Raw genomic sequence first — 72,089 nt, 5'->3', positions numbered from 1 at the left:
GTACACAGACATACACTGACACCAAATAACAAAGACATACACTGATACCCAGTAACACAGACATACAGTGACACCAAGGAACACAGACATACACTGACACCAAGTGACAAATACATACACTGACACCAAGTAACAAAGACATACACTGATACCCAGTAAAACAGACACACACTTACACCAAGTATCAAAGACATACACTGATACCAAGTAGCAAAGACATACACTTAAACCAAGTAACAAAGACATACACTGACACCAAGTAAAAAAGACATACACTTACACCAAGTAACAAAGACATACACTGACACAAAGTAACAAAGACATACACTGACACAAAGTAACAAAGACATACACTTACACCAAGTAACAAAGACATACACTGACACCAATTAACAAAGACACACACTGATACCCACTAACACAGACACACACTTACACCAAGTAACAAAGACATACACTGACACCAAGTAACAAAGACATGCACTTACACCAATTAAAAAAAACATACACTGACACCAAGTAACAAAGACATACACTGATACCCAGTTACACAGACACACACTTACAACAAGTAACACAGACACACACTTTCACCAAGTAACAATGACAGACAATGACACCAAGTAACAAATACATACACTGACACCAAGTAACCAAGACATACACTGATACCCAGCAACACAGACACACACTTACAACAAGTAACACAGACACACACTTTCACCAAGTAACAAAGACAGACAATGACACCAAGTTACAAAGACATACACTGATACCCAGTAACACAGACACACACTTACACCAAGTAACAGAGACATCCAGTGACACCAAGTAACAAAGACATACACTTACAACAAGTAACAAAGACATGCACTTACACCAAGTAACAAAGACATACACTGACACCCAGTAACAAAGACATACACTTACACCAAGTAACACAGACATACACTGACACCAAGTAACAAAGACACACACATACACCAAGTACACAGACATACACTGACACCAAGTAATAAAGACATACACTGATACCCAGTAACACAGACACACACTAACACCAAGTCACAAAGACATACACTGACACCCAGTAACAAAGACAAGCACTGACACCCAGTAACAAAGACAAACACAGACACCAAGTAACAAAGACACACACTTACACCAAGTAACAAAGACATACACAGACACCAAGTAACAAAGACAGACACTGACACCCAGTAAAACAGACACACACTTACACCAAGTAACAAAGACATGCACTGATACCCAGCAACACAGGCACACACTGACACCAAGTAACAAAGACATACACTGACACCAAGTAACAAAGACATACACTTACACCAAGTAACAAAGACATACACTGACAACAAGTAACAAAGACATATACTTACACCAAGTAACACTGACATACACTGACACCAAGTAACAAAGACATACACTTACACCAAGTAACAAAGACATACACAGACACCAAGTAACAAAGACAGACACTGATACCCAATAACACAGACATACACTTGCACCAAGTAACAAAGACATACACTGACACCAAGTAACAAAGACATACACTTACACAAGGTAGCAAAGACATACACAGACACCAAGTAACAAAGACATACACGTACACCAAGTAACACATACATACACTGACACCAAGTAACAAAGACATACACTTACACCAAGTAACAAAGACATACACTGACACCAAGTAACAAAGACATACACTGATACCCAGTAACACAGACACACACTAACACCAAGACACAAAGACATATACTGACACCCAGTAACAAAGTCAAACACTGACGCCCAGTAACAAAGACTCACACTGACACCAAGTAACAAAGACACACACTTACACCAAGTAACAAAGACATACGCAGACACCAAGAAACAAAGACAGACACTGTTACCCAGTAACAAAGACATACACTTACACCAAGTAACAAAGACATACGCTGACACCAAGTAACAAAGACATACACATACACCAAGTAACACAGACATACACTGATACCCAGTAACACAGACACACACTTACACCAAGTAACACAGACATACACTGACACCAATTAACAAAGACATACACTGATACCCAGTAACACAGACACAAACTTACACCATGTAACAAAGACATACACTGACACCAAGTAACAAAGACATACACATACACCAATTAAAAAAGACATACACTGACACCAAGTTAAAAAGACATACACTGATACCCAATAACACAGACATACACTGACACCAAGGAACACAGACATACACTGACACCAAGTGGCAAATACATAGACTGACAACAAGTAACAAAGACATACACTGATACCAAGTAACAAATACATACACTTAAACCAAGTAACAAAGACAGACACTGACACCAAGTAACAAAGACATACACTTACACCAAGTAACACAGACATACACTGACACCAAGTAACAAATACATATACTGACACCAAGTAACAAAGACATACACTGATGCCCAGTAACACAGACACGCACTTACACCAATTAACACAGACACACACTTTCACCAAGTAACAAAGACAGACAATGACACCAAGTAACAAAGACATACACTGATACCCAGTAACACAGACACACACTTACACCAAGTAACAGAGACATACACTGACACCAAAAAACAAATACATACACTGACAGCCAGTACAGAGACATACACTTACACCAAGTAACACAGACATACACTTCCACCAAGTAACAAAGACATACACTGACACCCAGTAACAAAGACACACACTGACACCAAGTACACAGACATACACTGACACCAAGGAACACAGATATACACTGACACCAAGTGACAAATACATAGACTGACAACAAGTAACAAAGACATACACTGATACCCAGTAAAACAGACACACACTAACACCAAGTATCAAAGACATTCACTGATACTAAGTAACAAAGACATACACTTAAACCAAGTAACAAAGACAGACACTGACACCAAGTAACAAAGACATACACTTACACCAAGTAACAAAGATATACACTGACAACAAGTAACAAAGACATACACTTACACCAAGTAACAAAGACATACACTTACACCAAGTAACACAGACATACACTGACACCAAGGAACACAGACATACACTGACACCAAGTAACAAATACATATACTGACACCAAGTAACAAAGACATACACTGATACCCAGTAACACAGACACGCACTTACACCACGTAACACAGACACACACTTTCACCAAGTAACAAAGACAGACAATGACACCAAGTAACAAAGACATACACTGATACCCAGTAACACAGACACACACTTACACCAAGTAACAGAGACATACACTGACACCAAGTAACAAAGACATACACTGACACCAAGTAACAAAAACATACACTTACACCAAGTAACACATGCATACACTGACACCAAGGAACACAGACATACACTGACACCAAGTAACAAATACATACACTGACACCCAGTAACAAAGACATACAATTACACCAAGTAACACAGACATACACTTCCACCAAGTAACAACGACATACACTGACACCCAGTAACAAAGACATACACTTACACCAAGTAACACAGACATACACTGACACCAAGTAACAAAGACACACACATACACCAAGTACACAGACACACACTTACACCAAGTAACAAAGACATACACTGATACCCAGTAACACAGACACACACTAAAACCAAGTCACAAAGACATACACTGACACCCAGTAACAAAGACAAACACTGACACCCAGTGACAAAGACACACACAGACACCAAGTAACAAAGACACACACTTACACCAAGTAACAAAGACATACACAGACACCAAGTAACAAAGAAAGACACTGATACCCAGTAACACAGACACACACTGACACCATGTAACAAAGACATACACTGATACCCAGCAACACAGGCACACACTGACAACAAGTAACAAAGACATACACTGACACCAAGTAACACAGACATACACTTACACCAAGTAACAAAGACATACACTGACAACAAGTAACAAAGACATACACTTACACCAATTAACACTGACATACACTGACACCAAGTAACAAAGACATACACTTACACCAAGTAACAAAGACATACACAGACACAAAGTAACAAAGACATACACTGACACCCAGTAACAAAGACATACACTTACACCAAGTAACACAGACATACACTGACACCAAGTAACAAAGACACACACATACACCAAGTACACAGACATACACTGTCACGAAGTAACAAAGACATACACTGATACCCAGTAACAAAGACACACACTTACACCAAGTAACAAAGACAGACACTGATACCCAGTAACACAGACACACACTAAAACCAAGTCACAAAGACATACACTGACACCCAGTAACAAAGACAAACACTGACACCCAGTAACAAAGACACACACAGACACCAAGTAACAAAGACACACACTTACACCAAGTAACAAAGACATACACAGACACCAAGTAACAAAGACAGACACTGATACCCAGTAACACAGACACACACTTACACCAAGTAACAAAGACATACACTGATACCCAGCAACACAGGCACACACTGACAACAAGTAACAAAGACATACACTGACACCAAGTAACAAAGACATACACTTACACCAAGTAACAAAGACATACACTGACAACAAGTAACAAAGACATACACTTACACCAATTAACACTGACATACACTGACACCAAGTAACAAAGACATACACAGACACAAAGTAACAAAGACAGACACTGATACCCAATAACACAGACATACACTTACACCAAGTAACAAAGACATACACTTGCACAAAGTAACAAAGACATACACTGACACCAAGTAACAAAGACATACACGTACACCAGGTAACACATACATACACTGACACCAAGTAACAAAGACATACACTTACACCAAGTAACAAAGACATACACTGACACCAAGTAACAAAGACATACACTGATACCCAATAACACAGACACACACAAACACCAAGTCACAAAGACATACACTGACACCCAGTAACAAAGACATACACTTACACCAAGTAACAAAGACATACGCTGACACCAAGTAACAAAGACATACACTTACACCAAGTAACACAGACATACACTGATACCCAGTAACACAGACACACACTTACACCAAGTAACACAGACATACACTGACACCAATTAACAAAGACATACACTGATACCCAGTAACACAGACACAAACTTACACCATGTAACAAAGACATACACTGACACCAAGTAACAAAGACATCCACTTACACCAATTAAAAAAGACATACACTGACAACAAGTAACAAAGACATACACTGATACCCAATAACACAGACATACACTGACACCAAGGAACACAGACATAAACTGACACGAAGTGACAAATACATAGACTGACAACAAGTAACAAAGACATACACTGATACCCAGTAACACAGACACACACTAACACCAAGTATCAAAGACATACACTGATACCAAGTAGCAAAGACATACACTTAAACCAAGTAACAAAGACAGACACTGACACCAAGTAACAAAGACATACACTTACACCAAGTAACAAAGACATACACTGACACCAAGTAACAAAGACATACACTGACACCAAGTAACAAAGACATACACTTACACCAAGTAACACAGACATACACTGACACCAAGGAACACAGACATACACTGACACCAAGTAACAAATACATACACTGACACCAAGTAACAAAGACATACGCTGATACCCAGTAACACAGACACGCACTTACACCTAGTAACACAGACACACACTTTCACCAAGTAACAAAGACAGACAATGACACCAAGTAACAAAGACATACACTTCCACCAAGTAACAAAGACATACACTGACACCCAGTAACAAAGACATACACTTACACCAAGTAACACAGACATACACTGACACCAAGTAACAAAGACATACACTGACACCAAGTGACACAGACATACACTTACACCAAGTAACAAAGACATACACTGACAAAAAGTAACAAAGACATACACTTACACCAATTAACCCTGACATACACTGACACCAAGTAACAAAGACATACACTTACACCAAGTAGCAAAGACATACACAGACACAAAGTAACAAAGACAGACACTGATACCCAATAACACAGACATACACTTACACCAAGTAACAAAGACATACACTTACACAAAGTAACAAAGACATACACTGACACCAAGTAACAAAGACATACACGTACACCAAGTAACACATACATACACTGACACCAAGTAACAAAGACATACACTTACACCAAGTAACAAAGACATACACTGACACCAAGTAACAAAGACATTCACTGATACCCAGTAACACAGACACACACATACACCAATTAACAAAGACAGACACTAATACCCAGTAACACAGACACACACTAACACCAAGTCAAAAAGACATACACTGACACCCAGTAACAAAGACAAACACTGACACCCAGTAACAGAGACTCACACTGACACCAAGTAACAAAGACACACACTTACACCAAGTAACAAAGACATACGCAGACACCAAGAAACAAGACAGACACTGTTACCCAGTAACAAAGACATACACTTACACCAAGTAACAAAGACATACACTGACACCAAGTAACAAAGACATACACTTACACCAAGTAACACAGAAATACACTGATACCCAGTAACACAGACACACACTTACACCAAGTAACACTGACATACACTGACACCAATTAACAAAGACATACACTGATACCCAGTAACACAGACACAAACTTACACCAAGTAACAAAGACATCCACTTGCACCAATTAAAAAAGACATACACTGACACCAAGTAACAAAGACATACACTGATACCCAATAACACAGACATACACTGACACCAAGGAACACAGACAGACACTGACACCAAGTGACAAATACATACACTGACACCAACTAACAAAGACATCCACTGATACCCAGTAAAACAGACACACACTTACGCCAAGTAACAAAGACATACACTGACTCCAAGTAACAAAGACATACACTGACACCAAGTAACAAAGACATACACTTACACCAAGTAACTCAGACATGCACTGACACCAAGGAACACAGACATACACTGGCACCAAGTAACAAATACATACAATGACACCAAGTAACAAAGACATACACTGATATCCAGTAACACAGACACACACTTACACCAAGTAACAGAGACATACACTGACACCAATTAACAAAGACATGCACTGACACCAAGTCACAAAGACATACACTGACACCCAGTAACAAAGACATACACTTCCACCAAGTAACAAAGACATACACTGACACCCAGTAACAAAGACATACACTTACACCAAGTAACACATACAAACACTGACACCAAGTAACAAAGACATACACTTACACCAGGTAACAAAGACATACACTGACACCAAGTAACAAAGACATTCACTGATACCCAGTAACACAGACACACACTTACACCAATTAACAAAGACAGACACTGATACCCAGTAACACAGACACACACTAACACCAAGTCAAAAAAGACATACACTGACACCCAGTAACAAAGACAAAGACTGACACCCAGTAACAGAGACTCACACTGACACCAAGTAACAAAGACACACACTTACACCAAGTAACAAAGACATACGCAGACACCAAGAAACAAGACAGACACTGTTACCCAGTAACAAAGACATACACTTACACCAAGTAACAAAGACATACACTGACACCAAGTAACAAAGACATACACTTACACCAAGTAACACAGAAATACACTGATACCCAGTAACACAGACACACACTTACACCAAGTAACACTGACATACACTGACACCAATTAACAAAGACATACACTGATACCCAGTAACACAGACACAAACTTACACCAAGTAACAAAGACATCCACTTGCACCAATTAAAAAAGACATACACTGACACCAAGTAACAAAGACATACACTGATACCCAAGAACACAGACATACACTGACACCAAGGAACACAGACAGACACTGACACCAAGTGACAAATACATACACTGACACCAAGTAACAAAGACATCCACTGATACCCAGTAAAACAGACACACACTTACACCAAGTAACAAAGACATACACTGACTCCAAGTAACAAAGACATACACTGACACCAAGTAACAAAGACATACACTTACACCAAGTAACTCAGACATGCACTGACACCAAGGAACACAGACATACACTGACACCAAGTAACAAATACATACAATGACACCAAGTAACAAAGACATACACTGATATCCAGTAACACAGACACACACTTACACCAAGTAACAGAGACATACACTGACACCAAGTAACAAAGACATGCACTTACACCAAGTAACAAAGACATACACTGACACCCAGTAACAAAGACATACACTTCCACCAAGTAACAAAGACATACACTGACACCCAGTAACAAAGACATACACTTACACCAAGTAACACATACATACACTGACACCAAGTAACAAAGACATACACTTACACCAAGTAACAAAGACATACACTGACACCAAGTAACAAAGACATACACTTACACCAAGTAACACATACATACACCGACAGCAAGTTACAAAGACATACTCTTACACCAAGTAACAAAGACATACACTGGCACCAAGTAACAAAGACATACACTGATAACCAGTAACACAGACACAGACTTACACCAAGTAACAAAGACATGCACTTACACCAAGTAACAAAGACATGCACTTACACCAAGAAACAAAGACATACACTGACACCAGTAACAAAGATATACACTTGCACCAAGTAACACAGACATACACTGACACCAAGTAACAAAGACACACACATACACCAAGTACACAGACATACACTGACACCAAGTAACAAAGACATACACTGATACCCAGTAACACAGACACACACTTACAGCAAGTAACAAAGACAGACACTGTTACCCAGTAACACAGACACACACTAAAACCAAGTCACAAAGACATACACTGACACCCAGTAACAAAGACAAACACTGACACCCAGTAACAAAGACACACACAGACACCAAGTAACAAAGACACACACTTACACCAAGTAACAAAGACATACACAGACACCAAGTAACAAAGACAGACACTGATACCCAGTAACACAGACACACACTTACACCAAGTAACAAAGACATACACTGATACCCAGCAACACAGGCACACACTGACACCAAGTAACAAAGACATACACTGACACCAAGTAACAAAGACATACACTTAAACCAAGTAACAGAGACATACACTGACAACAAGTAACAAAGACATACACTTACACCAATTAACACTGACATACACTGACACCAAGTAACAAAGACATACACTTACACCAAGTAACAAAGACATACACAGACACAAAGTAACAAAGACAGACACTGATACCCAATAAAACAGACATACACTTACAACAAGTAACAAAGACATACACTGACACCAAGTAACAAAGACATACACGTACACCAAGTAACACATACATACACTGACACCAAGTAACAAAGACATACACTGACACCAAGTAACAAAGACATACACTGATACCCAGTAACACAGACACACACTTACACCAATTAACAAAGACAGACACTGATACCCAGTAACACAGACACACACTAACACCAAGTCACAAAGACATACACTGACACCCAGTAACAAAGACAAACACTGACACCCAGTAACAAAGACATACGCAGACACCAAGAAACAAGACAGACACTGTTACCCAGTAACAAAGACATACACTTACACCAAGTAACAAAGACACACACTTACACCAAGTAACAAAGACATACACTTACACCAAGTAACACAGAAATACACTGATACCCAGTAACACAGACACAAACTTACACCAAGTAACAAAGACATCCACTGACACCAAGTAACAAAGACATCCAATTACACCAATTAAAAAAGACATACACTGACACCAAGTAACAAAGACATACACTGATACCCAATAACACAGACATACACTGACACCAAGGAACACAGACATACACTGACACCAAGTGACAAATACATACACTGACAACAAGTAACAAAGACATCCACTGATACCCAGTAAAACAGACACACACTTACACCAAGTATCAAAGACATACACTGATACCAAGTAGCAAAGACATACACTTAAACCAAGTAACAAAGACATACACAGACACCAAGTAACAAAGACATACACTTAAACCAAGTAACAAAGACATACACTGACACCAAGTAACAAAGACATACACTTACACCAAGTAACTCAGACATGCACTGACACCAAGGAACACAGACATACACTGACACCAAGTAACAAATACATACACTGATATCCAGTAACACAGACACACACTTACACCAAGTAACAGAGACATACACTGACACCAAGTAACAAAGACATGCACTTACACCAAGTAACAAAGACATACACTGACACCCAGTAACAAAGACATAGACTTCCACCAAGTAACAAAGACATACACTGACACCCAGTAACAAAGACAAACACTTACACCAAGTAACACATACATACACTGACACCAAGTAACAAAGACATACACTTACACCAAATAACAAAGACATACACTGACACCAAGTAACAAAGACACACACTTACACCAAGTAACAAAGACATACACAGACACCAAGTAACAAAGACACACACTTACACCAAGTAACAAAGACATACACAGACACCAAGTAACAAAGACAGACACTGATACCCAGTAACACAGACACACACTTACACCAAGTAACAAAGACATACACTGATACCCAGCAACACAGGCACACACTGACACCAAGTAACAAAGACATACACTGACACCAAGTAACAAAGACATACACTTAAACCAAGTAACAGAGACATACACTGACAACAAGTAACAAAGACATACACTTACACCAATTAACACTGACATACACTGACACCAAGTAACAAAGACATACACTTACACCAAGTAACAAAGACATACACAGACACAAAGTAACAAAGACAGACACTGATACCCAATAACACAGACATACACTTACAACAAGTAACAAAGACATACACTGACACCAAGTAACAAAGACATACACGTACACCAAGTAACACATACATACACTGACACCAAGTAACAAAGACATACACTGACACCAAGTAACAAAGACATACACTGATACCCAATAACACAGACACACACTTACACCAATTAACAAAGACAGACACTGATACCCAGTAACACAGACACACACTAACACCAAGTCACAAAGACATACACTGACACCCAGTAACAAAGACAAACACTGACACCCAGTAACAAAGACATACGCAGACACCAAGAAACAAGACAGACACTGTTACCCAGTAACAAAGACATACACTTATACCAAGTAACAAAGACATACACTGACACCAAGTAACAAAGACATACACTTACACCAAGTAACACAGAAATACACTGATACCCAGTAACACAGACACAAACTTACACCAAGTAACAAAGACATCCACTGACACCAAGTAACAAAGACATCCAATTACACCAATTAAAAAAGACATACACTGACACCAAGTAACAAAGACATACACTGATACCCAATAACACAGACATACACTGACACCAAGGAACACAGACATACACTGACACCAAGTGACAAATACATACACTGACAACAAGTAACAAAGACATCCACTGATACCCAGTAAAACAGACACACACTTACACCAAGTATCAAAGACATACACTGATACCAAGTAGCAAAGACATACACTTAAACCAAGTAACAAAGACATACACAGACACCAAGTAACAAAGACATACACTTAAACCAAGTAACAAAGACATACACTGACACCAAGTAACAAAGACATACACTTACACCAAGTAACTCAGACATGCACTGACACCAAGGAACACAGACATACACTGACACCAAGTAACAAATACATACACTGATATCCAGTAACACAGACACACACTTACACCAAGTAACAGAGACATACACTGACACCAAGTAACAAAGACATGCACTTACACCAAGTAACAAAGACATATACTGACACCCAGTAACAAAGACATAGACTTCCACCAAGTAACAAAGACATACACTGACACCCAGTAACAAAGACAAACACTTACACCAAGTAACACATACATACACTGACACCAAGTAACAAAGACATACACTTACACCAAATAACAAAGACATACACTGACACCAAGTAACAAAGACATACGCTTACACCAAGTAACACATACATACACTGACACCAAGTTACAAAGACATACTCTTACACCAAGTAACAAAGACATACACTGACACCAAGTAACAAAGACATACCCTGATACCCAGTAACACAGACACACATTTACACCAAGTAACACAGACATACACTGACACCAAGTCACAAAGACATACACTGACACCAAGTAACAAAGACATACACTTACACCAAGTAACACAGACACACTCTTTCACCAAGTAACAAAGACAGACAATGACACCAAGTAACAAAGACATACACTGATACCCAGTAAAACAGACACACACTTACACCAAGTAACAGAGACATCCACTGACACCAAGTAACAAAGACATACACTTCCACCAAGTAACAAAGACATGCACTTACACCAAGTAACAAAGACATACACTTCCACCAAGTAACAAAGACATACACTGACACCCAGTATCAACGACATACAATTACACCAAGTAACACAGACATACACTGACACCAAGTAACAAAGACACACACATACACCAAGTACACAGACATACACTGACACCAAGTAACAAAGACATACACTGATACCCAGTAACAAAGACTCACACTGACACCAGGTAACAAAGACACACACTTACACCAAGTAACAAAGACATACGCAGACACCAAGAAACAAAGACAGACACTGTTACCCAGTAACAAAGACAAACACTTACAACAAGTAACAAAGACATACGCTGACACCAAGTAACAAAGACATACACTTACACCAAGTAACACAGACATACACTGACACCAATTAACAAAGACATACACTGATACCCAGTAACACAGACACAAACTTACACCATATAACAAAGACATACACTGACACCAAGTAACAAAAACATACACTTACCCCATTTAAAAAAGACATACAATGACACCAAGTAACAAAGACATACAATGATACCCAATAACACAGACATACACTGACACCAAGGAACACAGACATACACGGACACCAAGTGACAAATACATAGACTGACAACAAGTAACAAAGACATACACTGATACCCAGTAAAACAGACACACACTAACACCAAGTATCAAAGATATACACTGATACCAAGTAGCAAAGACATACACTTAAACCAAGTAATAAAGACAGACACTGACACCATGTAACAAAGACATACACTTACACCAAGTAACAAAGACATACACTGACACCAAGTAACACAGACATACAGTGACACCAAGTGACAAATACATAAACTGACACCAAGTAACAAAGACATACACTGATACCCAGTAACACAGACACGCACTTACACCAAGTAACACAGAAACACACTTTCACCAAGTAACAAAGACAGACAATGACACCAAGTAACAAAGACATACACTGATACCCAGTAACACAGACACACACTTACACCAAGTAACAAAGACACACACTTTCACCAAGTAACAAAGACAGACAATGACACCAAGTAACAAAGACATACACTGATACCCAGTAACACAGACACACACTTACACCAAGTAACAGAGACATCCACTGACACCAAGTAACAAAGACATACACTTACACCAAGTAACAAAGACTTGCACTTACACCAAGTAACAAAGACATACACTTCCACCAAGTAACAAAGACATACACTGACACCCAGTAACAAAGACACACACATACACCAAGTACACAGACATACACTGACACCAAGTAACAAAGACATACACTTACACCGATTAACACTGACATACACTGACACCAAGTAACAAAGACAGACACTGATACCCAGTAACAAAGACACACACAGACACCAAGTAACAAAGACACACACTTACACCAAGTAACAAAGACATACACAGACACCAAGTAACAAAGACAGACACTGATACCCAGTAACACAGACACACACTTACACCAAGTAACAAAGACATACACTGATACCCAGCAACACAGGCACACACTGACACCAAGTAACAAAGACATACACTGACACCAAGTAACAAAGACATACACTTACACCAAGTAACAAAGACATACACTGACAACAAGTAACAAAGACATACACTTACACCAATTAACACTGACATACACTGACACCAAGTAACAAAGACATACACTTACACCAAGTAACAAAGACATACACAGACACAAAGTAACAAAGACAGACACTGATACCCTATAACACAGACATACACTTACACCAAGTAACACAGACATACACTTACACAAAGTAACAAAGACATACACTGACACCAAGTAACAAAGACATACACTTACACCAAGTAACAAAGACATACACTGACACCAAGTAACAAAGACATACACTGATACCCAGTAACACAGACACACACTTACACCAAGTAACAAAGACAGACACTGATACCCAGTAACACAGACACACACTAACACCAAGTCACAAAGACATACACTGACACCCAGTAACAAAGACAAACACTGACACCCAGTAACAGAGACTCACACTGACACCAAGTAACAAAGACACACACTTAGACCAAGTAACAAAGACATACGCAGACACCAAGTCACAAAGACATACACTGACACCCAGTAACAAAGACAAACACTGACACCCAGTAACAGAGACTCACACTGACACCAAGTAACAAAGACATACACTTACACCAAGTAACAAAGACATACACTGACACCAAGTAACAAAGACATACACTTACACCAAGTAACACAGAAATACACTGATACCCAGTAACACAGACACACACTTACATCAAAGTAACAGACATACACTGACAACAAGTAACAAAGAAATACACTGATACCCAGTAAAACAGACACACACTTACACCAAGTATCAAAGACATACACTGATACCAAGAAGCAAAGACATACACTTAAACCAAGTAACAAAGACAGACACTGACACCAAATGACAAATACATACACTGACACCAAGTAACAAAGACATGCACTGATACCCAGTAAAACAGACACACACTTACACCAAGTAACAAAGACATACACTTACACAAAGTAACAAAGACATACACTGACACCAAGTAACAAAGACATACACTTACACCAAGTAACAAAGACATACACTGACACCAAGTAACAAAGACATACACTGATACCCAGTAACACAGACACACACTTACACCAAGTAACAAAGACAGACACTGATACCCAGTAACACAGACACACACTAACACCAAGTCACAAAGACATTCACATGACACCCAGTAACAAAGACAAACACTGACACCCAGTAACAGAGACTCACACTGACACCAAGTAACAAAGACACACACTTACACCAAGTAACAAAGACATACGCAGACACCAAGAAACAAAGACAGACACTGTTACCCAGTAACAAAGACATACACTTACACCAAGTAACAAAGACATACACTGACACCAAGTAACAAAGACATACACTTACACCAAGTAACACAGAAATACACTGATACCCAGTAACACAGACACACACTTACATCAAAGTAACAGACATACACTGACACCAATTAACAAAGACATACACTGATACCCAGTAACACAGACACAAACTTACACCAAGTAACAAAGACATCCACTGACACCAAGTAACAAAGACATCCACTTACACCAATTAAAAAAGACATACACTGACACCAAGTAACAAAGACAGACACTGATACCCAATAACACAGGCATACACTGACACCAAGGATCACTGACATACACGGACACCAAGTGACAAATACATAGACTGACAACAAGTAACAAAGAAATACACTGATACCCAGTAAAACAGACACACACTTACACCAAGTATCAAAGACATACACTGATACCAAGAAGCAAAGACATACACTTAAACCAAGTAACAAAGACAGACACTGACACCAAATGACAAATACATACACTGACACCAAGTAACAAAGACATGCACTGATACCCAGTAAAACAGACACACACTTACACCAAGTATCAAAGACATACACTGATACCAAGTAGCAAAGACATACACTAAAACCAAGTAACAAAGACATACACTGACACTAAGTAACAAAGACATACACTTTCACCAAGTAACAAAGACAGACAATGACACCAAGTAACAAAGACATACACTGATACCCAGTAACACAGACACACACTTACACCAAGTAACAGAGACATCCACTGACACCAAGTAACAAAGACATACACTTACACCAAGTAACAAAGACATGCACTTACACCAAGTAACAAAGACATACACTTCCACCAAGTAACAAAGACATACACTGACACCCAGCAACAAAGACACACACATACACCAAGTACACAGACATACACTGACACCAAGTAACAAAGACATACACTTACACCAATTAACACTGACATACACTGACACCAAGTAACAAAGACAGACACTGATACCCAGTAACAAAGACACACACTGACACCAAGTAACAAAGACATACACTTACACCAATTAACACTGACATACACTGACACCAAGTAACAAAGACAGACACTGATACCCAGTAACACAGACACACACTTACACCAAGTAACAAAGACATACACTGATACCCAGCAACACAGGCACACACTGACACCAAGTAACAAAGACATACACTGACACCAAGTAACAAAGACATACACTTACACCAAGTAACAAAGACATACACTGACAACAAGTAACAAAGACATACACTTACACCAATTAACACTGACATACACTGACACCAAGTAACAAAGACATACACTTACACCAAGTAACAAAGACATACACAGACACAAAGTAACAAAGACAGACACTGATACCCAATAACACAGACATACACTTACACCAAGTAACAAAGACATACAATTACACAAAGTAACAAAGACATACACTGACACCAAGTAACAAAGACATACACTTACACCAAGTAACAAAGACATACACTGACACCAAGTAACAAAGACAGACACTGATACCCAGTAACACAGACACACACTAACACCAAGTCACAAAGACATACACTGACACCCAGTAACAAAGACAAACACTGACACCCAGTAACAGAGACTCACACTGACACCAAGTAACAAAGACACACACTTACACCAAGTAACAAAGACATACGCAGACACCAAGAAACAAAGACAGACACTGTTACCCAGTAACAAAGACATACACTTACACCAAGTAACAAAGACATACACTGACACCAAGTAACAAAGACATACACTTACACCAAGTAACACAGAAATACACTGATACCCAGTAACACAGACACACACTTACATCAAAGTAACAGACATACACTGACACCAGTTAACAAAGACATACACTGATACCCAGTAACACAGACACAAACTTACACCAAGTAACAAAGACATCCACTGACACCAAGTAACAAAGACATCCACTTACACCAATTAAAAAAGACATACACTGACACCAAGTAACAAAGACAGACACTGATACCCAATAACACAGGCATACACTGACACCAAGGATCACTGACATACACGGACACCAAGTGACAAATACATAGACTGACAACAAGTAACAAAGAAATACACTGATACCCAGTAAAACAGACACACACTTACACCAAGTATCAAAGACATACACTGATACCAAGAAGCAAAGACATACACTTAAACCAAGTAACAAAGACAGACACTGACACCAAATGACAAATACATACACTGACACCAAGTAACAAAGACATGCACTGATACCCAGTAAAACAGACACACACTTACACCAAGTATCAAAGACATACACTGATACCAAGTAGCAAAGACATACACTAAAACCAAGTAACAAAGACATACACTGACACCAAGTAACAAAGACATACACTTACACCAATTAAAAAAGACATACACTGACACCAAGTAACAAAGACATACACTGATACCCAATAACACAGACATACACTGACACCAAGGAACACAGACATACACGGACACCAAGTGACAAATACATAGACTGACAACAAGTAACAAAGACTTACACTGATACCCAGTAAAACAGACACACACTAACACCAAGTATCAAAGACATACATTGATACCAAGTAGCAAAGACATACACTTAAACCAGATAACAAAGACATACACTTACACCAAGTAACAAAGACATACACTGACACCAAGTAACAAATACATACACTTCCACCAAGTAACACAGACATACACTGACACCAAGGAACACAGACATACACTGACACCAAGTAACAAAGACATACACTGATACCCAATAACACAGACACGCACTTACACCAAGTAACACAGACACACACTTTCACCAAGTAACAAAGACAGACAATGACACCAAGTATCAAAGACATACACTGATACCCAGTAACACAGACACACACTTACACCAAGTAACAGAGACATACACTGACACCAAGTAACAAAGACATACACTGACACCAAGTACCAAAGACATACACTTACACCAAGTAACACAGACATACACTGACACCAAGGAACACAGACATACACTGAAACCAAGTAACAAATACATACACTGACACCAAGTAACAAAGACATACACTGATACCCAGTAACACAGACACACACTTACACCAAGTAACACAGACACACACTTTCACCAAGTAACAAAGACAGACAATGACAACAAGTAACAAAGACATACACTGATACCCAGTAACACAGACACACACTTACACCAAGTAACAGAGACATCCACTGACACCAAGTAACAAAGACATACACTTACACCAAGTAACAAAGACATGCACTTACACCAAGTAACAAAGACATACACTTCCACCAAGTAACAAAGACATACACTGACACCCAGTAACAAAGACATACACTTACACCAAGTAACACAGACATACACTGACACCAAGTAACAAAGACACACACATACACCAAGTACACAGACATACACTGACACCAAGTAACAAAGACATACACTGATACCCAGTAACACAGACACACACTTACACCAAGTAACAAAGACAGACACTGACACCCAGTAACACAGACACACACTAAAACCAAGTCACAAAGACATACACTTACACCCAGTAACAAAGACAAACACTGACACCCAGTAACAAAGACACACACAGACACCAAGTAACAAAGACACACACTTACACCAAGTAACAAAGACATACACAGACACCAAGTAACAAAGACAGACACTGATACCCAGTAACACAGACACACACTTGCACCAAGTAACAAAGACATACACTGATACCCAGCAACACAGGCACACACTGACACCAAGTAACAAAGACAGACACTGATACCCAGTAACACAGACACACACTAAAACCAAGTCACAAAGACATACACTGACACCCAGTAACAAAGACAAACACTGACACCCAGTAACAAAGACACACACAGACACCAAGTAACAAAGACACACACTTACACCAAGTAACAAAGACATACACAGACACCAAGTAACAAAGACAGACACTGATACCCAGTAACACAGACACACACTTACACCAAGTAACAAAGCCATACACTGATACCCAGCAACACAGGCACACACTGACACCAAGTAACAAAGACATACACTGACACAAAGTAACAAAGACATACACTTACACCAAGTAACAAAGACATCCACTGACAACAAGTAACAAAGACATACACTTACACCAATTAACACTGACATACACTGACACCAAGTAACAAAGACATACACTTATACCAAGTAACAAAGACATACACAGACACAAAGTAACAAAGACAGACACTGATACCCAATAACACAGACATACACTTACACCAAGTAACAATGACATACACTTACACAAAGTAACAAAGACATACACTGACACCAAGTAACAAAGACTCACACTGACACCAAGTAACAAAGACATACACTTACACCAAGTAACAAAGACATACACTGACACCAAGTAACAAAGACATACACTGATACCCAGTAACACAGACACACACTTACACCAAGTAACAAAGACAGACACTGATACCCAGTAACACAGACACACACTAACACCAAGTCACAAAGACATACACTGACACCCAGTAACAAAGACAAACACTGACACCCAGTAAAAGAGACTCACACTGACACCAAGTAACAAAGACACACACTTACACCAAGTAACAAAGACATACGCAGACACCAAGAAACAAAGACAGACACTGTTACCCAGTAACAAAGACATACACTTACACCAAGTAACAAAGACATACACTGACACCAAGTAACAAAGACATACACTTAGACCAAGTAACACAGAAATACACTGGTACCCAGTAACACAGACACACACTTACACCAAGTAACACAGACATACACTGACACCAATTAACAAAGACATACACTGATCCCCAGTAACACAGACACAAACTTACACCAAGTAACAAAGACATCCACTGACACCAAGTAACAAAGACATCCACTTACACCAATTAAAAAAGACATACACTGACACCAAGTAACAAAGACAGACACTGATACCCAATAACACAGGCATACACTGACACCAAGGATCACTGACATAGACGGACACCAAGTGACAAATACACAGACTGACAACAAGTAACAAAGAAATACACTGATACCCAGTAAAGCAGACACACACTTACACCAAGTATCAAAGACATACACTGATACCAAGTAGCAAAGACATACACTTAAACCATGTAACAAAGACAGACACTGACACCTAGTGACAAATACATACACTGACACCAAGTAACAAAGACATACACTGATACCCAGTAAAACAGACACACACTGACACCAAGTATCAAAGACATACACTGATACCAAGTAGCAAAGACATACACTTAAACCAAGTAACAAAGACATACACTGACACCAAGTAACAAAGACATACACTTACACCATTTAAAAAAGACATACACTGACACCAAGTAACAAAGACATACACTGATACCCAATAACACAGACATACACTGACACCAAGGAACACAGACATACACGGACACCAAGTGACAAATACATAGACTGACAACAAGTAACAAAGACATACACTGATACCCAGTAACACAGACACACACTGACACCAAGTAACAGAGACATACACTGACACCAAGTAACAAAGACATACACTAACACCAAGTATCAAAGACATACATTGATACCAAGTAGCAAAGACATACACTTAAACCAGATAACAAAGACAGACACTGACACCAAGTAACAAAGACATACACTTACACAAAGTAACAAAGACATACACTGACACCAAGGAACAAATACATACACTTACACCAAGTAACACAGACATACACTGACACCAAGGAACACAGACATACACTGACACCAAGTAACAAATACATACACTGACACCAAGTAACAAAGACATACACTGATACCCAGTAACACAGACACGCAATTACACCAAGTAACACAGACACACACTTTCACCAAGTAACAAAGACAGACAATGACACCAAGTAACAAAGACATACACTGATACCCAGTAACACAGACACACACTTACATCAGGTAACAGAGACATACACTGACACCAAGTAACAAAGACATACACTGACACCAAGTACCAAAGACATACACTTACACCAAGTAACACAGACATACACTGACACCAAGGAACACAGACATACACTGAAACCAAGTAACAAATTCATACACTGACACCAAGTAACAAAGACATACACTGACACCAAGTACCAAAGACATACACTTACACCAAGTAACACAGACATACACTGACACCAAGGAACACAGACATACACTGAAACCAAGTAACAAATTCATACACTGACACCAAGTAACAAAGACATACACTGATACCCAGTAACACAGACACACACTTACACCAAGTAACACAGACACACACTTTCACCAAGTAACAAAGACAGACAATGACACCAAGTAACAAAGACATACACTGATACCCAGTAAAACAGACACACACTTACACCAACTAACAGAGACATCCACTGACACCAAGTAACAAAGACATACACTTACACCAAGTAACAAAGACATGCACTTAAACCAAGTAACAAAGACATACACTTCCACCAAGTAACAAAGACATACACTGACACCCAGTAACAAAGACATACACTTACACCAAGTAACACAGACATACACTGACACCAAGTAACAAAGACACACACATACACCAAGTACACAGACATACACTGACACCAAGTAACAAAGACATACACTGATACCCAGTAACACAGACACACACTTACACCAAGTAACAAAGACAGACACTGATACCCAGTAACACAGACACACACTAAAACCAAGTCACAAAGACATACACTTACACCCAGTAACAAAGACAAACACTGACACCCAGTAACAAAGACACACACAGACACCAAGTAACAAAGACACACACTTACACCAAGTAACAAAGACATACACAGACACCAAGTAACAAAGACAGACACTGATACCCAGTAACACAGACACACACTTGCACCAAGTAACAAAGACAGACACTGATACCCAGCAACACAGGCACACACTGACACCAAGTAACAAAGACATACACTGACACCAAGTAACAAAGACATACACTGATACCCAGTAACACAGACACACACTTACACCAAGTAACAAAGACAGACACTGATACCCAGTAACACAGACACACACTTACACCAAGTAACAAAGACATACGCAGACACCAAGAAACAAAGACAGACACTGTTACCCAGTAACAAAGACATACACTTACACCAAGTAACAAAGACATACACTGACACCAAGTAACAAAGACATACACTTACACCAAGTAACACAGAAATACACTGATACCCAGTAACACAGACACACCCTTACACCAAGTAACACAGACATACACTGACACCAATTAACAAAGACATACACTGATACCCAGTAACACAGACACAAACTTACACCAAGTAACAAAGACATCCACTGACACCAAGTAACAAAGACATCCACTTACACCAATTAAAAAAGACATACACTGACACCAAGTAACAAAGACAGACACTGATACCCAATGACACAGACATACACTGACACCAAGGATCACTGACATACACGGACACCAAGTGACAAATACATAGACTGACAACAGGTAACAAAGAAATACACTGATACCCAGTAAAACAGACACACACATACACCAAGCATCAAAGACATACACTGATACCAAGTAGCAAAGACATACACTTAAACCAAGTAACAAAGACAGACACTGACACCAAGTGACAAATACATACACTGACACCAAGTAACAAAGACATACACTGATACCCAGTAAAACAGACACACACTTACACCAAGTATCAAAGACATACACTGATACCAAGTAGCAAAGACATACACTTAAACCAAGTAACAAAGACATGCACTGACACCAAGTAACAAAGACATACACTTACACCAATTAAAAAAGACATACACTGACACCAAGTCACAAAGACATACACTGATACCCAATAACACAGACATACACTGACACCAAGGAACACAGACATACACGGACACCAAGTGACAAATACATAGACTGACAACAAGTAACAAAGACATACACTGATACCCAGTAACACAGACACACACTTACACCAAGTAACAGAGACATACACTGACACCAAGTAACAAAGACATACACTAACACCAAGTATCAAAGACATACACTGATACCAAGTAGCAAAGACATACACTTAAACCAGATAACAAAGACAGACACTGACACCAAGTAACAAAGACATACACTTACACCAAGTAACAAAGACATACACTGACACCAAAGACATACACTGACACCAAGTAACAAATACATACACTTACACCAAGTAACACAGACATACACTGACACCAAGGAACACAGACATACACTGACACCAAGTAACAAATACATACACTGACATCAAGTAACAAAGACATACACTGATACCCAGTAACACAGACACGCACTTACACCAAGTAACACAGACACACACTTTGACCAAGTAACAAAGACAGACAATGACACCAAGTAACAAAGACATACACTGATACCCAGTAACACAGACACACACTTTCACCAAGTAACAAAGACAGACAATGACACCAAGTAACAAAGACATACACTGATACCCAGTAACACAGACACACACTTGCACCAAGTAACAGAGACATCCACTGACACCAAGTAACAAAGACATACACTTACACCAAGTAACAAAGACATGCACTTACACCAAGTAACAAAGACATACACTTCCACCAAGTAACAAAGACAGACACTGACACCCAGTAACAAAGACATACACTTACACCAAGTAACACAGACATACACTGACACCAAGTAACAAAGACACACACATACACCAAGTACACAGACATACACTGACACCAAGTAACAAAGACATACACTGATACCCAGTAACACAGACACACACTTACACCAAGTAACAAAGACAGACACTGATACCCAGTAACACAGACACACACTAAAACCAAGTCACAAAGACATACACTTACACCCAGTAACAAAGACAAACACTGACACCCAGTAACAAAGACACACACAGACACCAAGTAACAAAGACACACACTTACACCAAGTAACAAAGACATACACAGACACCATGTAACAAAGACAGACACTGATACCCAGTAACACAGACACACACTTGCACCAAGTAACAAAGACAGACACTGATACCCAGCAACACAGGCACACACTGACGCCAAGTAACAAAGACATACACTGACGCCAAGTAACAAAGACATGCACTTACACCAAGTAACAAAGACATACACTTCCACCAAGTAACAAAGACATACGCTGACACCCAGTAACAAAGACATACACTTACACCAAGTAACAAAGACACACACATACACCAAGTACACAGACATACACTGACACCAAGTAACAAAGACATACACTGATACCCAGTAACACAGACACACAATTACACCAAGTAACAAAGACAGACACTGATACCCAGTAACACAGACACACACTAAAACCAAGTCACAAAGACATACACTTACACCCAGTAACAAAGACAAACACTGACACCCAGTAACAAAGACACACACAGACACCAAGTAACAAAGACACACACTTACACCAAGTAACAAAGACAGACACTGATACCCAGCAACACAGGCACACACTGACACCAAGTAACAAAGACATACACTGACACCAAGGAACAAAGACATACACTGACACCAAGTAACAAAGACATACACTGATACCCAGAAACACAGACACACACTTACACCACGTAACAAAGAAAGACACTGATACCCAGTAACACAGACACACACTAACACCAAGTCACAAAGACATACACTGACACCCAGTAACAAAGACAAACACTGACACCCAGTATCAGAGACTCATACTGACACCAAGTAACAAAGACACACACTTACACCAAGTAACAAAGACATACGCAGACACCAAGAAACAAAGACAGACACTGTTACCCAGTAACAAAGACATACACTGACACCAAGTAACAAAGACATACACTGACACCAAGTAACAAAGACATACACTTACACCAAGTAACACAGAAATACACTGATACCCAGTAACACAGACACACCCTTACACCAAGTAACACAGACATACACTGACACCAATTAACAAAGACATACACTGATACCCAGTAACACAGACACAAACTTACACCAAGTAACAAAGACATCCACTGACACCAAGTAACAAAGACATCCACTTACACCAATTAAAAAAGACATACACTGACACCAAGTAACAAAGACAGACACTGATACCGAATGACACAGGCATACACTGACACCAAGGATCACTGACATACACGGACACCAAGTGACAAATACATAGACTGACAACAAGTAACAAAGAAATACACTGATACCCAGTAAAACAGTCACACACTTACACCAAGTATCAAAGACATACACTGATACCAAGTAGCAAAGACATACACTTAAACCAAGTAACAAAGACAGACACTGACACCAAGTGACAAATACATACACTGACACCAAGTAACAAAGACATACACTGATACCCAGTAAAACAGACACACACTTACACCAAGTATCAAAGACATACACTGATACCAAGTAGCAAAGACATACACTTAAACCAAGTAACAAAGACATGCACTGACACCAAGTAACAAAGACATACACTTACACCAATTAAAAAAGACATACACTGACACCAAGTAACAAAGACATACACTGATACCCAGTAACACAGACACACACTTACACCAAGTAACAGAGACATACACTGACACCAAGTAACAAAGACATACACTAACACCAAGTATCAAAGACATACATTGACACCAAGCAGCAAAGACATACAATTAAACCAGATAACAAAGACAGACACTGACACCAAGTAACAAAGACATACACTGACACCAAGTAACAAAGACATACACTGACACCAAAGACATACACTGACACCAAGTAACAAATACATACACTTACACCAAGTAACACAGACATACACTGACACCAAGGAACACAGACATACACTGACACCAAGTAACAAATACATACACTGACACCAAGTAACTAAGACATACACTGATACCCAGTAACACAGACACGCACTTACACCAAGTAACACAGACACACACTTTCACCAAGAAACAAAGACAGACAATGACACCAAGTAACAAAGACGTACACTGATACCCAGTAACACAGACACACACTTACACCAAGTAACAGAGACATACACTGACACCAAGTAACAAAGACATACACTGACACCAAGTACCAAAGACATACACTTACACCAAGTAACACAGACATACACTGACACCAAGGAACACAGACATACACTGAAACCAAGTGACAAATACATATACTGACACCAAGTAACAAAGACATACACTGATACCCAGTAACACAGACACACACTTACACCAAGTAACACAGACACACACTTTCACCAAGTAACAAAGACAGACAATGACACCAAGTAACAAAGACATACACTGATACCCAGTAACACAGACACACACTTTCACCAAGTAACATAGACAGACAATGACACCAAGTAACAAAGACATACACTGATACCCAGTAACACAGACACACACTTACACCAAGTAACAGAGACATCCACTGACACCAAGTAACAAAGACATACACTTACACCAAGTAACAAAGACATGCACTTACATCAAGTAACAAAGACATACACTTCCACCAAGTAACAAAGACAGACACTGACACCCAGTAACAAAGACATACACTTACACCAAGTAACACAGACATACACTGACACCAAGTAACAAAGACACACACATACACCAAGTACACAGACATACACTGACACCAAGTAACAAAGACATACACTGATACCCAGTAACACAGACACACACTTACACTAAGTAACAAAGACAGACACTGATACCCAGTAACACAGACACACACTAAAACCAAGTCACAAAGACATACACTTACACCCAGTAACAAAGACAAACACTGACACCCAGTAACAAAGACACACACAGACACCAAGTAACAAAGACACACACTTACACCAAGTAACAAAGACATACACAGACACCAAGTAACAAAGACAGACACTGATACCCAGTAACACAGACACACACTTGCACCAAGTAACAAAGACAGACACTGATACCCAGCAACACAGGCACACACTGACGCCAAGTAACAAAGACATACACTGACGCCAAGTAACAAAGACATACACTTACACCTAGTAACAAAGACATACACTTTCACCAAGTAACAAAGACATACACTGACAACAAGTAACAAAGACATACACTTACACCAATTAACACTGACATACACTGACACCAAGTAACAAAGACATACACTTACACCAAGTAACAAAGACATACACAGACACAAAGTAACAAAGACAGGCACTGATACCCAATAACACAGACATACACTTACACCAAGTTACAAAGACATACACTTACACAAAGTAACAAAGACATACACTGACACCAAGTAACAAAGACATACACGTACACCAAGTAACACATACATACACTGACACCAAGTAACAAAGACATACACTTACACCAAGTAACAAAGACATACACTGACACCAAGTAACAAAGACATACACTGATACCCAGTAACACAGACACGCACTTACACCAAGTAACACAGACACACACTTTCACCAATTAACAAAGACAGACAATGACACCAAGTAACAAAGACATACACTGATACCCAGTAACACAGACACACACTTACACCAAGTAACAGAGACATACACTGACACCAAGTAACAAAGACATACACAGACACAAAGTACCAAAGACATACACTTACACCAAGTAACACAGACATACACTGACACCAAGGAACACAGACATACACTGAAACCAAGTAACAAATACATACACTGACACCAAGTAACAAAGACATACACTGATACCCAGTAACACAGACACACACTTACACCAAGTAACACAGACACACACTTTCACCAAGTAACAAAGACAGACAATGACACCAAGTAACAAAGACATACACTGATACCCAGTAAAACAGACACACACTTACACCAAGTAACAGAGACATCCACTGACACCAAGTAACAAAGACATACACTTACACCAAGTAACAAAGACATGCACTTACACCAAGTAACAAAGACATACACTTCCACCAAGTAACAAAGACATACACTGACACCCAGTAACAAAGACATACACTTACACCAAGTAACACAGACATACACTGACACCAAGTAACAAAGACACACACATACACCAAGTACACAGACATACACTGACACCAAGTAACAAAGACATACACTGATACCCAGTAACACAGACACACACTTACACCAAGTAACAAAGACAGACACTGATACCCAGTAACACAGACACACACTAAAACCAAGTCACAAAGACATACACTTACACCCAGTAACAAAGACAAACACTGACACCCAGTAACAAAGACACACACAGACACCAAGTAACAAAGACACACACTTACACCAAGTAACAAAGACATACACAGACACCAAGTAACAAAGACAGACACTGATACCCAGTAACACAGACACACACTTGCACCAAGTAACAAAGACAGACACTGATACCCAGCAACACAGGCACACACTGACACCAAGTAACAAAGAAATACACTGACACCAAGTAACAAAGACATACACTTACACCAAGTAACAAAGACATACCCTGACAACAAGTAACACAGACATACACTTACACCAATTAACACTGGCATACACTGACACCAAGTAACAAAGACATACACTTACACCAAGTAACAAAGACATACACAGACACAAAGTAACAAAGACAGGCACTGATGCCCAATAACACAGACATACACTTACACCAAGTTACAAAGACATACACTGAAACCAAGTAACAAATACATACACTGACACCAAGTAACAAAGACATACACTGATACCCAGTAACACAGACACACACTTACACCAAGTAACACAGACACACACTTTCACCAAGTAACAAAGACAGACAATGACACCAAGTAACAAAGACATACACTGATACCCAGTAAAACAGACACACACTTACACCAAGTAACAGAGACATCCACTGACACCAAGTAACAAAGACATACACTTACACCAAGTAACAAAGGCATGCACTTACACCAAGTAACAAAGACATACACTTCCACCAAGTAACAAAGACATACACTGACACCCAGTAACAAAGACATACACTTACACCAAGTAACACAGACATACACTGACACCAAGTAACAAAGGCACACACAGACACCAAGTACACAGACATACACTGACACCAAGTAACAAAGACATACACTGATACCCAGTAACACAGACTCACACTTACACCAAGTAACAAAGACAGACACTGATACCCAGTAACACAGACACACACTAAAACCAAGTCACAAAGACATACACTTACACCCAGTAACAAAGACAAACACTGACACCCAGTAACAAAGACACACACAGACACCAAGTAACAAAGACACACACTTACACCAAGTAACAAAGACACCAAGTAACAAAGACAGACACTGATACCCAGTAACACAGACACACACTTGCACCAAGTAACAAAGACAGACACTGATACCCAGCAACACAGGCACACACTGACACCAAGTAACAAAGACATACACTGACACCAAGTAACAAAGACATACACTTACACCAAGTAACAAAGACATACCCTGACAACAAGTAACACAGACATACACTTACACCAATTAACACTGGCATACACTGACACCAAGTAACAAAGACATACACTTACACCAAATAACAAAGACATACACAGACACAAAGTAACAAAGACAGGCACTGATGCCCAATAACACAGACATACACTTACACCAAGTTACAAAGACATACACTTACACAAAGTAACAAAGACATACACTGACACCAAGTAACAAAGACATACACGTACACCAAGTAACACATACATACACTGACACCAAGTAACAAAGACATACACTTACACCAAGTAACAAAGACATACACTGACACCAAGTAACAAAGACATACACTGATACCCAGTAACACAGACACACACTTACACCAAGTAACAAAGACAGACACTGATACCCAGTAACACAAACACACACTAACACCAAGTCACAAAGACATACACAGACACCAAGTAACAAAGACATACACTGATACCCAGTAACACAGACACACACTTACACCAAGTAACAGAGACATACACTGACACCAAGTAACAAAGACATACACTGACACCAAGTACAAAAGACATACACTTACACCAAGTAACACAGACATACACTGACACCAAGGAACACAGACATACAATGAAACCAAGTAACAAATACATACACTGACACCAAGTAACAAAGACATACACTGATACCCAGTAACACAGACACACACTTACACCAAGTAACACAGACACACACTTTCACCAAGTAACAAAGACAGACAATGACACCAAGTAACAAAGACATACACTGATACCCAGTAACACAGACACACAATTACACCAAGTAACAGAGACATCCACTGACACCAAGTAACAAAGACATACACTTACACCAAGTAACAAAGACATGCACTTACACCAAGTAACAAAGACATACACTTCCACCAAGTAACAAAGACATACACTGACACCCAGTAACAAAGACATACACTTACACCAAGTAACACAGACATACACTGACACCAAGGAACAAAGACACACACATACACCAAGTACACAGACATACACTGACACCAAGTAACAAAGACATACACTGATACCCAGTAACACAGACACACACTTACACCAAGTAACAAAGACAGACACTGATACCCAGTAACACAGTCACACACTAAAACCAAGTCACAAAGACATACACTTACACCCAGTAACAAAGACAAACACTGACACCCAGTAACAAAGACACACACAGACACCAAGTAACAAAGACACACACTTACACCAAGTAACAAAGACATACACAGACACCAAGTAACAAAGACAGACACTGATACCCAGTAACACAGACACAAGCTTGCACCAAGTAACAAAGACAGACACTGATACCCAGCAACACAGGCACACACTGACACCAAGTAACAAAGACATACACTGACACCAAGTAACAAAGACATACACTTACACCAAGTAACAAAGACATACACTGACACCAAGTAACAAAGACATACACTGATACCCAGTAACACAGTCACACACTAAAACCAAGTCACAAAGACATACACTTACACCCAGTAACAAAGACAAACACTGACACCCAGTAACAAAGACACACACAGACACCAAGTAACAAAGACACACACTTACACCAAGTAACAAAGACATACACAGACACCAAGTAACAAAGACAGACACTGATACCCAGTAACACAGACACAAGCTTGCACCAAGTAACAAAGACAGCCACTGATACCCAGCAACACAGGCACACACTGACACCAAGTAACAAAGACATACACTGACACCAAGTAACAAAGACATACACTTACACCAAGTAACAAAGACATACACTGACAACAAGTAACACAGACATACACTTACACCAATTAACACTGACATACACTGACACCAAGTAACAAAGACATACACTTACACCAAGTAACAAAGACATGCACAGACACAAAGTAACAAAGACAGGCACTGATGCCCAATAACACAGACATACACTTACACCAAGTTACAAAGACATACACTTACACAAAGTAACAAAGACATACACTGACACCAAGTAACAAAGACATACACTTACACCAAGTAACAAAGACATACACTGACACCAAGTAACAAAGACATACACTGATACCCAGTAACACAGTCACACACTAAAACCAAGTCACAAAGACATACACTTACACCCAGTAACAAAGACAAACACTGACACCCAGTAACAAAGACACACACAGACACCAAGTAACAAAGACACACACTTACACCAAGTAACAAAGACATACACAGACACCAAGTAACAAAGACAGACACTGATACCCAGTAACACAGACACAAGCTTGCACCAAGTAACAAAGACAGACACTGATACCCAGCAACACAGGCACACACTGACACCAAGTAACAAAGACATACACTGACACCAAGTAACAAAGACATACACTTACACCAAGTAACAAAGACATACACTGACAACAAGTAACACAGACATACACTTACACCAATTAACACTGACATACACTGACACCAAGTAACAAAGACATACACTTACACCAAGTAACAAAGACATACACAGACAAAAAGTAACAAAGACAGGCACTGATGCCCAATAACACAGACAAACACTTACACCAAGTTACAAAGACATACACTTACACAAAGTAACAAAGACATACACTGACACCAAGTAACAAAGACATACACGTACACCAAGTAACTCATACATACACTGACACCAAGTAACAAAGACATACACTTACACCAAGTAACAAAGACATACACTGACACCAAGTAACAAAGACATACACTGATACCCAGTAACACAGACACACACTTACACCAAGTAACAAAGACAGACACTGATACCCAGTAACACAGACACACACTAACACCAAGTCACAAAGACATACACTGACACCAAGTAACAAAGACGTACACTGATACCCAGTAACACAGACACACACTTACACCAAGTAACAGAGACATACACTGACACCAAGTAACAAAGACATACACTGACACCAAGTACCAAAGACATACACTTACACCAAGTAACACAGACATACACTGACACCAAGGAACACAGACATACACTGAAACCAAGTAACAAATAAATACACTGACACCAAGTAACAAAGACATACACTGATACCCAGTAACACAGACACACACTTACACCAAGTAACACAGACACACACTTTCACCAAGTAACAAAGACAGACAATGACACCAAGTAACAAAGACATACACTGATACCCAGTAACACAGACACACACTTACACCAAGTAACAGAGACATCCACTGACACCAAGTAACAAAGACATACACTTACACCAAGTAACAAAGACATGCACTTACACCAAGTAACAAAGACATACACTTCCACCAAGTAACAAAGACATACACTGACACCCAGTAACAAAGACATACACTTACACCAAGTAACACAGACATACACTGACACCAAGTAACAAAGACACACACATACACCAAGTACACAGACATACACTGACACCAAGTAACAAAGACATACACTGATACCCAGTAACACAAACACACACTTACACCAAGTAACAAAGACAGACACTGATACCCAGTAACACAGTCACACACTAAAACCAAGTCACAAAGACATACACTTACACCCAGTAACAAAGACAAACACTGACACCCAGTAACAAAGACACACACAGACACCAAGTAACAAAGACACACACTTACACCAAGTAACAAAGACATACACAGACACCAAGTAACAAAGACAGACACTGATACCCAGTAACACAGACACACACTTGCACCAAGTAACAAAGACATACACTGATACCCAGCAACACAGGCACACACTGACACCAAGTAACAAAGACATACACTGACACCAAGTAACAAAGACATACACTTACACCAAGTAACAAAGACATACACTGACAACAAGTAACAAAGACATACACTTACACCAATTAACACTGACATACACTGACACCAAGTAACAAAGACATACACTTACACAAAGTAACAAAGACATACACAGACACGAAGTAACAAAGACAGGCACTGATACACAATAACACAGACATACACTTACACCAAGTTACAAAGACATACACTTACACAAAGTAACAAAGACATACACTGACACCAAGTAACAAAGACATACACTTACACCAAGTAACAAAGACATACTTTGGCACCAAGTAACAAAGACATCCACTGATACCCAGTAACACAGACACACACTTACACCAAGTAACAAAGACAGACACTGATACCCAGTAACACAGACACACACTAACACCAAGTCACAAAGACATACACTGACACCCAGTAACAAAGACAATCTCTGACACCCAGTAACAGAGACTCACACTGACACCAAGTAACCAAGACACACACTTACACCAAGTAACAAAGACATACGCAGACACCATGAAACAAAGACAGACACTGTTACCCAGTAACAAAGACATACACTTACACCAAGTAACAAAGACATACACTGACACCAAGTAACAAAGACATACACTTACACCAAGTAACACAGAAATACACTGATACCCAGTAACACAGACACACACTTTCACCAAGTAACACATACATACACTGACACCAATTAACAAAGACATACACTGAACCCAGTAACAAAGACACAAACTTACACCAAGTAACAAAGACATCCACTGACACCAAGTAACAAAGACATCCACTTACACCAATTAAAAAAGACATACACTGACACCAAGTAACAAAGACATTCACTGATACCCAATAACACAGACATACACTGACACCAAGGAACACAGACATAAACTGACACCAAGTGACAAATACATACACTGACACCAAGTAACAAAGACATACACTGATACTAAGTAAAACAGACACACACTTACACCAAGTATCAAAGACATACACTGATACCAAGTAGCAAAGAAATACACTTAAACCAAGTAACAAAGACATACACTGGCACCAAGTAACAAAGCCATACACTTACACCAAGTAACAAAGACATACACTTACACCAAGTAACACATACATACACTGACACCAAGTTACAAAGACATAATCTTACACCAAGTAACAAAGACATACTCTTACACCAAGTAACAAAGACATACACTGACACCAAGTAACAAAGACATACTCTTACACCAAGTAACACAGACATACACTTACACAAAGTAACAAAGACATACAGGTACACCAAGTAACACATACATACACTGACACCAAGTAACAAAGACATACACTAATACCCAGTAACACAGACACACACTTACACCAAGTAACAAAGACAGACACTGATACCCAGTAACACAGACACACACTAACACCAAGTCACAATGACATACTCTGACACCCAGTAACAAAGACAAACACTGACACCCAGTAACAGAGACTCACACTGACACCAAGTAACAAAGACACACACTTACACCAAGTAACAAAGACATACGCAGACACCAAGAAACAAAGACAGACACTGTTACCCAGTAACAAAGACATACACTTACACCAAGTAACAAAGACATACACTGACACCAAGTAACAAAGACATACACTTACACCAAGTAACACACACATACACTGATACCGAGTAACACAGACACACACTTACACCAAGTAACACAGACATGCACTGACACCAAGTAACAAAGACATACACTGATACCCAGTAACACAGACACACACTCTGACACCCAGTAACAAAGACATACACTGATACCCAGTAACACAGACACACACTGACACCAAGTCACAAAGACATACACTGATACCCAGGAACACAGACACACACTGACACGCAGTAACAAAGACATACACTGATACCAAGTCACAAAGACATACACTGTTACCCAGTAACACAGAAACACACTGACAAACATTAACAAAGACATACACTGATACCAAGTCACAAAGACATACACTGATACCCAGTAACACAGACACACACTGACACCCAGTAACAAAGACATACACTGATACAAAGTCACAAATACAGACACTGATACCCAGTAACACAGACACACACTGAAACCAAGTAACAAAGACAGACACTTACACCAAGTAACACAGACATACACTGACATCAAGTAACAAAGACATACACTGAAACCAAGTAACAAAGACATACACTTACACCAAGTAACAAAGACAGACAATTACACCAAGTAACAAAGACATACACTTACACCAATTATTTTGACATACACTGACACCAAGTAACAAAGACAAACACTGATACCCAGTAACACAGAAACACACTTAGACCAAGTAGCAAAGACATACACCGACACCAAGTCACAAAGGCACACACTGACACCCAGTAACAAAGACATACACTGACACCAAGTCACAAAGACATACACTGTTACCAAGTAACACAGACACACACTTACACCAAGTAACAAAGACATACACTGACACCCAGTAACAAAGACATACAATGACACCCAGTAACACAGACACACGCGTACACCACTTAACAAAGACACACACTTACACCAAGTAACACAGACACACACTGACACCCAGTAACACAGACACACACTTACACCAAGTAACACAGACATACACTGACACCAAGTAACAAAGACATACACTGATACCCAGTAACACAGACACACACTTACACCAAGTAACACAGACATACACAGACACCAAGTCACAAAGACACACACTGACACCCAGTAACAAAGACATTTACTGACACCAAGTCACAAAGACATACACTGATATCCAGTAACAGAGACACACTTACACCAAGTAACACAGACATACACTGACACCAAGTAACACAGACATACACTGACACCAAGGAACACAGACATACACTGACACCAAGTAACAAAGACATACAATTACACCAAGTAACAAAGACACACACATACACCAAGTAACATAGATATACACTGGCACCAAGTAACAAAGACATGCACTGACAGCCAGTAACACAGACACACACGGACAACAATTAACAAAGACACACACTTACACCAAGTAACACAGACACACACTTACACCAAGTAACAAAGACAGACACATACATCAAGTAACAAAGACATACACTGATACCCAGGAACACAGACACACACTTGCACCAAGTAACACAGACACACACTGACACCAAGTAAAAAAATCATACACTTACACCAAGGAACACAGACATACACTGACACCAAGTAACAGAGACATACAATTACACCAAGTAACAAAGACACACACATACACCAAGTAACATAGATATACACTGGCACCAAGTAACAAAGACATGCACTGACAGCCAGTAACACAGACACACACGGACAACAATTAACAAAGACACACACTTACACCAAGTAACACAGACACACACTTACACCAAGTAACAAAGACAGACACTGATACCCAGTAACACAGACACACACTTACACCAAGTCACAAAGACATACACTGACACCAAGTAACAAAGACATGCACTGACACCCAGGAACACAGACACACAAGGACACCAAGTAACAAAGACACACACTGGCACCAAGTAACAAAGACATGCACTGACAGCCAGTAATGCAATCACACACGGACACCAAGTAAGAAAGACACACACTTAAACCAAGTAACACAGACACACACTTACACCAAGTAACAAAGACAGACACTGATACCCAGTAACACAGAAACACACTTACTCCAAGTAACAAAGACAGACAATGATACCCAGTAACACAGACACACTCTTGCACCAAGTACCAAAGACACACACTTACACCATGTAACACAGACATACACTGATACCCAGTAACACAGACACACACTTACACCAAGTAACACAGACATACACTGATACCCAGGAACACAGACACACACTTGCACCAAGTAACACAGACACACACTTACACCAAGTAAAAAAGACATACACTTACACCAAGGAACACAGACAGACACTGACACCAAGTAACAAAGACATACAATTACACCAAGTAACAAAGACACACACATACACCAAGTAACACAGATATACACTGGCACCAAGTAACAAAGACATGCACTGACAGCCAGTAACACAGACACACACGGACAACAAGTAACAAAGACACACACTTACACCAAATAACACAGACACACACTTACACCAAGTAACAAAGACAGACACTGATACCCAGTAACACAGACACACACTTACACAAAGTCACAAAGACATACACTGACACCCAGTAACAAAGACATGCACTGACACCCAGGAACAGAGACACACAAGGACACCAAGTAACAAAGACACACACTTACACCAAGTAACACAGACACACACTGACACCAAGTAACACAGACATACACTGATACCCAGGAACACAGACACACACTTGCACCAAGTAACACAGAAACACACTTACACCAAGTAACAAAGTCATACACTGACACCCAGTAACAAAGACATACAATGACACCCAGTAACACAGACATACACTTACACCAAGTAACAAAGACATACACAGACACCAAGTAACAATGACATACACTGATACCGTGTAACACAGAGACACACTTACACCAAGTAACAAAGACAGACACTGATACCCAGTAACACAGACACACACTTACACCAGGTAACAAAGACATACACTGACACCCAGTAACAAAGACATGCACTGACACCCAGTAACACAGACACACACGGACACCAAGTAACAAAGACACACACTTACACCAAGTAACACAGACACACACTGACACCCAGTAACACAGACACACACTTACACCAAGCAACACAGACATACAATGACACCAAGTAACAAAGACATATACTGATACCCTTGAACACAGACACACACTTACACCAGGTAACAAAGACATACACTGACACCCAGTAACAAAGACATGCACTGACACCCAGTAACACAGATATACACTGACACAAAGTATCAAAGACATGCACTGACACCCAGTAACACAGACACACACGACACCAAGTAACACAGACACACAGTGACACCCAGTAACACAGACACACACTTACACCAAGTAACACAGACATGCACTGACACCAAGTAACAAAGACATACACTGATACCCAGTAACACTGAAACACACTTACACCAACCTAATCAGACATACACTGACACCAAGTAACAAAGACATACACAGATACCCAGGAGCACAGACACACACTGACACCAAGTAACAAAGACATACAATTGCACCAAGTAACAAAGACACACTTACACCAAGTAACAAAGATAGACATTGATACCCAGTAACACAGACACACACATACACCAAGTAACAAAGACATACACAGACACCCAGTAACACAAGCAAACACACACTGACACCCAGTAACACTGAGAAACTCTAATAAACATTAACACAGACATACACTGACACCAAGTCACAAAGACACACACTGACACCCAGTAACAAATAAATATACTGATACCAAGTCACAAAGACATACACTGATACCCAGTAACACAGACACTCACTGATACCCAGTAACAAAGACATACACTGATACCAAGTCACAAAGACATACACTGATACCCAGTAACACTAACGCACATTGACACCCAGTAACAAAGACATACACTGATACCAAGTCACAAAGACGTACACTGATACCCAGTAACACAGACACACACTGACACCAAGTAACAAAGACACACACTGACACCAGGTAACAAAGACATACACTGACACCAAGTAACAAAGACACACACTTACACCAAGTAACACAGACATACACTGACACCAAGTAACAAAGACATACAATTACACCAAGTAACAACGACACACATTTACACCATGTAACACAGATAGACACTGACACCAAGTAAAACAAACATGCACTGACACCCAGTAACACAGACGCACACGGACACGAGGTAACAAAGACACGCACTTACACCAAGTAACACAGACAGACACTGACACCCAGTAACACAGACACACACTTACACCATGTAACACAGACATACACTTACACCAAGTAACACAGACAGACACTGACACCCAGTAACACAGACACACACTTACACCAAGTAACACAGACATACACTGACACCAAGTAACAAAGACATACACTGACACCCAGTAACAAAGGCATAAACTGACACCCAGGAACACAGACACACACGCACACCAAGTAACAAAGACACACACTTACACCAAGTAACACAGACACACACTGACACCCAGTAACACAGACACACACTTGCACCAAGTAACACAGACATACAATTACACCAATTAACAAAGACACACACTTACACCAATTAACACAGATATACACTGGCACCAAGTAACAAAAACATGCACTGACAGCCAGTAACACAGACACACACGGACACCAAGTAAGAAAGACACACACTTACACCAAGTAACACAGAGACACACTTCCACCAAGTAACAAAGACAAACACTGACACCAAGTAACAAAGACATACACTTACACCAAGTAACACAGACATATACTGACACCAAGTAACAAAGACATACAATTACACCAAGTAACAAAGAAACACACTTACACCAAGCAACATAGACATACACTGACACCATTTAATAAAGACATGCACTGATACCCAGTAACACAGATATACACTGACACCAAGTAACAAAGACATACAATGACACCAAGAAACAAAGACATACACTGATACCCAGTAACACAGACACACACTTACACCAAGTAACAAAGACACACAATTACACCAAGTAACACAGACTTACACTGCCTCCAAGTAACAAAGACACGCACTGAAACCAAGTAACAAAGACATAGACTGACACCCAGTAACAAAGACATACACTGACACCAAGTAACAAAGACATACACTGACACCAAGTAACAAAGACATACAATGATACCCAGTAACACAGACACACACTTACACCAAGTAACAAAGACATACACTGACAACAAGTAACAAAGATATACAATTACACCAAGTAACAAAGACACACACTTACACCAAATAACACAGCCATAAACTGACACCAAGTAGAGACAGCCCTGGTAATTATAGACCTGTGAGCCTTACTTCTGTTGTGGGTAAAATGTTGGAAAAGGTTATAAGAGACAGGATTTATAATCATCTTGAAAAGAATAAGTACATTAGAGATAGTCAGCACGGTTTTGTGACGGGTAGGTCGTGCCTCACAAACCTTATTGAGTTTTTCGAGAAGGTGACCAAACAGGTGGATGAGGGTAAAGCAGTGGATGTGGTGTATATGGATTTCAGTAAGGCGTTTGATAAGGTTCCCCACGGTAGGCTATTGCAGAAAATACGCAAGTATGGGGTTGAAGGTGATTTAGAGCTTTGGATCAGAAATTGGCTAGCTGAAAGAAGACAGAGGGTGGTGGTTGATGGCAAATCTTCATCCTGGAGTTTAGTTACTAGTGGTGTACCGCAAGGATCTGTTTTGGTGCCACTGCTGTTTGTCATTTTTATAAATGACCTGGAAGAGGGTGTAGAAGGGTGGGTTAGTAAATTTGCAGATGACACTAAGGTCGGTGGAGTTGTGGATAGTGCCGAAGGATGTTGTCGGGTGCAGAGAGACATAGATAGGCTGCAGGGCTGGGCTGAGAGATGGCAAATGGAGTTTAATGCGGAAAAGTGTGAGGTGATTCACTTAGGAAGGAGCAACAGGAATGCAGAGTACTGGGATAATGGGAGGATTCTTGGTACTGTAGATGAACAGAGAGATCTTGGTGTCCAGGTACATAAATCCCTTAAAGTTGCTAACCAGGTTAATAGGGCTGTTAAGAAGGCATATGGTGTGTTAGCTTTTATTAGTAGGGGGGTCGAGTTTCGGAGCCACGAGGTCATGCTGCAGCTGTACAAAACTCTGGTGAGACCGCACCTGGAGTATTGCGTGCAGTTCTGGTCACCGCATTATAGGAAGGATGTGGAAGCTATGGAAAGGGTGCTGAGGAGAATTACTAGGATGTTGCCTGGTATGGAGGGAAGGTCTTACGAGGAAAGGCTGAGGGACTTGAGGTTGTTTTCGTTGGAGAGAAGGAGGAGGAGAGGTGACTTAATAGAGACATATAAGATAATCAGAGGGTTAGACAGGGTGGATAGTGAGCGTCTTTTTCCTCAGATGGTGATGGCAAACACGAGGGGACATAGCTTCAAGTTGAGGGGTGATAGATATAGGACAGATGTGAGAGGTAGTTTCTTTACTCAGAGAGTAGTAAGGACGTGGAACGCCCTGCCTGCAGCAGTAGTAGATTCGCCAACTTTATGGGCATTTAAGTGGACATTGGATAGACACATGGATGAAAATGGAATAGTGTAGGTCAGATGGTTTCACAGGTCGGCGCAACATCGAGGGCAGAAGGGCTTGTACTGCGCTGTAATGTTCTACTTCTACAAAAAGACATACACTGATACCCAGTAACACAGACACACACTTACACCAAGTAACAAAGACACACAATTACACCAAGTAACACAGACATACACTGACTCCAAGTAACAAAGACAAACACTGAAACCAAGTAACAAAGACGTAAACTGACACCCAGTAACAAAGACATGCACTGGCACCAAGTCACAAAGACATACACTGACACCCAGTAACCAAGACATACACTGACACCAAGTCACAAAGACATACACTGACACCAAGTAACAAAGACATGCACTGATACCCAGTAACATAGACACACACTTACACCAAGTAACAAAGACATACACTGACAACAAGTAACAAAGACATGCAATTACACCAAGTAACAAAGACACACACTTCCACCAAATAACACAGCCATACACTGACACCAAGTAACAAAGACATACACTGTTACTCAGTCACACAGACACACACTTACACCAAGAAACAAAGACATACACTGATACCAAGTGACACAGACACACACTTACACCAAGTAACAAAGACATACACTGACAACAAGCAACAAAGACATACAATTACACCAAGTAACAAAGACACACACTTACACCAAATAACACAGCCATACACTGACACCAAGTAACAAAGACATACACTGTTACCCAGTAACACAGACAGACACTTACACCAAGTAACAAAGACATACACTGATACCAAATAACACAGACACACACTTACACCAAGTAACACAGACACCCACTTACACCAAGTAACACAGACATGCACTGTCACCATGTTGCAAAGACATGCACTGATACCCAGGAACACAGACACACACTTACACCAAGTAACAAAGATATACACTGATACCCAGTAAAACAGACACACACTTACACCAAGTAACAAAGACATACACTGACACCAAGTAACAAAGACATACACTGACACCAAGTCACAAAGACAGACACTGACACCCAGTAACAAAGACAAACACTGACACCTAGAAACGAAGACAGACACTGACACCCAAGAACAACGATAGACAATGACTCCACGTCACAAAGAAATACACTGACACCAAGTAACACAGACATACACTGACACCAAGTAACAAAGATATACAATTACACCAAGTAACAAAGACACACACTTACACCAAGTAACACAGACATACACTGACACCAAGTAACAAAGACATACACAGTTACCCAGTAACACAGACACACACTTACACCAAGTAACAAAGACATGCACTGATACCAAGTAACATAGACACACACTTACACCAAATAACACAGACACACACTTACACCAAGTAACAAAGACATACACTGACACCAAGTAACAAAGTGATACACTTACTCCAAGTAACACAGACATACAATGACACCAAGTAACAAAGGCATACAATTACACCAAGTAACAAAGACACACACTTACACCAAGTAACACTGACATGCACTGTCACCTTGTAGCAAAGACATGCACTGATACCCAGTAACACAGACACACACTTACACCAAGTAACAAAGATATACACTGATACCCAGTAACACAGACACACACTTACACCAAGTAACAAAGACATACACTGACACCAAGTAACACAGACATACACTGACACCAAGTAACAAAGACATACACTGTTACCCAGTAACACAGACACGCACTTACACCAAGTAACAAAGACATGCACTGCTACCAAGTAAAACAGACACACACTTACACCAAGTAACACAGATACACACTTACACCAAGTAACAAAGACATACACTGACACCAAGTAACAAAGAGATACACTTACACCAAGTAACACAGACATACACTGACCCCAATAACAAAGACATACAATTACACCAAGTAACAAAGACACACACTTAAACCAAGTAACACAGACATGCACTGTCACCATGTAGCAAAGACATGCACTGATACCCAGTAACACAGACACACACTTACACCAAGTAACAAAGATATACACTGATACCCAGTAACACAGACACACACTTACACCAAGTAACAAAGACATACACTGACACCAAGTATCAAAGACATACACTGACACCAAGTCACAAAGACAGACACTGACACCCAGTAACAAAGACAAACACTGACACCAAGTAACGAAGACAGACACTGACACCCAGTAACAAAGACAGACAATGACTCCACGTCACAAAGACATACACTGACACCAAGTAACAAAGACATACAATTACACCAAGTAACAAAGCCACACACCTACACCAAGTAACACAGACATACACTGACACCAAGTAACAAAGACATACATTGTTACCCAGTAAGACAGACACGCACTTACACCAAGTAACAAAGACATGCACTGCTACCATGTAACACAGACACACACTTACACCAAGTAACACAGACACACACTTACACCAAGTAACAAAGACATACACTGACACCCAGTAACAAAGAGATACACTTACACCAAGTAACGCAGACATACACTGACACCAATAACAAAGACATACAATTACACCAATTAACAAAGTCACACACTTACACCAAGTAACACAGACATGCACAGTCACCATGCAGCAAAGACATGCACTGATACCCAGTAACACAGAGACACACTTACACCAAGTAACAAAGATATACACTGATACCCAGTAACACAGACACACACTTACACCAAGTAACAAAGACATACACTGACACCAAGTAACAAAGACATACACTGACACCAAATCACAAAGACAGACTCTGACACCCAGTAACAAAGACAATCACTGACACCAAGTAACGAAGACAGACAATGACACCCAGTAACAAAGACAGACAATGACTCCACGTCACAAAGACATGCACCGACACCAAGTAACAAAGACATACACTTACACCAAGTAACACAGACATGCACTGACACCAAGTAACAAAGACATACAATTACACCAAGTAACGAAGACACACACTTGCACCAAGTAACAAAGACATGCACTGATACCAATTAACACAGACACACACTTACACCAAGTAACACAGACATACACTGACACCAAGTAACAAAGGCATACAATTACACCAAGTAACAAAGACACACACTTACACCAAGTAACACTGACATGCACTGTCACCTTGTAGCAAAGACATGCACTGATACCCAGTAACACAGACACACACTTACACCAAGTAACAAAGATATACACTGATACCCAGTAACACAGACACACACTTACACCAAGTAACAAAGACATACACTGACACCAAGTAACACAGACATACACTGACACCAAGTAACAAAGACATACACTGTTACCCAGTAACACAGACACGCACTTACACCAAGTAACAAAGACATGCACTGCTACCAAGTAAAACAGACACACACTTACACCAAGTAACACAGACACACACTTACACCAAGTAACAAAGACATACACTGACACCAAGTAACAAAGAGATACACTTACACCAAGTAACACAGACATACACTGACCCCAATAACAAAGACATACAATTACACCAAGTAACAAAGACACACACTTAAACCAAGTAACACAGACATGCACTGTCACCATGTAGCAAAGACATGCACTGATACCCAGTAACACAGACACACACTTACACCAAGTAACAAAGATATACACTGATACCCAGTAAAACAGACACACACTTACACCAAGTAACAAAGACATACACTGACACCAAGTATCAAAGACATACACTGACACCAAGTCACAAAGACAGACACTGACACCCAGTAACAAAGACAAACACTGACACCAAGTAACGAAGACAGACACTGACACCCAGTAACAAAGACAGACAATGACTCCACGTCACAAAGACATACACTGACACCAAGTAACAAAGACATACAATTACACCAAGTAACAAAGCCACACACCTACACCAAGTAACACAGACATACACTGACACCAAGTAACAAAGACATACATTGTTACCCAGTAAGACAGACACGCACTTACACCAAGTAACAAAGACATGCACTGCTACCATGTAACACAGACACACACTTACACCAAGTAACACAGACACACACTTACACCAAGTAACAAAGACATACACTGACACCCAGTAACAAAGAGATACACTTACACCAAGTAACGCAGACATACACTGACACCAATAACAAAGACATACAATTACACCAATTAACAAAGTCACACACTTACACCAAGTAACACAGACATGCACAGTCACCATGCAGCAAAGACATGCACTGATACCCAGTAACACAGAGACACACTTACACCAAGTAACAAAGATATACACTGATACCCAGTAACACAGACACACACTTACACCAAGTAACAAAGACATACACTGACACCAAGTAACAAAGACATACACTGACACCAAATCACAAAGACAGACTCTGACACCCAGTAACAAAGACAATCACTGACACCAAGTAACGAAGACAGACAATGACACCCAGTAACAAAGACAGACAATGACTCCACGTCACAAAGACATGCACCGACACCAAGTAACAAAGACATACACTTACACCAAGTAACACAGACATGCACTGACACCAAGTAACAAAGACATACAATTACACCAAGTAACGAAGACACACACTTGCACCAAGTAACAAAGACATACACTGACACCAAGTAACAAAGACATACACTGTTACCCAGGAACACAGACACACACTTGCACCAAGTAACAAAGACATGCACTGATACCAATTAACACAGACACACACTTACACCAAGTAACACAGACATACACTGACACCAAGTAACAAAGACATACACTGTTACCCAGGAACACAGACACACACTTACACCAAGTAACAAAGACATGCACTGATACCAATTAACACAGACACACACTTACACCAAGTAACACAGACATACACTGACACCAAGTAACAAAAACACACTCTGATACCCAGTGGCACAGGCACACACTGGGCGGCACATTGGCACAGTGGTTAGCAGCCTCACTGCTCCAGGGACCCGGGCACGATTCTGGGTACTGCCTGTGTGGAGTTTGCAAGTACTCCCTGTGTCTGCGTGTGTTTCCTCCGGGTGCTGCGGTTTCTTCCCACATGCCAAAGACTTGCATGTTGAAAGGTTAATTGGCCGTTATAAATTGACACTAGTATAGGTAGGTGGTAGGGAAATATATAGGGACAGGTGGTGATCTGATGGGAATACGGGATTAGTGTAGGATTAGTATAAATGAGTGGCTGATGGTCGGCACAGACTCGGTTGGCCGAAGGGCCTGTTTCAGTGCTGTAACACTAAACTAAATACTGACACCCAGTAACACAAACAAACACACACTGACACCCAGTAACATGGAGAAACACTGATGCACAGTAACAAAGACATACACTGACACACAGACACACAATTACACCGAGTCACAAAGACATACACTGATAACCAGTAACACAGACACGCACTTAAAAGAAGTAACAACGACATACACTGACACCAAGTAACAAAGACATACACTTACACCAAGTAACAAAGTCATACACTGATACCCAGCAAAACAGACACACACTGACACCAAGTAACAAAGACATACACTGACACCAAGTAACAAAGTCATAAACTTACACCAAGTAACAAAGACATACACTTACACCAAGTAACCAAGAAACACACTTACACCAAGTAACAGAGTCATACAGTGAAACCAAGTAACAAAGACATACAATTACACCAAGTAACAAAGACACACACTTACACCAAGTAACACAGACATACACTGACACAATTTAATAAAGACATGCACTGACACCCAGTAACACAGATATACACTGACACCAAGTAACAAAGACATACAATGACACCAACAAACAAAGACATTCATTGATACCCAGTAACACAGACACACACTTACAACAAATAACAAAGACATACACTGACACCAAGTCACAAAGACATACACTGATATCCAGTAACACAGACACACACTTACACCAAGTAACAAAGACAAACTCTGACACCAAGTAACAAAGACAGCCATTGACACCAAGAAACAAAGACATACACTTAGACCAAGTAACACAGACAAACACTGACACCCAGCAACAGAAACAAACACACACTGACACCCAGTAACATAGAGAAACACTGACACACAGTAACAAAGACATACACAGACACACACTGACACCAAGTAACAAAGACTAACACAGACACACACTGTCACCAAGTAACAAAGAGATACACTGACACCAAGTAACAAAGACATACACTGATACCCAGTAACACAGACAAACACTTACACCAAGTAACAAAGACACACAATTACAACAAGTAACACAGACATACACTGACACCAAGTAACAAAGACATACACTGACACCAAGTAACAAAGACATAAACTGACACCCAGTAACAAAGACATACACTGACACCAAGTCACAAAGACATACACTGACACCCAGTAACCAAGACATACACTGAAACCAAGTCACAAAGACATACACTGACACCAAGTCACAAAGACATACACTGACACCAAGTAACAAAGACATACACTGACACCAAGTAGCAAAGACATACAATTACAATAAGTAACAAAGACACACACTTACAGCAAGTAACACAGACATACACTGACACCCAGTAACAAAGACATACACTGATGCCAAGTAACACAGACACACACTTACGCTAAGTAACACAGATACACACTTACACCAAGTGACAAAGACATACACTGACACCAAGTAACAAAGACATACACTTACACCAAGTAACACAGACATACACTGACACCAAGTAACAAAGACATACCATTACACCAAGTAACAAAGACACACACTTACACCAAGTAGCACAGACATGCACTGTCACCGTGTAGCAAAGACATGCACTGATACCCAGTAACATAGACACACACTTACACCAAGTAACAAAGATATACACTGATACCCTTTGACACAGACACACACTTACACCAAGTAACAAAGACATACACTGACACCAAGTCACAAAGACATACACTGATATCCAGTAACACAGACACACACTTACACCAAGTAACAAAGACAAACTCTGACACCAAGTAACAAAGACAGCCATTGACACCAAGAAACAAAGACATACACTTAGACCAAGTAACACAGACAAACACTGACACCCAGCAACAGAAACAAACACACACTGACACCCAGTAACATAGAGAAACACTGACACACAGTAACAAAGACATACACAGACACACACTGACACCAAGTAACAAAGACTAACACAGACACACACTGTCACCAAGTAACAAAGAGATACACTGACACCAAGTAACAAAGACATACACTGATACCCAGTAACACAGACAAACACTTACACCAAGTAACAAAGACACACAATTACAACAAGTAACACAGACATACACTGACACCAAGTAACAAAGACATACACTGACACCAAGTAACAAAGACATAAACTGACACCCAGTAACAAAGACATACACTGACACCAAGTCACAAAGACATACACTGACACCCAGTAACCAAGACATACACTGAAACCAAGTCACAAAGACATACACTGACACCAAGTCACAAAGACATACACTGACACCAAGTAACAAAGACATACACTGACACCAAGTAGCAAAGACATACAATTACAATAAGTAACAAAGACACACACTTACAGCAAGTAACACAGACATACACTGACACCCAGTAACAAAGACATACACTGATACCAAGTAACACAGACACACACTTACGCTAAGTAACACAGACACACACTTACACCAAGTGACAAAGACATACACTGACACCAAGTAACAAAGACATACACTTACACCAAGTAACACAGACATACACTGACACCAAGTAACAAAGACATACCATTACACCAAGTAACAAAGACACACACTTACACCAAGTAGCACAGACATGCACTGTCACCGTGTAGCAAAGACATGCACTGATACCCAGTAACACAGACACACACTTACACCAAGTAACAAAGATATACACTGATACCCTTTGACACAGACACACACTTACACCAAGTAACAAAGACATACACTGACACCAAGTAACAAAGACATACACTGACACCAAGTCAAAAAGACAGACACTGACACCCAGTAACAAAGACAAACAATGACACCAAGTAACGAAGACAGACACTGACACCCAGTAACAAAGACAGACAATGACACGACGTCACAAAGGCATACACTGACACCAAGTAACAAAGACATACACTTACACCAAGTAACACAGACATACACTGACACCAAGTAACAAAGACATACAATTACACCAAGTAACAAAGACACACACTTACACCAAGTAACACAGACATACAATGACACAAAGTAATAAAGACATACACTGCTACCCAGTAACACAGACTCACACATTCACCAAGTAACAAAGACATGCACTGATACCAAGGAACACAGACGCACACTTACACCAAGTAACACAGACATACACTGACACCAAGTAACAAAGACATACACTGAGACCCAGTAGCACAGACACACACTGGGCGGCACATTCGCACTGTGGTTAGCAGCCTCACAGCTCCAGGGACCCGGGCTCGATTCTGGGTACTGCCTGTGCGGAGTTTGCAAGTTCTCCCTGTGTCTGCGTGAGTTTCCTCCGGGTGCTCCGGTTTCTTCCCACATGCCAAAGACTTGCATGTTGAAAGGTTAATTGGCCATTTTAAATTGACACTAGTATAGGTAGGTGGTAGGGAAATATATAGGGACAGGTGGTGATCTGATGGGAATACGGGATTAGTGTAGGATTAGTATAAATGAGTGGCTGATGGTCGGCACAGACTCGGTTGGCCGAAGGGCCTGTTTCAGTGCTGTAACACTAAACTAAATACTGACACCCAGTAACACAAACAAACACACACTGACACCCAGTAACATGGAGAAACACTGATGCACAGTAACAAAGACATACACTGACACACAGACACACAATTACACCGAGTCACAAAGACATACACTGATAACCAGTAACACAGACACGCACTTAAAAGAAGTAACAACGACATACACTGACACCAAGTAACAAAGACATACACTTACACCAAGTAACAAAGTCATACACTGATACCCAGCAAAACAGACACACACTGACACCAAGTAACAAAGACATACACTGACACCAAGTAACAAAGTCATAAACTTACACCAAGTAACAAAGACATACACTTACACCAAGTAACCAAGAAACACACTTACACCAAGTAACAGAGTCATACAGTGAAACCAAGTAACAAAGACATACAATTACACCAAGTAACAAAGACACACACTTACACCAAGTAACACAGACATACACTGACACAATTTAATAAAGACATGCACTGACACCCAGTAACACAGATATACACTGACACCAAGTAACAAAGACATACAATGACACCAACAAACAAAGACATTCATTGATACCCAGTAACACAGACACACACTTACAACAAATAACAAAGACATACACTGACACCAAGTCACAAAGACATACACTGATATCCAGTAACACAGACACACACTTACACCAAGTAACAAAGACAAACTCTGACACCAAGTAACAAAGACAGCCATTGACACCAAGAAACAAAGACATACACTTAGACCAAGTAACACAGACAAACACTGACACCCAGCAACAGAAACAAACACACACTGACACCCAGTAACATAGAGAAACACTGACACACAGTAACAAAGACATACACAGACACACTTTGACACCAAGTAACAAAGACTAACACAGACACACACTGTCACCAAGTAAAAAAGAGATACACTGACACCAAGTAACAAAGACATACACTGATACCCAGTAACACAGACAAACACTTACACCAAGTAACAAAGACACACAATTACAACAAGTAACACAGACATACACTGACACCAAGTAACAAAGACATACACTGACACCAAGTAACAAAGACATAAACTGACACCCAGTAACAAAGACATACACTGACACCAAGTCACAAAGACATACACTGACACCCAGTAACCAAGACATACACTGAAACCAAGTCACAAAGACATACACTGACACCAAGTCACAAAGACATACACTGACACCAAGTAACAAAGACATACACTGACACCAAGTAGCAAAGACATACAATTACAATAAGTAACAAAGACACACACTTACAGCAAGTAACACAGACATACACTGACACCCAGTAACAAAGACATACACTGATACCAAGTAACACAGACACACACTTACGCTAAGTAACACAGATACACACTTACACCAAGTGACAAAGACATACACTGACACCAAGTAACAAAGACATACACTTACACCAAGTAACACAGACATACACTGACACCAAGTAACAAAGACATACCATTACACCAAGTAACAAAGACACACACTTACACCAAGTAGCACAGACATGCACTGTCACCGTGTAGCAAAGACATGCACTGATACCCAGTAACATAGACACACACTTACACCAAGTAACAAAGATATACACTGATACCCTTTGACACAGACACACACTTACACCAAGTAACAAAGACATACGCTGACACCAAGTCACAAAGACATACACTGATATCCAGTAACACAGACACACACTTACACCAAGTAACAAAGACAAACTCTGACACCAAGTAACAAAGACAGCCATTGACACCAAGAAACAAAGACATACACTTAGACCAAGTAACACAGACAAACACTGACACCCAGCAACAGAAACAAACACACACTGACACCCAGTAACATAGAGAAACACTGACACACAGTAACAAAGACATACACAGACACACACTGACACCAAGTAACAAAGACTAACACAGACACACACTGTCACCAAGTAACAAAGAGATACACTGACACCAAGTAACAAAGACATACACTGATACCCAGTAACACAGACAAACACTTACACCAAGTAACAAAGACACACAATTACAACAAGTAACACAGACATACACTGACACCAAGTAACAAAGACATACACTGACACCAAGTAACAAAGACATAAACTGACACCCAGTAACAAAGACATACACTGACACCAAGTCACAAAGACATACACTGACACCCAGTAACCAAGACATACACTGAAACCAAGTCACAAAGACATACACTGACACCAAGTCACAAAGACATACACTGACACCAAATAACAAAGACATACACTGACACCAAGTAGCAAAGACATACAATTACAATAAGTAACAAAGACACACACTTACAGCAAGTAACACAGACATACACTGACACCCAGTAACAAAGACATACACTGATACCAAGTAACACAGACACACACTTACGCTAAGTAACATAGACACACACTTACACCAAGTGACAAAGACATACACTGACACCAAGTAACAAAGACATACACTTACACCAAGTAACACAGACATACACTGACACCAAGTAACAAAGACATACCATTACACCAAGTAACAAAGACACACACTTACACCAAGTAGCACAGACATGCACTGTCACCGTGTAGCAAAGACATGCACTGATACCCAGTAACACAGACACACACTTACACCAAGTAACAAAGATATACACTGATACCCTTTGACACAGACACACACTTACACCAAGTAACAAAGACATACACTGACACCAAGTAACAAAGACATACACTGACACCAAGTCAAAAAGACAGACACTGACACCCAGTAACAAAGACAAACAATGACACCAAGTAACGAAGACAGACACTGACACCCAGTAACAAAGACAGACAATGACACGACGTCACAAAGGCATACACTGACACCAAGTAACAAAGACATACACTTACACCAAGTAACACAGACATACACTGACACCAAGTAACAAAGACATACACTGACACCAAGTCACAAAGACATACACTGACACCCAGTAACCAAGACATACACTGAAACCAAGTCACAAAGACATACACTGACACCAAGTCACAAAGACATACACTGACACCAAGTAACAAAGACATACACTGACACCAAGTAGCAAAGACATACAATTACAATAAGTAACAAAGACACACACTTACAGCAAGTAACACAGACATACACTGACACCCAGTAACAAAGACATACACTGATACCAAGTAACACAGACACACACTTACGCTAAGTAACACAGACACACACTTACACCAAGTGACAAAGACATACACTGACACCAAGTAACAAAGACATACACTTACACCAAGTAACACAGACATACACTGACACCAAGTAACAAAGACATACCATTACACCAAGTAACAAAGACACACACTTACACCAAGTAGCACAGACATGCACTGTCACCGTGTAGCAAAGACATGCACTGATACCCAGTAACACAGACACACACTTACACCAAGTAACAAAGATATACACTGATACCCTTTGACACAGACACACACTTACACCAAGTAACAAAGACATACACTGACACCAAGTAACAAAGACATACACTGACACCAAGTCAAAAAGACAGACACTGACACCCAGTAACAAAGACAAACAATGACACCAAGTAACGAAGACAGACACTGACACCCAGTAACAAAGACAGACAATGACACGACGTCACAAAGGCATACACTGACACCAAGTAACAAAGACATACACTTACACCAAGTAACACAGACATACACTGACACCAAGTAACAAAGACATACAATTACACCAAGTAACAAAGACACACACTTACACCAAGTAACACAGACATACAATGACACAAAGTAATAAAGACATACACTGCTACCCAGTAACACAGACTCACACATTCACCAAGTAACAAAGACATGCACTGATACCAAGGAACACAGACGCACACTTACACCAAGTAACACAGACATACACTGACACCAAGTAACAAAGACATACACTGAGACCCAGTAGCACAGACACACACTGGGCGGCACATTCGCACTGTGGTTAGCAGCCTCACAGCTCCAGGGACCCGGGCTCGATTCTGGGTACTGCCTGTGCGGAGTTTGCAAGTTCTCCCTGTGTCTGCGTGAGTTTCCTCCGGGTGCTCCGGTTTCTTCACACATGCCAAAGACTAGCAGGTTGATAGGTTAATTGGCCATTATAAATTGACACTAGTATAGGTAGGTGGTAGGGAAATATATAGGGACCGGTGGGGATGTGATAGAAATACGGGATTAGTGTAGGATTAATATAAATGGGTGGTTGATGGTCTGCACAGACTCGGTTGGCCGAAGGGCCTGTTTCAGTGCTGTATCACTAAACTGAATACTGACACCCATAACACAAACACACACACAATGACACCCAGTAACATAGAGAAACACTGATACACAGTAACAAAGACCTTCACTGACACACAGACACACACTGTCACGAAGTAACAAAGACATACACTGACACCCAGTAACAAAGACATACACTGACACCGAGTCACAAAGACATACACTGATAACCAGTAACACAGACACACACTTACAAGAAGTAACAACGACATACACTGACACCAAGTAACAAAGACATACACTTACACCAAGTAACAAGGACATACACTGATACCCAGTAAAACAGACACACTGACACCAAGTAACAAAGACATACACTGACACCAAGTAACAAAGGCATACACTTACACCAAGTAACAAAGACACACACTTACACCAAGTAACACAGACATACACTGACACCAAGTAACAAAGACAGACAATTACACCAAGTACCAAAGGCATAAACTTACACCAAGTATTTTGACATACACTGACACCAAGTAACAAAGACATACACTGATACCCAGTAACACAGACACACACTTAAACTAAGTAACAAAGACATACACTGACACCAAGACACAAAGACACACACTGACACCAAGTAACAAAGACATACACTGATACCCAGTAACACAGACACACACTTACACCAAGTAACTAAGACATACACTGACACCAAGTAACAAAGACATACACTTACACCAAGTAACACAGACATACACTGACACCAAGTAACAAAGACATACACTGATACCCAGTAACACAGACAAACACTTACACCAAGTAACAAAGACATACACTGACACCCAGTAACAAAGACATACACTGACACCGAGTAACACAGGCACACGCGGACACCAAGTAACAAAGACACACACTGACACCCAGTAACACAGACACACACTTACACCAAGTAACAAAGACATACACTGACACCAAGTAACAAAGACATACACTTACACCAAGTAACACAGCCATACACTGACACCAAGTAACAAAGACATACACTGATACCCAGTAACACAGACACACGCTTACACCAAGTAACAAAGACATACACTGATACCAAGAGACACAGACACACACTTAGACTAAGTAACACAGACACTCAATTACACCAAGTAACAAAGACAGACACTGACACCAAGTAACAAAGACATGCAATTACACCAGGTAACAAAGACACACACTTACACCAAGTAACACAGACATACACTGACACCAAGTAACAAAGACATACATCGTTACCCAGTAACACAGACACACACTTACACCAAGTAACAAAGACATACACTGATACAAAGTAACAAAGACACACACTTACACCAACTAGCACAGACACACTGACACCAAGAAAGAAAGACATTCAATTACACCAAGGAACAAAGACACACACTTACACCAAGTAACACAGACATGCACTGTCACCATGTAGCAAAGACATGCACTGATACCCTGTAACACAGCCACACACTTACACCAAGTAACAAAGATATACACTGATACCCTTTAACACAGACACACACTTACACCAAGTAACAAAGACATACACTGACAGCAAGTAACAAAGACATAGACTGACACCAAGTCAAAAAGACAGACACCGACACCCAGTAACAAAGACAAACAATGACACCAAGTAACGAAGACAGACACTGACACCCAGTAACAAAGACAGACAATGACACGACGTCACAAAGACATACACTGACACCCAGTAACAAAGACATACACTTACACCAAGTAACACAGACATACACTGACACCAAGTAACAAAGACATACAATTACACCAAGTAACAAAGACACACACTTACACCAAGTAACACAGACATACAATGACACAAAGTAACAATGACATACACTGTTACCCAGTAACACAGACTCAAACATACACCAAGTAACAAAGACATGCACTGATACCAAGGAACACAGACGCACACTTACACCAAGTAACACAGACATGCAATGACACCAAGTAACAAAGACATACACTGATACCCAGTAAAACAGACACACTGACACCAAGTAACAAAGACATACACTGACACGAAGTAACAAAGACATACACTGACACGAAGTAACAAGGGCATACACTTACACCAAGTAACAAAGACAAACACTTGCACCAAGTAACACAGACATACACTGACACCAAGTAACAAAGACAGACAATTACACCAAGTACCAAAGGCATACACTTACACCAAGTATTTTGACATACACTGACACCAAGTAACAAAGACATACACTGATACCCAGTAACACAGACACACACTTAAACTAAGTAACAAAGACATACACTGACACCAAGACATAAAGACACACACTGACACCAAGTAACAAAGACATACACTGATACCCAGTAACACAGACTCACACTTACACCAAGAAACTAAGACATACACTGACACCAAGTAACAAAGACATACACTTACACCAAGTAACACAGACATACACTGACACCAAGTAACAAAGACATACACTGATACCCAGTAACACAGACACACACTTACACCAAGTAACAAAGACATCCACTGATACCAAGAGACACAGACACACACTTACACTAAGTAACACAAACACTCAATTACACCAAGTAACAAAGTCATACACTGACACCAAGTAACAAAGACATACACTTACACCAAGTAACACAGACATACATGACACCATGTAGCAAAGACATGCACTGATACCCAGTAACACAGACACACACTTACACCAATTAACAAAGACATACACTGACATCAAGTCACAGAGACAGACACTGACACCCAGTAACAAAGACAAACAATGACACCACGTCACAAAGACATACACTGACACCGGGTAACAAAGACATACACTTACACCAAGTAACACAGACATACACTGACACCAAGAAAGAAAGACATACAATTACACCAAGTAACAAAGACACACACTTACACCAAGTCAAACAGACATACACTGACACCAAGTAACAAAGACACACACTGTTACCCAGTAACACAGACACACACTGACACCAAATAACAAAGACATACACTGATACCAAGTAACAAAGACACACGCTTACACCAATTAACACAGACATACAATGACACCAAGTAACAAAGACATACACTGATACCCAGAAGCACATACACACACTGGGCGGCACGTTGGCACAGTGGTTAGCAGCGTCACAGCTCCAGGGACCCGGGCTCGATTCTGGGTACTGCCTGTGCGGAGTTTGCAAGTTCTCCCTTTGTCTGCGTGAGTTGCCTCTGGGTGCTCTGGTTTATTCCCACATGCCAACGACTTGCAGGTTGATAGGTTAATTGGCCATTATAAATTGACCCTAGTATAGGCAGGTGGTGGGGAAATATATAGGGACAGGTGGGGATGTGATAGGAATACGGGATTAGTGTAGGATTAGTATAAATGGGTGGTTGATGGTCGGCACAGACACGGTTGGCCGAAGGGCCTGTTTAAGTGCTGTATCTCTAAACTAAACTAAATACTGACACCTAGTGTCACAGACACACACTGACAACCAGTCACACAAACAAACACACACTGACACCCAGAAACACAGAGAACCACTGATACACAGTAACAAAGACAAACACTGACACCAAGTAACACAGACACACACTGACACCCAGTAACAAAGACATACACTGACAGCAAGTCACAAAGACATACACTGATACCCAGTAACACAGACACACACTTCCACAAAGTAACAAAGACAAACACTGACACCAAGTAACAGAGACATACACTTACACCAAGTAACACAGACATGCACTGACACCAAGTAACAAAGACACACACTTACACCAAGCAACACAGACATACACTGACACCAAGTAACAAAGACATACACTGACACCCAGTAACACAGACACACACTTACACCAAGTAACAAAGACATACACTGACACCAAGTAACAAAGACATACACTGATACCCAGTAACACAGACACACACTTACACCAAGTAACAGAGACATACACTGACAGCAATTAACAAAGACATGCACTGACACCATGTAACAAAGACATAAAATGACACCCAGTAACAAAGACATGCACTGACACCAAGTCACATAGACATATACTGACACCCAGTAACAAAGACATACACTGACACCAAGTCACAAAGACAGACACTGACACCAAGTAACAAAGACATACACTTACACCAAGTAACACAGACATACACTGTTACCCAGTAACACAGACACACACTTACACCAAGTAACAAAGACATACACTGACAACAAGTCCCAAAGACGGACACTGAGACCCAGTAACAAAGACAAACACTGACACAAAGTAACGAAGACAGACACTGACACCCAGTAACAAAGACAGACAATGACACCACGTCACAAAGACATCACTGACACCAAGTAACAAAGACATACACTGACACCAAGTAACTCAGACATACACTGAAACCAAGTAACAAAGACATACAATTACACCAAGTAACAAAGACACACGCTTACACCAAGTGACACAGACATACACTGACACCAAGTAACAAAGACATACACTGTTACCCAGTAACACAGACACACACTTACACCAAGTAACAAAGACATACACTGATACCCAGTAACACAGACACACACCGGGCGGCACATTGGCACAGTGGTAAGCAGCCTCACAGCTCCAGGGACCGGTGCTCGATTCTGGGTACTGCCTGTGCGGAGTTTGCAAGTTCTCCCTGTGTCTGCGTGAGTTTCCTCCGGGTGCTCCGGTTTCCTCCCACATGCCAAAGACTTGCAGGTTGATAGGTTAATTGGCCATTATAAATTGCCCCTAGAATAGGTAGGTGGTAGGGAAATATATAGGGAAAGGTGGGGATGTGATAGGAATACGGGATTAGTGTCGGCTTAGTATAGATGGGTGGTTGAAGGTCGGCACAGACTCGGTTGGCCGAAGGGGCTGTTTCAGTGCTGTATCACTAAACTAAATACTGACACCCAGTAACACAAACAAACACACACTGACACACAGAAACATAGAGAAACACTGATGCACAGTAACAAAGACATACACTGACACACAGACACACACTGTCATCAAGTAACAAAGACATACACTGACACCCAGTAACAAAGACATACACTGACACCCAGTAACACAGGCACACACTTACACCAAGTAACAAAGACATACACTGACACCAAGTAACAAAGGCATACACTTACACCAAGTAACAAAGACACACACTTACACCAAGTAACACAGACATACACTGACACCAAGTAACAAAGACATACACTGTTCCCCAGTAACACAGACACACACTTGCACCAAGTAACAAAGACATGCACTTACACCAAGTAACACAGACATACACTGACACCAAGTAACAAAGACAGACAATTACACCAAGTACCAAAGGCATACACTTACACCAAGTATTTTGACGTACACTGACACCAAGTAACAAAGACATACACTGATACCCAGTAACACAGACACACACTTAAACTAAGTAAACAAAGACATACACTGACACCAAGACACAAAGACACACACTGACACCAAGTAACAAAGACATACACTGATACCCAGTAACACAGACACACACTGATACCAAGTAACTAAGACATACACTGACACCAAGTAACAAAGACATACACTTACACCAAGTAACACAGACATACACTGACACCAAGTAACAAAGACATACACTGATACCCAGTAACACAGACAAACACTTACACCAAGTAACAAAGACATACACTGACACCCAGTAACAAAAACATACACTGACACCGAGTAACACAGGCACACACGGACACCAAGTAACAAAGACACACACTGACACCCAGTAACACAGACACACACTTACACCAAGTAACAAAGACATACACTGACACCAAGTAACAAAGACATACACTTACACCAAGTAACAGACATACACTGATACCAAGTAACAAAGACATACACTGATACCCAGTAACACAGACAAACACTTACACCAAGTAACAAAGACATACACTGACACCCAGTAACAAAGACATACACTGACACCGAGTAACACAGGCACACACGGACACCAAGTAACAAAGACACACACTGACACCCAGTAACACAGACACACACTTACACCAAGTAACAAAGACATACACTGACACCAAGTAACAAAGACATACACTTACACCAAGTAACAGACATACACTGATACCAAGTAACAAAGACATGCACTGATACCAAGAGAGACAGAGACACACTTACACTAAGTAACACAAACACTCAATTACACCAAGTAACAAAGACACACACTTATACCAAGTAACACAGACATACACTGACACCAAGTAACAAAGACATACATCGTTACCCAGTAACACAGACACACACTTACACCAATTAACAAAGACATACACTGATACAAAGGAACACAGACACACACTTACACCAACTAACACAGACACACACTTACACCAAGTAACAAAGACATAAAATGACACCCAGTATCAAAGCCTTACACTGACACCAAGTCACAAAGACATATACTGACACCCAGTAACAAAGACATACACTGACACCAAGTCACAAAGACATACACTGACACCAAGTAACAAAGACATACACTGATACCAAGTAACACAGACACACACTGACACCAATTAACAAAGACATACACTGACACCAAGTAACAAAGACATGCACTTACACCAAGTAACACAGACATACACTGACACCAAGTAACAAAGACATCCAATTACACCAAGTAACAAAGACACACACTTACACCAAATAACACAGACATACACTGACACCATGTAACAAAGACATACACTGTTACCCAGTAACACAGACACACACTTACACCAAGTAACAAAGACATACACTGACACCCAGTAACACAGACACACACTTACACCAAGTAACAAAGACATACACTGACACCAAGTAACAAAGACATACACTGATACCCAGTAACACAGACACACACTTACACCAAGTAACACAGACATACACTGACAGCAATTAACAAAGACATGCACTGACACCATGTAACAAAGACATAAAATGACACCCAGTAACAAAGACATGCACTGACACCAAGTCACAAAGACATATACTGAAACCCAGTAACAAAGACATACACTGACACCAAGTCACAAAGACATTCACTGACAGCAAGTAACAAAGACATACACTGATACCAAGTAACACAGACACACACTGACACCAATTAACAAAGACAGACACTGACACCAAGTAACAAAGACATACACTTACACCAAGTAACACAGACATACACTGTTACCCAGTAACACAGACACACACTTACACCAAGTAACAAAGACATACACTGACAACAAGTCCCAAAGACGGACACTGACACCCAGTAACAAAGACAAACACTGACACAAAGTAACGAAGACAGACACTGACACCCAGTAACAAAGACAGACAATGACACCACGTCACAAAGACATACACTGACACCAAGTAACAAAGACATACACTGACACCAAGTAACTCAGACATACACTGACACCAAGTAACAATGACATACACTGATACCCAGTAACACAGACACACACTTACACCAAGTAACACAGACATACACTGACAGCAATTAACAAAGACATGCACTGACACCATGTAACAAAGACATAAAATGACACCCAGTCACAAAGACATGCACTGACACCAAGTCACAAAGACATTTACTGACACCCAGTAACAAAGACATACACTGACACCAAGTCACAAAGACATACACTGACACCAAGTAACAAAGACATACACTGATACCAAGTAACACAGACACACACTGACACCAATTAACAAAGACAGACACTGACACGAAGACACAAAGACATACACTGACACCAAGTAACAAAGACATACACTGATACCAAGTAACACAGACACACACTGACACCAATTAACAAAGACATACACTGACACCAAGTAACAAAGACATACACTTACACCAAGTAACACAGACATACACTGTTACCCAGTACACAGACACACACTTACACCAAGTAACAAAGACATACACTGACACCAAGTAACAAAGGCAGAAACTTACACCAAGTAACAAAGACATAACTGACACCCAGTAACACAGACACTCACGGACACCACGTAAAAAAGACACACACTTACACCAAGTAACACAGACACACACTGACACCCAGTAACACAGACACACATTTATACCAAGTAACACAAACACTCACTTACACCAAGTATCAAAGACATACACTGACACCAAGTAACAAATACATACAATTACACCAAGTCACAAAGACACACACTTACTCCAAGTAACACAGACACACACTTACACCAAGTAACAAAGACATACACTGACACCAAGTAACAAAGACATGCACTGATACCCAGCAACACAGACACACACTTACACCAAGTAACAAAGACATACACTGACACCAAGAAACAAATACATACAATGACACCAAGTCACAAAGACAGACACTGACACCCAGTAACAAAGACAAACACTGACACCCAGTAACAAAGACATACAATGACACCACGTCACAAAGACATACACTGACACCAAGTAACAAAGACATTCACTTACACCAAGTAACAAAGACACACACTTACACCAGGTAACACAGACATACACTGACACCAAGTAACAAAGACAGACAATTACACCAAGTAAAAAAGACATACACTTACACCAAGAATTTTGACATATACTGACACCAAGTAACAAAGACATACATTGATACCCAGTAACACAGACACACACTTACACCAAGTAACAAAGACATACACTGACACCAAGTCACAAAGACACACACTGACACCCAGTAACAAAGACATACACTGACACCAAGGCACAAAGACATACATTGATACCCAGTAACAGAGACACACACTTACACCAAGTAACACAGACATACACTGACACCAAGTAACAAAGACATACACTGATACCCAGTAACACAGACACACACATACACCAAGTAACAAAGACATACACTGACACCCAGTAACAAAGACATACACTGACACCCAGTAACACAGACACACACAGACACCAAGTTTAAAAGACATACACTGACACCAAGTAACAAAGACAGACAGTTACACCAAGTAACAAAGACATACACTGACACCCAGTAACACAGACACTCACGGACACCAAGTAAAAAAGACACACACTTACACCAAGTAACACAGACACACACTGACACCCAGTAACACAGACACACACTTACACCAAGTAACAAAGACATACACAGACACAAAGTAACAAAGACAGACACTTACACCAAGTAACAAAGACATACAGTGACACCAGGAAACAAAGACATACATTGATACCCAGCAACACAGACACACACTTACACCAAGTAACAAAGACATACACTGATACCCAGTAACATAGACACACTCTTACACCAAGTAACAAAGACATACACTGATACCAAGTGACACAGACACACACTTACCCCAAGTAACACAAACACTCACTTACACCAAGTAACAAAGACATACACTGATACCAAGTAACAAAGACATACAATTACACCAAGTCACAAAGACACACACTTACAACAAGTAACACAGACATACACTGACACCAAGTAACAAAGACATACACTGTTACCCAGTAACAGAGACACACACTTACACCAAGTAACACAGACATACACTGACACCAAGTGACACAGACACACATTTACACCAAGTAACACAAACACTCACTTACACCAAGTATCAAAGACATACACTGACACCAAGTAACAAATACATACAATTACACCAAGTCACAAAGACACACACTTACACCAAGTAACGAAGACATACACTGACACCAAGTAACAAAGACATACACTGTTACCCAGGAACACAGACACACACTTACACCAAGTAACAAAGACATACACTGACACCAAGTAACAAAGACATACACTTACACCAAGTAACACAGACATACACTGACACCAAGTAACAAAGACATACAATTACACCAAGTAACAAAGACACACACTTACACCAAGTAACACGGACATAAACTGTCACCATTTCGCAAAGACATGCACTGATACCCAGTAACACAGACACACACTTACACCAAGTAACAAAGACTTACACTGACACCGAGAAACAAATACATACACTGACACCAAGTCACAAAGACAGACACTGACACCCAGTAACAAAGACAAACACTGACACCAAGTAACGAAGACAGGCACTGACACCCAGTAACAAAGACAGACAATGACACCACGTCACAAAGACATACACTGACACCAAGTAACAAATACATTCACTTACACCAAGTAACAAAGACAGACACTGACACCAGGTAACACAGACACACACTGACACCAAGTAACAAAGACAGACAATTACACCAAGTAAAAAAGACATACACTGACACCAAGTATTTTGACATATACTGACACCAAGTAACAAATACATTCACTTACACCAAGTAACAAAGACACACACTTACACCAGGTAACACAGACACACACTTACACCAAGTAACAAAGACATACACTGATACCAAGTGACACAGACACACACTTACACCAAGTAACACAAATACTCACTTACACCAAGTAACAAAGACAGACACTGACACTAAGTAACAAAGACATACAATTACTCCAAGTCACAAATACACACACCTACAACAAGTAACACAGACATACACTGACACCAAGTAACAAAGACATACACTGTTGCACAGTAACAGAGACACACACTTACACCAAGTAACAAAGACATGCACTGATACCTAATAACACAGACACACACTTACACCAGGTAACACAGACACACACTTACACCAAGTAACAAAGACATACACTTACACCAAGGAACACAGACATACACTGACACCAAGTAACAAAGACATACAATTACACCAAGTAACAAAGACACACACTTACACCAAGTAACACAGACATACATTGTCACCATGTAGCAAAGACATGCACTGATACCCAGTAACACAGACACACACTTACACCAAGTAACAAAGACATACACTGACACCGAGAAACAAATACATACACTGACACCAAGTCACAAAGACAGACACTGACACCCAGTAACAAAGACAAACACTGACACCAAGTAACGAAGACAGACACTGACACCCAGTAACAAAGACAGACAATGACACCACGTCACAAAGACATACACTGACACCAAGTAACAAATACATTCACTTACACCAAGTAACAAAGACACACACTGACACCAGGTAACACAGACACACACTGACACCAAGTAACAAAGACAGACAATTACACCAAGTAAAAAAGACATACACTTACACCAAGTATTTTGACATATACTGACACCAAGTAACAAATACATTCACTTACACCAAGTAACAAAGACACACACTTACACCAGGTAACACAGACACACACTTACACCAAGTAACAAAGACATACACTGATACCAAGTGACACAGACACACACTTACACCAAGTAACACAAATACTCACTTACACCAAGTAACAAAGACAGACACTGACACTAAGTAACAAAGACATACAATTACACCAAGTCACAAATACACACACCTACAACAAGTAACACAGACATACACTGACACCAAGTAACAAAGACATACACTGTTGCACAGTAACAGAGACACACACTTACACCAAGTAACAAAGACATGCACTGATACCTAATAACACAGACACACACTTACACCAGGTAACACAGACACACACTTACACCAAGTAACAAAGACATACACTTACACCAAGGAACACAGACATACACTGACACCAAGTAACAAAGACATACAATTACACCAAGTAACAAAGACACACTCTTACACCAAGTAACACAGACATACACTGTCACCATGTAGCAAAGACATGCACTGATACCCAGTAACACAGACACACATTTACACCAAGTAACAAAGATATGCACTGATACCCAGTAACACAGACACACACTTACACCAAGCAACAAAGACATACACTGACACCAAGTCACAAAGACATACACTGACACCAAGTCACAAAGACAGACACTGACACCCAGTAGCGAAGACAGACACTGACACCCAGTAACAAAGACAGACAATGACACCACGTCACAAAGACATACACTGACACCAAGTCACAAAGACATTCACTTGCACCAAGTAACACAGACATACACTGACACCAATTAACAAAGACATACAATTACACCAAGTAACAAAGACACACACTTACACCAAGTAACACAGACACGCACTTACACCAAGTAACACAGACATACACTGACACCAAGTAACAAAGACATACACTGTTACCCAGTAACACAGACACACACTTGCACCAAGTAACAAAGACATACACTGATACCAAGTAACACAGACACACACTTACACCAAGTAACTCAGACATACACTGACACCAAGTAACAAAGACATACACTTACACCAAGTAACAAAGACACACACTTACACCAAGCAACACAGACAGACACTGACACCCAGTAACACAGACACACACTTACACCAAGTAACAAAGACGCACACTGATACCCAGTAACACAGACACACACTTACACCAAGTAACAAAGACACACACTTACACCAAGTAACAAAGACATACACTGATACCCAGTAACACAGACACACACTTACACCAAGTAACAAAGACACACACTACACCAAGTAACACAGACATACACTAACACCAAGTAACAAAGACATGCACTGACACCAAGTAACAAAGACATAAACTGACACCCAAAAACACAGACACACACTTACACCAAGTAACAAAGACATACACTGACACCAAGTAACAAAGAGAAACACTGACTCCAAGTAACGAAGACAGACACTGACACCCAGTAACAAAGACATACACTTTCACCAAGTAACACAGACATACACTGACACCAAGTAACAAAGACATACAATTACACCAAGTAACAAAGACATACTATTACACCAAGTAACAAAGACACACACTTACACCAAGTAACACAGACATACACTAACACCAAGTAACAAAGACATACACTGTAACCCAGTAACACAGACACACACTTACACCAAGTAACAAAGACATACACTGATACCCAGTAACACAGACGCACACCGGGCGGCACATTGGCACAGTGTTTATCAGCCTCACAGCTCCAGGGACCCGGGCTCGATTCTGGGTACTGCCTGTGCGGAGTTTGCAAGTTCTCCCTGTGTCTGCGTGAGTTTCCTCCGGGAGCTCCGGTTTCCTCCCACATGCCAAAGACTTGCAGGTTGATAGGTTAATTGGCCATCATAAATTGCCCCTAGTATAGGTAGGTGGCAGGGAAATATACAGTGACAGGTGGGGATGTGATACAAATACGGGATTAGTGTAGGATTAGTATAAATGGTTGGTTGTTGGTCGGCACAGACTCGGTGGGCCGAAGGGCCTGTTTAAGTGCTGCATCTCCAAACTAAACTAAATACTGACACCTAGTGTCACAGACACACACTGACAGCCAGTAACACAAACAAACACACACTGACACCCAGTAACACAGAGAACCACTGATACACAGTAACAAAGACATACACTGATACCAAGTAACACAGACACACACAGACTCCCAGTAACAAAGGCATACACTTACACCAAGTAACAAAGACACACACTTACACCAAGTAACACAGACATGCACTGACATCAAGAAACAAAGACAGACAATTACAGCAAGTAACAAAGACATACACTTACACCAAGTATTTTGACATACACTGACACCAAGTAACAAAGACATACACTGATACCCAGTAACACAGACACACACTTACATCCAGTAACACAGACACACACTTACACCAAGTAACAAAGACATACACTGACACCAAGTAACAAAGACATACACTTACACCAAGTAACAAAGACATACACTGACACCAAGTAACAAAGACATACATTGATACCCAGTAACACAGACACGCACTTACACCATGTAACAAAGACATACACTGACACATGGTGACAAAGACATACAGTGACACCCAGTAACACAGACACACATGGACACCAAGGAACACAGACACACACTGACACCCAGTAACACAGACACACACTTACACCAAGTAACAAAGACATACATTGACACCAAGTAACAAAGACATACACTTGCACCAAGTAACAAAGACATACACTGACACCAAGTAACAAAGACATACACTGATACCCAGTAACACAGACACACACTTACACCAAGTAACAAAGACATACACTGATACCCAGTAGCACAGACACACACTTACACCAAGTAGCACAGACATACAATGACACCAAGTAACAAAGACATACACTGATACCCAGTAACACAGACACACACTTACACCAAGTAACAAAGACAGACACTGATACCCAGTAACACAGACACACACTTACACCAAGTAACAAAGACATACACTGACACCAAGTAACAAAGACATAAAGTGACACCCAGTAACACAGACACACACGGGCACCAAGTAACAAAGATACACACGGGCACCAAGTAACAAAGACACACACTTCCACCAAGTAACAAAGACATACACTAACACCAAGTAACAAAGACATACACTTACACCAAGTAACAAAGACATACACTGACACCAAGTACCAAAGACATACACTGATACCCAGTAACACAGACACACACTTACACCAAGTAACAACGACATACACTGATACCCAGTAACACAGACACACACTTACACCAAGTAACACAAACATACACTGACACCAAGTAACAAAGACATATACTGATACCCAGTAACACAGGCACACACGGGGGGTGGGGGGGGGGGGGGGTCGGGGGGAGGGCACATTGGCGCAGTGGGTCGCACCGCAGCCTCACAGCTCCAGTGACCCGGGTTCGATTCTGGGCACTGCCTGTGCGGAGTTTGCAAGTTCTTACTGTGTCTGCGTGAGTTTCCTCCGGGAGCTCCGATTTCCTCCCACATGCCAAAGACTTGCAGGTTGATAGGTTAATTGGCCATCATAAATTGCCCCTAGTATAGGTAGGTGGTAGGGAAATATATAGGGACAGGTGGGGATGTGATAGAAATACGGGATTAGTGTAGGATTAGTATAAATGGTTGGTTGATGGTCGGCACAGACTCGGTGGGCCGAAGGGCCTGTTCAAGTGCTGTTTCTCTGAACTAAACTAAATACTGACACCGAGTGTCACAGACACACACTGACACCCAGTAACACAAACAAGCACACACTGACACCCAGTAACACAGAGAACCACTGATACACAGTAACAAAGACATACACTGATACCCAGTAACACAGACACACACTGACACCAAGTAACAAAGACATACACTGACACCAAGTAACAAAGGCAAACACTTACACCAAGTAACAAAGACACACACTTACACCAAGTAACACAGACATACACTGACACCAAGTAACAAAGACAGACAATTACACCAAGTAACAAAGACATACACTTACAACAAGTATTTTGACATACACTGACACCAAGTAACAAAGACATACACTGATACCCAGTAACACAGACTCACACTTACACCCAGTAACACAGACACGCACTTACACCATGTAACAAAGACATACACTGACACCAGGTAACAAAGACATACACTGACACCCAGTAACACAGACACACACGGACACCAAGTAACACAGACACACACTGACACCCAGTAACACTGACACACACTTACACCAAGTAACAAAGACATACACTTACACCACGTAACAAAGACATACACTGATACCCAGTAACACAGACACACACTTACACCAAGCAACAAAGACATACACTGATACCCAGTAACACAGACACACACTTACACCATGTAACACAGACGTACACTGACACCAAGTAACAAAGACAGACAATTACACCAAGTAACAAAGACATACACTTACACCAAGTATTTTGACATACACTGACACCAAGTAACAAAGACATACACTGATACCCAGTAACACAGACATACACTTACACCAAGTAACAAAGAAATACACTGACACCAAGTCACAAAGACACACACTGACACCCAGTAACAAAGACATACACTGACACCAAGTCACAAAGACATACACTGATACCCAGTAACACAGTCACACAGTTACAACAAGTAACACAGACATACACTGACACCAAGTAACAAAGACATACACTGATACCCAGTAACACAGACACACACTTACACCCAGTAACACAGACACACACTGAT

The sequence above is a fragment of the Heterodontus francisci genome, unplaced genomic scaffold (genome assembly GCF_036365525.1).
Source record: "Heterodontus francisci isolate sHetFra1 unplaced genomic scaffold, sHetFra1.hap1 HAP1_SCAFFOLD_52, whole genome shotgun sequence".
NCBI classification, from domain to species: Eukaryota; Metazoa; Chordata; class Chondrichthyes; order Heterodontiformes; family Heterodontidae; genus Heterodontus; species Heterodontus francisci.
Note: the sequence above shows the minus strand (reverse complement) of the source record.